General features: G+C 46.0%; 1 pseudogene; it reads right to left on the reverse strand.

The window, feature by feature from the left end:
- Positions 1 to 8138: 8138 nt before the first annotated feature.
- On the reverse strand, positions 8139 to 46959 carry LOC139324786 (polyunsaturated fatty acid lipoxygenase ALOX15B-like; annotated as a pseudogene).
- Between the last annotated feature and the right edge of the window lie 4015 nt (positions 46960 to 50974).

Here is a 50974-nt window from a genome sequence, read left to right on the forward strand (position 1 = left end):
GGCCTGGCCTGAGAAGGTAAGGGCAGTAGTGGGTTGCTCCCGGTTTGGCCCGGTTCGGCCGAACCGGTAGCGGTGATGCTATTACGTCACCGAACCGGTTCTCTTTCTTCGGGAGCTGGGCCCTTCCGCCTGCCCCCCGCGTTTTTCCGACCTTATATTTCTTCTTGTTTTGCCCAGCTGACAGGTGCAATCCACTCAGCTGGGCAGATTCGCAACGCGCTTGCGCAAAGCACGCAACCGAAGAGGCGATCGCGCGCGAAGTGCGCGCACAAAGAGAACTGTGTAGTAAAGCCGGTTAGAACCCACCCCTGGGTAAGAGCGATGGCGGGGGGTGGAGAAGCGGCAAGGGAAGAGACAGAGAGATACAGAGAGAGTGGGAGAGAGAGATACAGAGAGAGAGAAGGAGGGAGAAAGAGTGAGAGAGAGGGGGGACGGAGAGATGTCAAAAGGATTTTGTGATTCCCGGTGTTTTTTAACAACTGGTTCTCTGCCCTAATGACCAGCTGGGTAGGCGTGGCCAGGGGGGCGTCATGTGACTGGTGGAAGTGAGTGACGTCAAGCTGGCCATGCCCACGCAGGTTTTGTGGCTCCCGCTGTTTTCTTTTCTGTGGGAAACGGGTCCAAATGGCTCTTTTGAGTGTTTAAGGTTGCAGACCCTGTCCTGTCCTAGACCATTTCACACAAGTGACTGTCCAATCTCTTCTTAAACCCCCCCCCCGTGATGAAGCACCCACAACTTCTGTTGTGGCGAGCTGTTCCACTGGTGAATTGTCCTCACTGTCTGGAAGTTTCTCCTTCGTTCCAGGTTGTTTCTCTCCTCGATTCGTTTCCATCTGTTGCTTTTTTGTCCTGCCTTCAGGGGTTTTGGAGAATAGGCATTCCATGATTCCATAAGGTTGATCCCCTCTTCTATGGGGCAGCCCCTCAAATACTGGAATACTGCTATCATGTTGTCCGTCGTCCCCCAGCAATCTGGCCTATTGGACTGATCCAATCTCAACATTCCCCCCCCCTCCATCCCTATGGATTGGTACGCCCTCCAAAAAGACGAGAAAAATTCCTAGCAGAGGGATGCTCAGGCAGAAGAGAGCAATGGCGCCACCTGGAGACCGCAGAGGGTATAACCAGAGCCCCGCAGGTGCCACCGTCGTCCGACGCATTTGCAAGACTTTTGACCTATTTTATTTTATTTATTTATTTTAATTTAATTGTCGACCTTCCTTTTTCTCTCCCCTCCCGGGAACATTTTCATCCTCTGAGGGGATAGTCTGCAATTTTAAAAAAATCATAATAATAATATTCGCCGTCTCCTTTGAACTCAAAAGACAGGGTGCAGATTTTGTTTGCGAGGTGAAGAGGATTATAATTCGTATTTTGAGAGTGCTTTTATGGATGGACCAACTTTGGGGAGGGGGGGGTTGGTCACTGTCTCGCTCCGGGACATCCTCTCATCCTCCCTGAGATTTCCTGATGGTTCTCCTATCCCAGAGGTCTGCAACCTTAAATCACTGAAAGAGCCATTTGGATCCGATTCCCACAGAAAAGAAAACACCGGGAGCCACAAAACCCTTCCCGTGCCTGACGATTTCTTGAGCGGCCACAAAACTAGCATATGTAGTTGAATTAAACATTCTGTTTTCTTCTGAAACTTTTCTTTGCTTGGATTTATCCATGGTTGGCCTACCGGGGGTTGAAAAGCTCAATAAATCACATGTCGGCAGGTGTCGCACATTGGCGGTTGTGACGCATATTTTGAGTGACAGGGAGCCGCAGCAGAGGGGGTGAAAGAGCCACATGCGGCTCCAGAGCCGCAGGTTGCTGACCCTTGCCCTATCCAATCTCTAACCAGTTCTGACCTTACTGTTGTCCTCGATTCGGGTCTGAGCCTGGTGCTGAGGCCAATGATGGACGCCAGACACGAGGTGCGGGTTTTCGATGGCTTTTTATTGGGGTTGCCCCAAGGAAAAGGACTCCTGGCCAGTGGTGGGTTTCACATTTTGTTACTACCGGTTCACCCCACACGGGCACCCTCGCTTCACACGCCTGCCTTCCGCACATATGTCCGGCCTCAAAAACATGCCTAAAGAGGATGGCATAGAGCCAGGGTGGGTTGCCATGCCGACCTGCGATTTCCGCTACCAGTTCGCCCGAACCGGCTGAATACCACCTCTGCTCCTGGCTAACTGCCAAGAAGCCAGAACAAAGGATTAAGAAAGCTTTATACATTTTCCCTAAAGGAGAAGGTAGGACAAGGCGGGACGATAAGAAATATTACTAAAATAAACATTTCAGTAATAATTCTACAATTTGTTCTATTGGTCTTTAGTTGTCCCTATTCGTAACCCCTGGCCAGGGGTCAGCAATCTGTGGCTCTGGAGCCACATGTGGCTCTTTCACCCCTCTGCTGCGGCTCCCTGTCACTCAAAATATGTGTCATTGTGGACACCCGCCAGCACGCGATTTATTGAGCTTTTCAACTCCCGGGTAGGCCAACCATGGATAAATCCAAGAGAAGAAAAAAGTTTCAGAAGAAAACGGAACGTTTAATTCGACTACAGAGGCTAGTTTTGTGGCCGCTCAAGAAATCGTCAGGCACGGGAAAGGTTTTGTGGCTCCCGGTGTTTTCTTTTCTGTGGGAAACGGGTCCAAATGGCTCTTTGAGTGTTTTAAGGTTGCAGACTCCTGGCCTTGGCTAATGGATGCTCCAGGACAGCGGTGGGTTTCACATATTCTTTCCACTGTTTTGCCGCGTGTGCGCACGCTCGCTTCACATGTGCGCTTTCCACGCATGCCCCCAGCCTTCCGCGCATGTGCTTTGCTCGTGCGCGCCCCTTCCGCACATGCTCCCAGCCTCAAAAACGTGGCTAAATACGACGGCATTATACCGGGGCGTGTGGGTGGGCCCTACTGCAGTCACCGCAAGCGGTTCACCTGAACCAGTCCGAACCGGCTGAATACCACCTTTGATCCAGGAGTTATCTAATACACATTCTATTTGCTGCAGGCCATCTCTAGTCCTAACTTTTAGCTGAGGCCTGCAAGTTGCTTAACTCTTGGTTGCTTTTATCAGCTTTCTAACTGCCCAGCATTGTTACAGGCTTCACACCTGCACTTTTCCTGTGAAATAAGCAGTCTTGCCACAATTACAGGCGTCCTGATTTACTTTCAAGCGTGTGTGTGTGTGTGTGTGTGTGTGTGTGTCATGACGTGGCTTTATTTCAGCAGACAGCCCATCACTACTCCAATGCCGAGACGAACCGGGTTTTGAATCTGCCTCCTACTGACAAGAATTCAGATTTTTAAAAGGATTTATCGAAGGCCCAGTTCAATCCACTTTGGCAAATTTCCAGGAAGCCGGTTTGAGAAATTCAGGCGGCAACCATCTCAGCTTGGTTTGGAGAAGATAGATTAGACATTTGGAAAGACCCTTGTGGTTCCCACCATGGACAAACGGCTGCAAAAATGGATAGAATGAGCAGAGAGGGTGAACCCACACACAATTACTTTTGTTTCGACTTGGAAACCGCTTCTGGACTTTGTGCTCGGGGTGAAAAAAAAAGAAAGAAAGAAACTTTGATTCTGGGTTTTACCGATTAGATAGGTTTGTTATTATAGAAATGGCTAGTGTGCGCTATTATGTAAAAGTAAAAAGTTGAGGTTAGGCGTAGGTCGGAAGGGACCTTGGAGGTCATCTAGTCCAACCCCCTGCTCCAGCAGGAGACCGTTACAGAATTGCAAAATTGGAAGGGACCTTTGAGATCATCTAGTCCAACCCTCTGTGCAACCAGCATTTCCCTTATAGAAATACCCTAAAATCTGGAGGAAGGGAGGGGAGCAGTTTGCTTTAAATCCAGCTTCGAAATCCAAATCTCCAGCTTCCATATCCCAAAGTTATCGATTCATTTTTCCTCCAGCACTTTTTTCTTTTTTTAATTTGATTTATATGCCGCCCTTCTCCGGAGACTTACAATGCGCTAAGCAATAGCCTTCATCCTTTTCAATAAGCTGCGCCGTGGACTTTTTAAATTGGCCCGCCAAAAAAAAAAAAGGACAAAATCACACCGTTTTAGATCTAAGGCACATTTTTTTTAATTTCAAAAATATATAAAAGTAATTTTCTTGTCTGCTTATTTAAAAGTCTAGTCCTCTCCGAAACACATCCGAAACGGGGGAAAAAAAACACCGTAAACACCCTAAAATATTAAGAACCCCAGCTGCCCTTAAAATTACAAAACGGTGCCATTATGGATGCGCAATGGCGAAATCCGCATCCGGGTTGCGACAGAACGTACTTCATTTTTAAAACGTGGTGCAAAACCGGCAGTAAATGATCCAAGTCGCGGGGCTGTTTCGCAAGCCGGCGCGATTGGAAATCATGGAACGAGCTTAAAAAGACACTCCGGGCAGTTACCTACAAGAGAAATCTTGCCGACGCCACTGTCCTGGAGTTCACAAACCACAATTACACAATTGGTTGCCGTGTGAGAAGAACTCGATTTGAGGTTTCAGGCTGGAACCAGGCTCCGTTCTTCGTCTTGAGGTGACTTTAAGACTTTGAAGTTGAAGTAACCACGAATAGATGTTCTCCTCAGAGGTGAATTTCACATATTTTTACCACCAGTTCGGCCTGCGCGCGCACATTCGCTTCACACATGCACCTTCCGGCCATGTATTTGGCCTTCCGCGCATGCACCGGCCTTCTGCACATGCGCCCCGCCTCAAAAACGTGGCTAAATAGAACAGCATACCGCCGGAGCGAGTGGACAGGCCCATCTGCAATTTCCACTGATTCGCCCGAACCGGCTGAATTTAGTTCTCCTGCTGGTTTGGTTCTCCTGATACCGGTATTATCATTCTTTACCATTTTGAACCTTTAGTCCAGAAAAACATGGAAGTTGTTGTTTCTCCCAGCCTAGGGGTGTCTCCCCAAAAATCCCATAATCCCCATCTCTTTACAGGTAAGGCCTCAACTTACGACCTATCGTAGAGAGCCCCAAATTTCTGTCATTTGGAGAGACATCTGGGAAGTGAGTTTTTGCCCCATTTTATGGCCATTCTTCACCCCGTGGTTAAGTGAATCACCGCAGCTGGTAAGGTTGTTTGCTGAATCGGGCTTCCTCGTCGATTTGGCTCGCCGGACGGTCGCAAAAGGGGATCACGTGACTTTGGGACACAGCAACAGTCGTTAAGTACCATGTTTCCCCGAAAATAAGACCGGGTTTTATATTAATTTTTGCTCCAAAAGACACATTAGGGCTTATTTTCTGGTTAGGTCTTATTTTGGGGTGGAAATACAGTACTAAATATATCCATCTGACTGACAATCTTAACTGGGGCTTATTTTGGAGGGTAGGGCTTAATTTTCCAGTTGGCTCACCTCCAGCGTGCATGCACATGCTGGCCAGTTGATTTTCGGGCCTTCTGGGCCCACCAGAAGTAGGGAAACAGGCTGTTTCCTGCCTCCTGAGGGCCTCAGGAGATGGTGGGGAAGGCCCGTTTTTCTCTCTCCCCAGCCTCCAGGGCCTTTCTAGGAGTCTGGGGAGGGCGGAAACAGCCTTCCTCACCCCACTGGAGGCCCTTGGGAGGCCAAAAACAGCCTGTTTGCCAACTTCTGGTGCGACCGGAAGTTGGCAAACGGGCCATTTCCGGCCTCTGGAGGGCCTCCAAGAGTGTGGGGAAGGCTGTTTTTGCCCTCTCCAGACTCCTAGAAAGGCTCTGGAGGCTGGGGGGAGCAAAAAATGGGCCTATCATGCCATCGCGTGCCAGGAGCGGGGGGAGTGGGAGGGGTTGTGGGTACATGCGCAGGAGCAGGGCGCATAAAATTATGGGTGTGGGCATGGACGCGCGCGACCCCCTCCCCCCCGCTCCTGGCATGCAATGGCAAAAAGGTTAGCCATCACTGTTCTAAGCCACTTTTTATTCTTGCCGTTGTAACTTTGGAATGGTCACTAAATGAATGGTTACTATTACCTACATTAGACAAAGATTTGATCTCGTGATTGCGGCCGCCATCTTGGTTTTCTTTGATACCGTGGGCAAATTCCCCCGTCCCCAAGCCAAGTCATTCTTCATGATAGACCAAGCTACCTCTTCTCAAAGAGGTCTACTCTCTTGAGGGATCCACCAACGAGTACAATATTTGTAGGACAGAAGCACCCAGAACAAGATCCGAACTCAACATCCTCCATGCTTAAGAGCTACCAAATCTATCAGGTTTCCGGTAAGGATGAGTGGACTGGCCTTCAGCAAATATTCGGGTGGGGAAAAAAGCTGATTTTTGTTGTTGTGGTGCTGAATTTCAGTGCAAAGGTACAGAACCCCATATTTGAGGGGTTTGAAGTTCCAGGGGGGCTGCAGGATAAAACATATGATGAATGGTTGCAGGAACTGGAAGGTCTGGACCAGAGGTCTCCAAACATGGCGACTTTTAAGACTTGTGGACTTCAACTCCCAGAATTCCTCAGCTACTTTAAGACTTGTGGACTTCAATTCCCACAATGCCTCAGTTACTTTTAAGACTTAAAGCGGCTGAGGAATTCTGGGAGTTGAAGTCCACAAGTCCTAAAGCGGCTGAGGAATTCTGGGAGTTGGGGTCCACAAGGCTTAAAAGTAACTAAGGAATTCTGGGAGTTGAAGTCCACAAGTCCTAAAGGCGCTGAGGAATTCTGGGAGTTGGGGTCCACAAGGCTTAAAAGTAACTAAGGAAGTCTGGGAGTTGAAGTCCACAAGTCCTAAAGGCGCTGAGGAATTCTGGGAGTTGGGGTCCACAAGGCTTAAAAGTAACTAAGGAAGTCTGGGAGTTGAAGTCCACAAGTCCTAAAGCGGCTGAGGAATTCTGGGAGTTGGGGTCCACAAGGCTTAAAAGTGACTAAGGAATTCTGGGAGTTGAAGTCCACAAGTCCTAAAGGGGCTGAGGAATTCTGGGAGTTGGGGTCCACAAGGCTTAAAAGTGACTAAGGAATTCTGGGAGTTGAAGTCCACAAGTCCTAAAGCGGCTGAGGAATTCTGGGAGTTGGGGTCCACAAGGCTTAAAAGTGACTAAGGAATTCTGGGAGTTGAAGTCCACAAGTCCTAAAGGGGCTGAGGAATTCTGGGAGTTGAAGTCCACAAGGCTTAAAGCAACTGAGGAATTCTGGGAGTTGAAGTCCCCAAGTCCTAAAGCGGCTGAGGAATTCTGGGAGTTGGGGTCCACAAGTCCTAAAGCGGCTGAGGAATTCTGGGAGTTGGGGTCCACAAGGCTTAAAAGTGACTAAGGAATTCTGGGAGTTGGAGTCCACAAGGCTTAAAGCGGCTGAGGATTCTGGGAGTTGAAGTCCCCAAGTCGTGGCCATGGTGGGCATTTGACACAGGCTCAGATGCATTTTTCAGCCGCAGCAGAGGGGTGAAAGAGCCACATGCAGCTCCAGAGCCGCAGGTTGCTGATCCCTGACCTACAGAGTATGTAAAATCCGGCATTAAACTGTAGTAGTAACATAGGATGCTGCTTGTTTTCTATCCAGATCAGGCACTTACGTGAGGCCCCATAATTGTAATCCAATTCAATCCGGTCCTCCTGCAGCACTCTACTGGCCGAAAACGGGCCCTGCGGAAACTCCACGCGGGACCCCACGCAGCCCATTTTAGCCCGCAGAGGTACCACAGGCTGGTCCTTTGATATTTGCAGGCCGGCCTTGCGGGCCAGATTTAAGCACCTTTGAGTTTGACACCCCTGGTCTAATCTAACAAAGAGAAGGATTAGGGCAGTCTTCCAATATTTGGGGGGCTATCACAAAGAAGAGCGGGGGAGGGGGTCAACCTATTCTCCAAAGCCCCCGAAGGCAGGAGGAGAAGCAACGGATGGAAACTAACCAAGGAGAGAAGCAAGCTAGAACTAAGGAGAAATTTCCTGTCAGGGAGGACAATTAGCCAGTGGAACTGCCTGCCACCAGAAGTTGTGGGTTGCTCCATCATTGGAGGTCTTCAAGAAGAGACTGGACCGCCGTTTGTCCCGCAGGGTATCCGCTCGAGCACGGGTTGGATTAGAAGACCTCTAAGGTCCCTTCCAGTCTTTGTTATTCCAGAAAGAAGCCCGCCGGATGGGCCAATCAGGTGGAGGCTGAACTCCAGATCTCTGGATTTCATCGTCTCCATCCCCAAATCTAGATGGAGACACTGTTCTCAATGCAAGGCGGGTTGAGGTAATCGTAGGGGAGAGCCAACGACTGGTTCCGCTGGTCGATTTCCTCGGAAATGGCCGCCAGGCGGTTTTGAAACGTCTCCATCAGCCTCTTGGGTTCCTCTTCCACGAAATGGTGCTCTGGGTAGAACCCCAACGGTCTCTGGAAAAGATTTATGAGGAGAAAACATTTCGAGCGGCAAAAACCACCCGCACCGTTCGCCCGGAACAACGGCCTGGCTCGTAAGCCTGGCGCTCCCGTCGCCGTTTTTCTGGCGGGAAATTAGATCAAATATCTTTTGAGGTGCGCCTGAGGGAATAGAGGTTTCAGAGGAGAGACCCTGAAAAACAGGGGAGAAATCGTTTTAGGCAGGCAGACCTCGACTTACGACCCGTTCCTTGAGGGACCGTTCCAAGTTTTAAAAAGGAGTCCTTGACTTATGACCGTTTTTTCACAGGGACGACCTTTGCAGCATCCCCTTGATCGTGTGATAGAGAGGGAGGGAGGGAGGGAGAGAGAGAGAGAGAGAAATAAAGAAAGAAGGAAGGAAGGGAGGAAAGAAAGAAGGAAGGAAGGAAGGAAAGAAGGAGGGAGGGCCTTCCTTCCTTCCTTTCTCCTTTCTTTTGCTCTTTCTTTCTTCTTTCTTTCTTTCTTTCTTTCCTTCTTTCTCTTTCTCTTTTTTCTTTTTCTTTTCTTCCTTTCTTTTTCTTCCTTCCTTTCCTTTCCTCCCTCCCTCCCCTCCCTTTCTTTTTTTTCTTTCATCCTTTCCTTTCTTCCTTCTTTCCTTCTCCCTTTCTTTCTTTCGCTCTTTTTCTTTCGCTTTCTTTCCTTCCTTCCCTCCTTCTTTCTTTCTCTTTCTTTCTCCCTTTCTTTTTTCCTTTCTTCCTTTCCTCCTTTCCTCCCTCCCTTCCTTCCCTCCCCCTTTTTTCTTTCTTTCTTTTCTTTCTTTTTCACCCTTTCCTTCCTTCCTTCTTTCTTTCCTTCTCTCCCTTTCTTTCTTTTGGTCTTTTTCTTTCGCTTTCTTTCCTTCCCTCCCTCCCTTTCTTTCTTTCTTTCTTCCTTTCTTTTCTTCTTTCTTTCTTTTTTTCACCCTTTCCTTTCTTTCTTCTTTCTTTCCTTCTCTCCCTTTCTTTCTTTCTCTTTCTCACTTTTTCTTTTGCTCTTTCTTTCCTTCCTTCCCTTCTTCCCTTCTTTCTTTTTCTTCCTTTCTTCCTTTCCTCCTTCCTTCCCTCCCTTTCTTTCTATTTTCTTTTGCCCTTTCCTTTCTTCCTTTCCTTCCTTCCATCCCTTTTTCTTCCTTCCTTCCTTCCTTTCTCCCTCCCTCCTTCCCTCCCTTGTAACCTTGTAATTGGACCCACAAGGAATTTGTCTCCGGTGCATAAGCTCTCAGTGTACATCCAAACACCGAAGTGGTATCTCGAAGCCTACGTCGACTCCCGCAGTCCTTTCCCTCCTCTGGATCGGGTATCCCCGCCACTTACCCGATCCCCGGCTTCGTTGCTCAGGAGCCAGAGGGAAGAGAGAGCAATGCAGGTAACGTTGACCTGCGGAATAGTCTTGAGGATGCCCTCCAGTGACGCGGAGCCCTTCACAGTTGGCGGGGGTCTCCTCATGGTCGTGGGGACGTTTGGCATCCAGGCGCCGTAGTCAAACTGAGAACGAGAGAGAGAGAGAGAGAGAGAGAGAGAGGCCAGGTGAGCTGAGAGTTTGCAACGCCCACCCTGCAACGATCAGGGCAGGTGTTTCCTGTAAACGCGCTGAGGTTTGGGGGCCAATTTGCAAGAGATTAGACTGGCTATGATTTCCCTTGTCATGAATGAAGATCATACTGAAATTTTGGGCCCAAATGTTCCAGGTTGGAGGCCACAAAGGAAGGGGGAGAGGGTTGAAAATTGTCAGGACAATTAGCGATAAGGTTCGTAGCTCAGGGTTGAATTATGGAGTCCGTGGTGATGCCTGAGCTGGGTTGTATTCTTGTTGACGTTTCCTGACCCGACTAGAGAGTATCATCAGTGCTGGAAGGGAGGTGGGTTTGTGGAGAGAAGGAGGAGGAGGAGGAGGAGAAGGAAAAAGTGTGGTGGAGAAGGAGAAGGAGGAGGGGGGAGGGGGAGAGGGAGGAAGAGGAGAAAGAAAAAGGAGAGAAGAGAAGAAGAAGAAGGAAGAGGAGGAGGAAGTAGAAGAAGAGGAGGAGGAAGAGGAAGGAGGAGGAGAAGAAGAGGAAGAAAAGGAGGAAGAAACAGAAGAAGAGGAGGAAGAGGAAGAAGGAGGAGGAGGGGGAGACCTGTGGGGTCCTTGGTGCTCTCTAAGCTTGATGGCTGGTCTTCCAATATTTGGAGGGGCTGTCCCCAAAGAAGAGGGAGTCCACCTGTTCCCCAAAGCACCTGAGGGTAGGACAAGAAGCAACGGATGGAAAGTAATCAAGGAGAGAAGCAACCTAGAACTAAGGAGAAATTCCCTGACAGTGAGAACAATTAACCAGTGGAACTTCAGAAGTTATGGGTGCTCCAACACTGGAGGATTTTAAGAAGAGACTGGACAATCCTTTGTCTGAAATGTTATGGTGTCCTGGTTGAGGAGAAGGTTGGACTAGAAGACCTCCAAGGTCCCTTCCATCTCTGTTACTTTGTTATGCTACTATCTAAGGTAGGATGCTTCTCACCTGCCCACTGTTGACTGCAGCGTGTTGAGCTGAACAGGTAAAAATGACCACGGTCAGGAATTTGGTGAGCTCCTCCGCGGTCGCCAGAGTTGAGGGAGCCCCCGACGCCTCTCGGCTTTGGAACGCTTCCTTGAAGATCTCCAAAACCCAGGCCTGGAGTTCGGAATCTCCTCTGATCCGGTCATCATTCCAGTAATAGTATCTGACAAAGCCTGCTACGAAGCTGGAAGAACAAGGACATTGAGTTGGAAAGTCTTCTCAAGACAGCTTTCCACCAACCTGGTGGACCTCGGACCACACGTTGGGCTTCGATTCCCAGAATCGCCAGTCGAAGGACGAAGAGAGTCAAGTCCGTCTGGTGGTCCCAACAGGTGGAGAAAAATAGAAGACGTAGACCCTCCAAATGGAAGTTGGGTGGCTGAAGACCAAAACTAGACCAACAGACTTGACCAAGAGTCTTTTCTGACTCAGTCTTAGCAGAAGCAAGAAACAGACTCCTGGTCATGAAAAAAAACCTTTTTATTTACGTCTTGTGAATTAATGGCATCCACCCACCGAAAAGTCCAGGCAAGGAGTTAACTGTAGTAACAGACCTGATCAGTTCCTTGCGATAATTGCCAGGCTGTGAGCTCCCAGCCGAAAGGCTGCAAATTAAGTTCTGGCGAGCATTTTTTGTGGCACAAAACACAATAAGCAAAATCTCCAGAAATACGAACGGTTGTCTCCTACAACCACCATTCCCCTTTCCTTCTATTTATTTCCCCAGCCAGGGAGGGGCCATTCAGCGTCCGCGTGTGCTTTGCTTCCCAAGTCGACTCCTTGTCCTCCATTGCTCCCCTCTCCTAACTGCTCTGTGCATACCACGTGCATCTGGAACAGGCCCCAGCTATTCTTCCTCCTCACTCATCTCAGCCTCCAAAGGCAGCTGCCTCTCCGGCGGCTGGGAAATGTCGGACGGCCCTAGCTCTATCTCTGCGTCCGTCGCAGAGCATCCATCAGAGCCTTCCCCGCTGGCCCACGTTCCTCCCCAACCTCCTCATCATCCGAGTCTGCCCCCAGCTCCGCTGGCAGCTGGTGGGCCACAACAGAGTCACCTGCCTTCCTCTCGATTCCCCATTCAGATTTCTGATTGTTTTGACTGCTTCATTATTCTCTTTCTGGTCCTTCCTCTGCAAGGTTAAGCCATGCTTGACTGGGTTTAGAAGCTAGGAAGATTTGAACCTGGTTAGTCTTTGGATCAGATTAACCTGGTTAATCTTTGAAGTCTCCCAGGATGGACTTCATGATCACAAACTCATTCAGACTCAGCTGGAGGGGGAGGTTCATTTGATCCGGCTACAGCTAATCTTCAATTTACGACCACAATGGAGCCCCAAATTTCCGTTGCTAAATGAAACAGTTGTTTGAGTGAGTTTTGCCCCGTTTTATGACCTTTCTCAGTTGTTAAATGAATCCTTGCAGTAGTTAAGTTAGTCACACGGCTGTTAAGGGAATCTGACTTCCCCCCCGTTGACTTTGCTTGTCGGAAGGTCGTAACAGCGGATCACGTGGCCCCGGGACATTGCGATCGTCCTAAATATGAGCATCCGAATTTTGATAATGTGACCTTGGGATGCTACGACCGTCATGAATACGAGCCAGTTGCCATGCATCTGAATTTTGAATATAGTACAATGGTCATGTGAAAAACGGTCATAAATCACTGGACACCACGAATGGTCTTTAAATGAACTGTTGTAAGTCGAGGACTATCTGTACGTATCCTCTCTGGGTGGACCGGAACTAATATGAAAAAACCCAGGCAAGTTAGATTTGGATGGAAAGATATCACGAAATACCAAGTTCTTATTTGGCAGAAGAAGACAATAGCAAGACGTTGAGACATTGTGTTCCTGTCGGAATACATTTGGTTGAAATGGTATTTTATGTGCAACAACCACAGTTGTGTTCTGCCAGTAAATGGCAGTGTTTACAAGTTTGGATCTACAGTGTATGCTCTAGTAGAGTTTCCTGTTAAAACAGTTAAGCAGTAAAGCACATGGTGACTGTACTCTGTTTGATCATATATATAAACAGAATTTCTAACAGTTCCCAAGAAACCTGTGGTTGATCATGGAGACATCCGAGAACGTCTTCAGAAAACCAAGACCAGACCTCACCTCTCTATGGCAGCCCAGATCTTGGTGGCATCATCTCGATAATAATAGTTGGCGACAGAGTCAACTCCACGAGCCTTGATGTCCTCCGGCAGGCAGAGCGAAGAGTAGGTCAACTGTTGAACCCCTCGGCTCACCAAGGAACCGATCCCTTCAAATCCGGCTGAGGTGGCCTGCAAGAGGGAGAAGGTTGAGTTGCTCACGGGTAGTCCGTGAGCTCAACGTACCATTGCCTAGCGAGAGGGTGGTTAAGCGAATTCTGCCCCCCCCCCGGTTTGGTGGCCTTGCTCGCCACAACTGTTAACGGAATCGCTGCCGCAGTTTAAGTAAGTGATACCGTTGTTAAGTGAATCTGGATTCCCCCGTTGAGTTTGCTCGTCAGAAGGTCGCAAAAGCTGGACACCCCCCCCCGGGACACTGCGACCGTCATAAATACATGCTGGTGGCCAAGGCCTAAATTTTGATCATGTGACCCGTTGGGGATACTTACAATTTGTAACTAGGAGGACTAGTCATAGATCACTGTCTGTTTATCTGTCTCTGTCTGTCCGTCCATCATCTATCAAGATCCATCCCTCTCTGCTTGCCTGCCTGCCTGCCTAACTATCCATACATCTATCCATCCATCCATCATGCTCCATCCATTTCTCTCCCTACCTATCTACCTACCTACCTATCTATCATTTAAGCTCCAGCCATTTCTCTACCTACCTACCTATCCATCCATCCATCATTCAAGTTCCATCCATATCTCTATCTACCTATCATCCATCTCTCTCTCTCCATCCATCCATCCATCTATCATCTATCAAGCTCCATCCATCGCTCTCTCTCTACCTATCTACCTACCTACCTATCCATCCCTCCATCATTTAGGCTCCAGCCATATCTCTACCTACCTACCTATCATCCATCCCTCTCTCTCTCCATCCATCATCTATCTATCTATCTATCTATCCATCATCTATCTATCTATCTATCTATCTATCTATCCATCCATCCATCCATCCATCATCTATGAAGCTCCATCCATTTCTCTAGCTACCTATCTATCCATCCATCCATCCATCTACCTATCCATCCATCCACCCTATCATCCATCTCTCTCTCCATCCATCCATCCATCATCTATCAAGCTCCATCCCTCTCTCTAGTTACCTATCCATCCATTCAACCATCCATCTATCTACCTATCTACCTATCTATCCATCCCTCCATCATTTAAGCTCCAGCCATATCTCTACCTACCTACCTATCATCCATCTCTCTCCATCCATCCATCCATCATCTATCAAGCTCCATCCCTCTCTCTAGTTACCTAACCTACCTATCCATCCATCCATCCATCCATCCACCTCTCTCTCTACCTATCTATCCATCCTTCCCTCCATCATTTAAGTTCCAGCCATATCTCTACCTACCTACCTATCATCCATCTTTCTCTCTCTCTCTCTCTCCATCCATCCATCCATCCATCATCTATCAAGCTCCATCTCTCTACCTACCTTCCTACCTACCTATCCATCCATTTCTCTACCTACCTACCTACCTACCTAACATCTATCTGCTCACCCGTCCGTCCGTCATCTATCTATCAAGCTTCTTAGCCACCCATCTCCCTCTCAGAGGGCTCTGGGAGGTTTTATCAGTGCTTTTATAACTGCACTAAATGAATGGCCGTAAACCGAGGACTACCCACTACCCAAGCTTCACTTGAGGACGAATTGAACTCGACATGAGCTTAATTGTTGCTCAAATGCCTTTAAACCCTTTCTTTGTTAAAACTGTTGTGGAATCCAAAAAAGAGAAGGAATGGAGAAGTGCAGGGATAAAAAGAGACCAGGCAGAGAAACTGCCCCAGAAGGTCCACCTTACCTGATCCATCATGCCACCTTTCCTGATCAGACGGATCCTGGCTAATATGTTGATCTGGAGCGTGTATCTTATGTGTGGAATCAGGAGCTGCAGAGGAGGAGGAGGAGAAGCAATGAAGGTAGGTATCTGAACCTACCAGGTGAATAGGATGTTCTGTCCCCGTCTCACACACGCACACAAACAGTCAGCCGGGAGTTAAATAAAACTTGCAGACAATAAATTCCTTTGATAACAGGATTGGCAGCAACCCAGTAGCTGCTTGCCAAGAACGTTACTCACAGAGGGAGGTGTTCCTCCTCCGTCAGATAAACCAAAACAAATACACAAAGCCACAGAATTGTCAAGTCCAGTCCGTATTAAATCCAAGGCAGGCAGATGACGTAGTTTCAGAGATACAATGTAACTCACTAATTGTTTAGTTTTGTCCGTCACAGAGCCTGAATGGCCACCACACCCCCTTTTATCCCCTGTGGGGTGTGGTCCAGTGACTCAGCTTAATCTCTGGCACGCCTCCTTTTCTGCTGCATGCGCTTGTCTCTCCGACGCTGGCGTGGATCCAGCCAAGACTCATCTCCATCACTGTCCGACTGCGACTGTTCGGAGATACCTGGCTCCTGGCCAATCTCTTCTCCTTCGGGAGACACCTGAGGCATTGCCAGAGAGGAGGGTCCTGGAGAGGGCCTTTTTTATCCACCTATTGGGTCCTTTCCAAGGACCCAGGATAGGCAGATGTGGATGTTTGATGAGGTTGAAGGCCACGTCATGGAATGTCAGCCCTTCCGAGTTAAGCTGCCTTTTGCAATTGACTGACAGGGATTTTGTCAATGCCTTCTCAGTCAAGCTGCCTTTTGCAATTGACCAAGAGTCTGTCAATGTCATTCCAAGCAAAGTTGCCTTTTGCAATTGACCGATGAGGATTTTGTCAATGCCATTCCAAACAAAGATCCTTTCGCAATTGACTGACAGGGATTTTGCCAATACCTTCTCAGTCAAGCTGCCTTTTGTAATTGACCAAGGGTCTGTCAATGTCATTCCAAGCAAAGTTTCTTTTTGCAATTGACAGACAGGGATTTTGTCAATACTGTTCAGGTCAAGCTGCCTTTTGCAATTGACTGACAGGGATTCTATTAATGCCGTTCTAAGCAAAGATCCTTTTGCAATTGACTGACAGGGATTTTGCCAATACCTTCTCAATCAAGCTGCCTTTTTGCAATTGACCGATGGGGATTCTGTCATTGCCGTTCCCAGTTTTCCTTCTGTTCACAATTGACCGATGGGGATTTTGTCTATGCCGATGGCGTTCAAGAGGCGTTTCCAGATATTTTGGGATTGCACCTGATGTCAGCACTCCAAACTACATTCGTTCCAGTGCTGACATAAGGAGGAGAAGAGGGGGCAGCTGGCAAGAGGACGCTTGACTTTTCACCTACTTATTTTCCCTGAAGATAATCTCCCCTAGGAGATGGGATGGGAGGGGGGACATTCCTGGGAGCTGAAGTAGTAGATATGGGGAGAGTGACTTGGAAAATGGCCAATGAGACGCAGAGAATTGGGGAACGGAAAGGGAAGGTTTGGGGTCAGGAAGTCAGTGCTGGCTACGACGAAGTCGGGGGGACAGATTGTCGTGCTTAATAAATGAAAGATTTCATCAAAGACTATTTGTTTGGAAATGCAATTTATTTGAGACGACACTGAAACCTGACACCAATAGTCCCGTATTGGGACTATTTTGCTTCCTTTTGCTATGGTTTTATGATTATTTGGGTCATTATTATTCAAATAGGGTGTCCCTCGTTATTTCATATCAAGTTGTGCACTAAGCTTAGTTGTATTCGTTTCATGGACAGCCACCCCAAACCTCGCATTATGGGGAAGCTGGACGAATCCAGTGACAATATTCCTGTTTACCTGCGTCACAATTCATGTGAAATCCCCCCCCCAGTGATCTGTCTCCATTGTGCCCTACCTTGAACACTGGATGGCACATGGGGAAGTGCCGTAGAGTGGCCATGGTGAAGATCTCGGCCATCAGATGGGTCTTCAGCAGGTGGGAGATGTTCTGGTGGACCTGGAAATCGGCATTGCGGACCCACATCTTAGCCAAGGTCCAATCCCAGTGCGAGTCACTGGGAAGGAAAATGGGACTCTCGGCACCCGGGATTTGGCTGAGCTGCGAGAAGGAAGAATACAAAGAACGACAGGGGTAGAAAAAAGGATGAATGAACAAGGAGATTGAAAAAAAATGACATTTCCTCACCCTTCGCGTCACTGATTGCTTTACCAGAACATTTATAGAACAGGGGAGAGGAGTGGTGCGGTGGCCTAGAGGGGGAGCTCTCGCCTCACAATCGGGAGGCTGGGAGTTCGATCCTAGGTAGAAGCAGATATTTCTCTCTCTGGGCACGATGAGAATATATCTGCTGAACAAAACTCCGTATTGGTGACACGAAGGGCATCCGGTCAGTAAAACACTCAGCTCCATTCAGTCGCCCAGACTCCACCCCACAAAGGATTATGAGGTTGTTAAAAGAGGATGATGATGGCCTAGAGGTGGAGCTCTCACCTCACAATCCGGAGGCTGGGAGTTCGATCCCAGGTAGAAGCAGATATTTCTCTCTCTGGGCACGATGAGAATATATCTGCTGAACAAAACTCCGCAATGGCGACAGGGAAGGGCATCCGGCCAGTAAAAAACACTCTGCTAACTCCATTCAGTTGCCCAGACGCCAACCCGCGAGGGATGATGGGCTCGTTAAATGACGGTGATGATTTATAGAACAGTGGACCGTTCTAGGTAGCCGTCCACTTACGACCATTCATTTAGTGACCGTTCACAGTCACAATGGCGCTGAAAAAAAGGGTACTTACGATCAATTTTCACTGTTTTGTTTTACCTGGATTGCTATCGGTACGAGATTGCCAGAAGATGTCTGGTGGAACAGGCACAAAGGGACAGCCAGGTACTGCTGTTCCCCTTGGATGACGTTGGTCGGGATTCCTTGGAGGATCTTGTAGTCCACTATGAAGATATTCCCCTTCTTTAAACAGAAGAAAGAGAGAAAGAGAGTGGGGGGGAGGGAGGGAGGGGAAGGGAGAGACAGAGACAGAGAGAAAAAGAAAGAGAGAGACAGAGAAAGAAAGAAAGAAAGAAAGAAGTTAGAGAGTTCCTTGCTATCATCTGAAAACCAGCCAACCCTCACTGTCAAAAATGCAGCCCACAACAGAAAGACCAGAAGGTCAAGAAGGTGGCTTCAGAAAGACCAGAAGGTCAAGAGGTGGCTTCAGAAAGACCAGAAGGTCAAGAGGATGGCTTCAGAAAGACCAGAAGGTCAAGAGGGTGGCTTCAGAAAGACCGAAGGTCAAGAGGGTGGCTTCAGAAAGACCGAAGGTCAAGAGGGTGGCTTCAGAAAGACCAGAAGGTCAAGAGGTGGCTTCAGAAAGACCAGGTCAAGAGGTGGCTTCAGAAAGACCAGAAGGTCAAGAAGGTGGCTTCAGAAAGATCAGAAGGTTAAGAGGTGGCTTCAGAAAGACCAGAAGGTCAAGAAGGTGCTTCAGAAAGACCAGAAGGTCAAGAGGGTGACTTCAGAAAGACCAGAAGGTCAGGAGGAGGCTTCAGAAAGACCAGAAGGCCAAGAGGAGGCTTCAGAAAGACCAGAAGGTCAAGAGTGTGGCTTCAGAAAGACCAGAAGGTCAAGAGGGTGGATTCAGAAAGACCACAAGGTCAAGAGGGTGGATTCAGAAAGACCAGAAGGTCAGGAGGAGGCTTCAGAAAGACCAGAAGGCCAAGAGGTGGCTTCAGAAAGACCAGAAGGTCAAGAGGTAGCTTCAGAAAGACCAGAAGGTCAAGAGGTGGCTTCAGAAAGACCAGAAGGTCAAGAGGTGGCTTCAGAAAGACCAGAAGGTCAAGAGGTGGCTTCAGAAAGACCAGAAGTTCAAGAGGTGGCTTCAGAAAGACCAGAAGGTCAAGAGGTGGCTTCAGAAAGACCAGAAGGTCAAGAGGTGGCTTCAGAAAGACCAGAAGGTCAAGGGGTGGATTCAGAAAGACCAGAAGGTCAAGAAGTTGGCTTCAGAAAGACCAGAAGGTCAAGAGAGCAGCTTCAAGGGTGGAGTCGCAACCACAACTTCCCTCTATTGACTCTCCCTGGAGATTCCCCAGTTCCTCCACCAAGAAAGTCACTAGGTCAACACAACCCTAATGAGATTCTTGGTGGAACGCAACCACAAGTCACTCAAGAATGCTAGAAACCACGTCCCAGTCACCTGCACTTCTTCCGAGAGAGTGGTGGCTTTTCCAAGGGACTCGGCGACCATCTCCTGGGTCACAGGGAAGTTGGCCGGGATCTCCGTGCACTTCTCAATCACCAAAGGGTTGACCCCATTCAGATACTGGTAGCCAAAGAAGGTATCTTCTAGCCAGTGATCAGCAACGTACTCTGGAGAACCGGAGAAAATCGAAATCAAAATGAGGGTGACTTTCTGATGGATTATGAAGATCACTCTGAAGATCTTGAAGGCCACTCTGAAGATCTTGAAGATGGGAGGATCTGGATGGAGAATTCTTGGAAGATTAAAAACGCTCTCTTCGTGCATTCTTGCAGAAAGGAGAAGGACATTATTTTAGGGAGACAACTGGGATCTCGTGTCCAATTTGAGTAGGAATGCAATTAGGAGGTGCAAGAGCTTGGGGTTCCTCACAATTAGAAGAGGAGAAGGTCTTGGAAGACCTGAAAGGGGAGAAGGTCAAGCGCTCAGGTTTTAAGCCAAAGATCTACTTTCAGAACTACAACCAGATCAACCAACAGGTCAAAAGCTGTGGTGTTACGACGGACTCTCCTTTCACAACATTCAAGATGGCCGCCTCTCTTTTCCGATAGCGGGACCTGCCTAATCCAGGCTCTGCACGTCCATTTTATCTGGGACGAATTCTGGGATTTTGTTTGTGTCGTGTAGAAGAAGAGAAGGGAGAGCTGGAGGTGGAATGAAGTGCGTCATCAGCTTAGAATCGTTACGTTGTCACAACTGGTTCACGTCCAACTTCTGAAATCTGTCGACTCTTATCTGGCTCCAATTTAGGACTGAACTTTAAACTGACTAGATTCTCGTGCATAAGCATGAGAGTTAAAGCTCTGAACCGCAACTTAACTTGATCCTCTAAGCTAACATTAATCTAGTCAACTAAAGTTCGATACTCAGTAGGTTAATGTTCCCCGTAGTGGCTGGGGAATTCTGGGAGCTGAAGTCCACCCATCTTAAATCAAACTGGCTGGGGAATTCTGGGAGTTGAAGTCCACCCATCTTAAATCAAACTGGCTGGGGAATTCTGGGAGTTGAAGTCCACCAATCATAAATCAAACTGGCTGGGGAATTCTGGGAGTTGAAATCTACCTATCTTGAAGCATATCGGCTGGGGAATTCTGGGAGTTGAAATCCATCCATCTTAAATCAAACTGGCTGGGGAATTCTGGGAGTTGAAGTCCACCCATCTTAAATCAAACTGGCTGGGGAATTCTGGGAGTTGAAGTCCACCAATCATAAATCAAACTGGCTGGGGAATTCTGGGAGTTGAAGTCCACCAATCATAAATCAAACTGGCTGGGGAATTCTGGGAGTTGAAGTCTACCTATCTTAAATCAAACTGGCTTGGGAATTCTGGGAGTTGAAATCCATCCATCTTAAATCAAACTCGCTGGGGAATTCTGGGAGTTGAAGTCCACACATCTTAAATCAAACTGGCTGGGGAATTCTGGGAGTTGAAGTCCATCCATCTTAAATCAAACTGGCTGGGGAATTCTGGGAGTTGAAGTCCACGCATCATAAATCAAACTGACTGGGGAATTCTGGGAGTTGAAGTCCACCAATCATAAATCAAACTGGCTGAGGAATTCTGGGAGTTGAAGTCCACCCATCTTAAAAGCCCCTCAATCCGTGTTCTATACTCCAAAATAATCTTCATTACCCTCCTATGTCTTTCACGCATTTTAGCCAACCCCCTAGATCCGTGGTCTTCCCGTATTTTTCCTCCTTTGTCCTTCTCCTCCGATACCAACCTGAAACCACGGTCTTGTTGAACCAGAAAACCTTCCGGATGTCCTCCAGCCTTTTCCAGGAATGGCGGTAGTTCATTAAGCCTTTTAACCTGAACTCCAACCGTCTGCGGAGCAAAAGAGAAAAGGGAGATCAGGATCGACCGTTTTTCTTCACGGAGGAAGCAAGTGCAAAATGCAAAAGCTTCCCCTGTCAACTTTGGTGAGAGAGGTCTTGGTGATTCTTTCACTGGGCCTACATGAGCCACCGGTACATAAACAAAGATCAAGCCTCACGCTCCCTTCCGGCACTGATGACGTTCCCTAGTTGGGTCATGAGACGTCTGCAAAGAAAACCACCCAACTCAGAGAGTGTTGTGGCCTGCCAGCGGCCTGTGCAGATCGTGGCTGAACTTGACGACAAGGCAGCTGGTGTGGTGTTGCGCCAGCAGCCGGCGCAGCCGGCGCTCGTGTCGGACAACGAGGAGGCCGAAGAGGATGTGGTGCCAGAGGCAGAGACTCAGCCAGGGCCTTCAGAACCTCCAGAGGCTCCTTCCAGTGGAGAGAGCGAAGTGGAGGAGCCTCTCCTCAATGCTCGAGCACGCAAGGGCTGCCAAAAGGCAGGAGTGGCTACTCAAGAGAAGGAGGTCCCCTCGAGAGTAGGGCTTGAGGATAATTGGCCACTCCCTCAGCCTATTTAAGTCGCACGCAGCCAGTGCTTTCTTGCTAGAAACAAGTCTCATTACTACAGAGCATCTTGGAGAGCGAGTGTCTGATCATGTCTGGTTTTCTGGGCTGGTTGCCAACCTTTGTCGGACTTTGTTCTTAATAATTTTGATAAGGACCCTTTGCACGGGAAACCTGCATTCTTGAAAAGGGGTTTGTTTGGAATTAAACAGTGTTTGCGAAGCTTGGTATGTGTCACATTCTCTGAGAATCCAAAGCTGGGGCAGAACAGAGAGCGCTCAGCACTCGCCGGTCCCCCTCCCCCCCTCCTCCTCCTCCTCCTCCTCTCCACAATCCCCCCTTCCTTCTGGCACTGATGACGTTCCCTAGTCGGGTCCCAAAATGTCTGCAAAGAAAACCACCCAGCTGAGAGCGCGCCCGGAGCCTCCCCAGTTCATCCCTGAGTCACGAAGATTTCGGTGGTACCCACGTCAGTTTTGAACGCGCCATGAAAGTGCTTATCTTGGTCAAGGAGAACTTGATGTTGGTGTTCATCTCTTCGATGGTGTCCACCGCCACGCACCGGGGCAAGCCGGGAGCGAATTCAGTCCATCTTGGATTTCAAAAGGAGATATTAAATTGCATTCGCGGTATAGTTTTTATAGCAGCAATCACATTGGTTTTACAGGACCCCGTAAGGTTAAATCTCAATTTACGACCACAATCGGGACCAGAACCACTGTTGGTTAAGCGAGTCGGTCGTGAAGCGAGTTGTGCTTCATTTTACGACCATTTTGGCTGCGGCCGTTAAGCGAATCAAGCTTCCCCCTCCCTCCCCCACGTTTGGTAATCTGGAACGGTCACAAAGGGAAATCACACATTCTCCGGGGACTCTGCCATGGTCATAAATGTGACGACCAGCCATAAATTTGAAGAGGGTCATAAATGCGGGGATTGCCCATAAGGATGAGGAGCAGTCATAAGGGCGAGGAACGGTCATAAGGGCGAGGACATGGCCTTTTTTCAGAATCGTGGCAATTTTGAACTGTGGCTAAAGCTGAGGCAGTTTGTAAAAGTGTCTGTAAGTCGAGGAGTGCAAGTTCAGTGGCCAATTTGCATATAAACCGAGAGGAAACCTCACTCCCTTCTAGCACTGATGATGTTACTTAGTTGGGTAATGAAATGCCTGCAAGGAAAATAACAAAGCTCAGGCCAAATGCAAACATTTCTGCAACTTGTCCTGGAGACAAATCAGCCATCCACAGACACACAGAGATAAACCACATTTACGCACGTCTGCTGAATGGCAGAGAGGAGGCCACGGTGTGTGTGGGTGAGAGAGAGGGGGGAAGAGAGAGGGGAGGAGAGAGGGGGAAAGAGAGAGATGGAGAGAGAGACAGAGAGAGACGGAGAGAGAGAGGGAGAGGGAGAGAAAGAAAGAGATGGAGAGAGAGGGGGGGAAAGAGAGAGAGAGAGATGGAGAGGGAGAGAGAGAGATGGGGAGAGGGGGGAAGAGAGAGACGGAGAGAGAGAGATGGGAGAGAGAGAAAGAGATGGAGAGAGAGAGAGATGGAGAGAGAGAGAAAGAAAAAGAGACAGAAAGAGAGAGGGGAAAGAGAGAGAGAGAGAGAGAGATGGAGAGAGGGGGAAAAGAGAGTGATGAAGAGAGATGGAGAGAGAGAGGGTGAGAGAGAGATGGGAAGAGAGAGGGGGAAGAGAGAGATGGAGAGAGAGAGATGGGAGAGAGAGAGATGGAGAGAAAGAGAAAGAGAGACAGAAAGAGAGAGGGGAAAGAGAGAGAGACATAGAGTGAGAGAGATGGAGAGAGGGGGAAAAGAGTGATGGAGAGAGATGGAGAGAGAGACAGGGTGAGAGAGAGATGGGAAGAGAGAGGGGGAAGAGAGAGACGGAGAGAGAGAGATGGGAGAGAGAAAGAGATGGAGAGAGAGAGAGATGGAGAGAAAGAGAGAAAGAGAAAGAGACGGAAAGAGAGAGGGGAAAGAGAGAGAGACATAGAGTGAGAGAGAGATGGAGAGAGGGGGAAAAGAGAGTGATGGAGAGAGAGAGAGGGTGAGAGAGAGATGGGAAGAGAGAGGGGGAAGAGAGAGACGGAGAGAGAGAGATGGGAGAGAGAGAGAGATGGAGAGAGAGAGAGAGAAAGAAAGAGATAGAAAGAGAGAGAGACACACAGTGAGAGAGAGATGGAGAGGGGGGGGAGAGAGAGAGAAAGTGTGCAAGCCTAAATAGAAAAGGGATGGTTAGCCTTACTTGTAGGTGTCCTGCCTGTTTCTCAGCTCTTCCGTCCTGTGTCCCAGCAGGCAGGAGTTCTGGCCGTCATCACAGATCAATTTGCCTGGGAGAGATGAAAAGGAAGGAAAATGTCCTGGGCACTGGATTCAAATTGCGCGTGCCTTTCTCCCAGGGTTCATGGATCCACCGACAAAGGGCGAGCCTAGCAAACTCAGGGAAAAGAACATCTTTTTCCTCCAAAGTGGACAGGGATGGGACAGAAAAAAAGGGGATGAGTTAGAAAGAGTAGGGGGTTGGACTAGAAGACCTCTAAGGTCCCTTCTCTATTCTATTCTATTCTATTCTATTCTATTCTATTCTATTCTATTCTATTCTATTCTATTCTATTCTATTCCGATTTAAGTTTCTGTCTCAGCATAGAAGACCTCGCAGAATTATTGTTGGAGATATAAAAAAAGGCATCACCTTCCCAACACCCAGGTAGTCCTCAACTTATGACCACAATCGAGCCCAACATTTCCGCCGCTCAGCGAGGCACTTCTTAAGTGGGTTTTTTGCCCCATTTTATGATCTCGCTTCTCACAGCTGTTAACCAAATCACCGCCGTTGTTAAGTGAGTCCCAGGGTTGTTAAGCAAATCCAGCTTCCCCCTTGACTTTGCTTTGGCAAAAGGTCGCAAAAGGGGGATCACGTGACACCCCCCTCCCCCGGGTACACCGCGACCGTCATCAATACGAGTTGCCCAACGGACGTTAAGTGTGAAAAAAACGGTTGTACGTTGCTTTTTTTCAGTGCTATCACGCATTGGAATGGTCGCTTCCAACGCGTTGGGGATTTTTTTGGGGGGGTTATTATTATTATTTTTTAAATGGACTAGATCAGGGGTGTCAAATTTTATGATTCGACTAATCATAAAAATACAACAGCATTAAACAACATGATCATACGAGACCGAACAGCGGAGCTAAATTTCCAGGATCGTAAATAGAAATGGCTGTCAGTTATAGATTGTTGATTGTAGGTTTAAATGGATTTACAGAGTATGTAAAATCCGGCATTAAACTATAGTATTAACATACAGTATTTTTCGGAGTATAAGGTGCACTTTTTGGTCTCCCAAAGGGGGGTGAAAATATCTGCGCGTCTTATAGACCGAATATTGCCGAAGCCCCACCACCCGCCGGCTGTTTTTTGGCCTCTGCACAACCCATTTTCGGGCCTTTTTTCTGCCTTCTTCAGGCCTTTTTTGGCCGATTTTCAGAGCTTTTTTCAGCCTGTTTTTGAGGCTTTTTTCGGCCTGTTTTCGAGGCTTTTTTGGGCCTGTATTCGAAGCTTTTCTTTTGAGGCCTGAAAAAAGCCTCAAAAATGGGCTGAAAAAAGCCTCAGAAATGGGTGAAGAAGCCTCGAAAACGGGCCAAAAATGCCTCAAAAACGGGCTGAAAAAAAGCCTCAAAAACAGGCTGAAAAAAGCCTCAAAAACAGGCCGAAAAAAGCCTCAGAGAAATGAGCCAAAAAAAGCCTTGAAAACGGGCCAAAAAAAGCCTCAAAAACTGGGCCAAAAAGCCTCGAAAATGGGCTGAAAAAAGCCTCAAAAACAGGCTGAAAAGGCCTCCCAAAAATGGACCAAAAAAGCCTTGAAAACAGGCTGAACAAAGCCTCAAAAACAGGCCAAAAAAGCCTCAAAAACAGGCCGAAAAAAGCCTTGAAAACACACCGAAAAAAGCCTCAAAAACAGGCTGACAAAAGCCTCAAAACAGGCTCAAAAAAGCCTCAAAAACTGGCTGAAAAAAGCCTCAAAAACAGGCTGAAAAAAGCCTCAAAAACAGGCTGAAAAAAGCCTCAGAGAAATGGGCCAAAAAAAAAAAAGCCTTGAAAACGGGCCAAAAAAAGCCTCAAAAAATGGGCCAAAAAGCCTCGAAAACAGGCCGAAAAAAGCCTCAAAAACAGGCCGAGAAAAGCCTCAAAAACAGGCTTAAAAAAGCCTCAAAAACAGGCTGAAAAAAGCTTCAAAAACAGGCCGAAAAAAGCCTCAAAACAGGCTTAAAAAAGCCTCAAAAACAGGCTGAAAAAAGCTTCGAAAACAGGCCAAAAAAAGGCTCAAAAACAGGCTGAAAAAAGCCTTAAAAATAGGCTGAAAAAAGCTTCGAAAACAGGCCGAAAAAAGCCTCAAAAACAGGCTGAAAAAAGCCTCAAAAACAGGCGGAAAAAAGCCTCAAAAACAGGCCGAAAAAAGCCTCAAAAACAGGCCGAAAAAAGCCTCAGAGAAATGGGCTCCCCCCAAAAAAGCCTTGAAAACGGGCCAAAAAAAAGCCTCAAAAAATGAGCCAAAAAGCCTCAAAAACAGGCTGAAAAAACTTGTTGATTTCCTCTACTAAATTTAGGTGCGTCTTATAGTCCGAAAAATACAGTAGGACGTTGCTTGTTTTCTATCCAGATCAGGCCCTTACTTGAGGCCTCATAATTGTAATCCAGTCCAATCCAGTCCTCCCGCAGCACTCTGCTGGCCGAAAATGGGCCCCGCGGAAGCCCCGTGCGGGCCCCCACGCAGCCCGTTTTAGCCGGCAGAGGCACCGCAGGCCGGTCGTTTGATATTTCCAGGCCAGCTCTGCGGGCCAGATTTAAGCATCCTGCAGGCCGGATGTAGGCCACAGGCCTTGAGTTTGACACCCCTGGACTGGATGATCTCACCTGTGGCCTCTCTCAGCACCAGGGTCTGGTCGTCCTCGATCCATTGGTAGCAAGGAAAATGGAAATTTTGGCCATCCGGGGCGGTCAGCTGGACGAAGTCGCAAAACCATGAATCTTCTGGGAAAAACTGATAGGGTTCCTTATGGAGCCGGATGAAAATCAGGGCCCCCAGGTCACAATCACTCGAGATTTCATAGTCATCCACCTGAGGAAAGAAGCGAATCCGTTGCAGGGAGGGGGAAGCACGACCTGTTGGATATCAGCCTGTCGAGCACCCACTCGCCGAAACGAAAGAAATTAGGGGAAAAGTGAGGGAGCAGAGAGCCAGCTAGGCTGAGGACAATCTCGCTTTGGTGGCTCTGAAGGCACTTCGGGGACAGATGTGAACCGTCCTCGACATACGACCGTTCGTTTAGTGACCGTTCCAAATGAGGGCACTCCAAAAAGAGACTTATGGCCATTTTTCATTCTTACGTTACGAGCGTTTTTCACTCTCACGATCGTCGCCGCGTCTCCACAATCACGGGTTCAAAGTTCTTGGCCACTTGACTCACATTTATGACGGTCGCAGCGTCTTGGGGGGGCGGGGTCACGCGATTCCCCCTTTGGCGGCGTTCCGTCGAGCGCAGTCGACGGGGGAAGTCGGATTCGCTCAACATCCGTACGACTTCACTTAGCGACCGCAATGCTTCCCCTAACCATGGCCAGAAACATCGTAAAACAGAATCAAATTCCTTTAACAGCTGTCTCGCTTAGCAACGGGAATCCTGGGCCCGATTGCAGTCGTACGTCGAGGCCTACCCGTGTTTAGATTCCTGTACCGAGTTTGAATATGATGTTTTTTTCCTCTTTTTCATGCAAAATGTTTTGGCCTCAGAAAAATAATAATAAATAATAAATATAATAATAATAAATAAATAGATAAATACCAAGCTCTGTGAGCTCCTGTGCCAGCGAGATTGTAAAACCGGGGTGGGGAGGGAAATCCACATAACCACTGTTTTGCTCAGCAGCAGAAATTTGAGTTTGATTGTGGTCGTAAGTTGAGGACCAACTATATATCCTGTTTCCCTGAAAATAAGACCTATCCCGAAAATAAGACCTGGCATATTTTTATTTGTGTGCCTAATATAAGCCGTATCCCCAAAATAAGCCCTACTTAAGAGCCTGCGCAGCCGGCTGGCCGCCTAATCCATCTGGTTGCTCGTGGTGCCGCAGCCACGAGGCGAAGTCGGGTGGTGATGGAGCTGCCCCATGTGTCCCACACCTGCTTACCTCAGGGCCCCCGAAGCCATGCCATCTGTGCCCTGACGGCTACCTCATGGCACCCATCTGCAGCAGCAGCCCACATGACCGCCAGCCCACTTCTGCTTGCTTGCGGCCGCAATGGAGCAGACGGCCGAGTGGTGTGCTAGTGCTGTGGCTGCGACACGAGGCCACAGGTGCCGGGGAGTGGATGGCCTGGATGCAGGGCCCTGAGGTAAGCCAGCATGGGGCGTTTGAGGCCGCTCCACTCACCCCCGCCTCGCCTCATGGCCGCAGCACTGGAATCGTTCGGCCTCCTGCTCCATTGCGGCTGCGAGCAAGCAGAAGAAGTGGGCTGGTGGCCACCTGGGGTCAGTTAACAGTAACAGAGTTGGGACCTTGGAGACAGATCTCCTGCTCACACAGGAGATCTATACTAGGGATTCGAACCGCTGAACTGCCGACTTTTCTGATCGACAAGCTCAGTGTTTTAGCCACTGAGCCACCTAATCAACGGTAGGATTAGGGTTAGGATGGATGGGGCTACCGGAGCCACCGCTGTGAGGCGAGGCAGGTGTCGGGGCATGGATGGCTTGGCTGAGGTAAGCCAGGGAAGCTCTACTGGCGCACCGTGTTGTCTCCTGCCCCACCGCATGCAAGCAGAAGAAGTGGGCTTCCCATACATGGGGGGGGGAAAATAAGACACCCCCAAAAATAAGCCCTAGTACAGTGACGGCTAACCTTTTTGCCATCACGTGCCGGGGGGGTGGGGGAGGTTCATGCGCACGGGTGCCCACTCCCATAATTCTATGCGTCCCGCCCCATGCATTCACGCGTGATCCCCCCTCCGTCCCCCCTCCCGCTCCTGGCATGCGATGGCCCAGTAGGCCCGTTTTTCTTTCTCACCTGGCTCCAGATCCTCTCTATGCATCTGGGGAGGGCAAAAACAGCCTTCCCTATCCCCTTGGAGGTCCTCCGGAGGCCCGAAACGGCCCATTTCCCAACTTCTGATTGGACAGGAAGTGACGTTTTTTGCTGTCCCCCAGCCTCCAGAGCCTCTCTAGGAGTCTCTGGAGGCTGGGGACAGCAAAAAACATCACTTTTCACCCTCCCCAGATGCATAGAGAGGATCAGGAGCCAGGGGAGAAAGAAAAACAGGCCTTCCCCACACACCCCCAGGCCCTCTGGAGGCAGGAAACAGCCTGTTTCCCTACTTCGGGTGGGCCCAGAAGGCCCGAAAATCAGCTGGCAGGCACACACATGCGCGCCGGAGCTGAGCTGGCGTGCCCACTGATATGGCTACGCGTGCCACAGGTTTGCCATTATGGTCCTAGTATTTATTTTGGGACCAAAAGAAAACAAGGCTGGGTCTTGTTTTCGGAGAAATACGGATAAGAAAGCAAAGGAGAGGAGTTGGTCAGGCCTCCCTCTCCAGGACCCTCCTCTCTGGCAATGCCTCAGGTGTCTCCCGAGGGAGAAGAGATTGGCCAGGAACCAGGTATCTCCGAACAGTCGCAATCGGACAGTGATGGAGATAAGTCTTGGCTGGATCCACGCCAGCGTCGGAGAGACAAGCGCACGCAGCAGAAAAGGAGGCGTGCCAGAGATTAAGCTGAGTCACTGGACCACACCCCACAGGGGATAAAAGGGGGTGTGGTGGCCATTCAGGCTCTGTGACGGACAAAACTAAACAACTAGCGAGTCGTATTGTATCTCTGAAACTACGTCATCTGCCTGCCTTGGATTTAATACGGACTGGACTTGACAATTCTTTGACTTTGTGTATTTGCTTTGGTTTATCTGATGGAGGTGGAACACCTCCCCCTGTGAGTAAAGTTCTTGGCAAGCAGCTACTGGGTTGCTGCCAATCCTGTTATCGAAGGAATTTATTGTCTGCAAGCTTTATTTAACCCCTGGCTGACTGTTTGTGTGCGTGTGTGAGACGGGGACAGAACACAACCAAGCCATGACGCTCGCAAGCAGGAAAGACCGGAGCTAAATTGCAAGCGGGAAAGTTGCAAAGACTAAACATGGCTTCTTCGCCCACTGCCCTTGAGCCAAGGATGCAATTTGCTCACCGCCCCGGGGATGAAGTCCTTCCCGGTCTTATCCAAGAGCTGCCTGGGGCTCTCCCCCTTTAAGCCCACCAGGGTGATGGAGACGGAGTCGAAGGTGCCCGAACCCCAAAGCTTCCCGGTAGCGACTCGGACTTTGTACACAAAAGGTGAAGTGACTTCCGGGCAGGACCGAGTGCTCCGTCGTTTCCAAAAATTCTTCTTTTCCTGTTTGGGAGGAGAAAAGGGAGATCGGTGATGGCAAGGTCGAATTTGGAAGAAAAAAAAAGAAATACAGTAAATTTGGTTCGTATAAATGGTCATTGAATCAGAATCAGGAGAGAAGGGACCTCGGAGATCTTCTAGTCTAACCTCAAGCAGGAGACCCGATATTCGTTTTTCTCGCCCTCTACATGTACACACCCGAACTAGACTGAGTTGTTTCTATGTGTTGTATAATATCTGGGGGGTATATGCATGGTTTTGTGTTTATTTATTTATTTATTATTTTGTCGTGTTTTATGTAGTGTGTATTGGAGGAGGTGACCCTTTGAGAGCTGGCTGCAATGAAATTTCAGTTTAATGTATGCCGATTAGTGGACATTCAAAGTGATAAAAAAAGTTATTTTATCTTCTATCTATCTATCTATCTATCTATCTATCTATCTATCTATCTATCTGTCTGTCTACCTATCATCTATCTACTATTCATCCATCCATCCATCCATCCATCCATCTTCTATCATCTATCTACTATCTATCCATCCATCTTCTATCATCTATCCATCTATCCATCCATCCATCCATCTTCTATCATTTATCTACTATCTATCTATCTATCCATCCATCTATCTATCTACTATCCATCCATCTTCTATCATCTATCCATCTATCCATCCATCCATCTTCTATCATCTATCTACTATCTATCTATCTATCCATCCATCCATCTACTATCCATCCATCTTCTATCATCTGTCCATCTATCCATCCATCCATCTTCTATCATCTATCTATCTATCTATCTATCTATCTATCCATCCATCTATCTACTATCCATCCATCTTCTATCATCTGTCCATCTATCCATCCATCCATCTTCTATCATCTATCTACTATCCATCCATCCATTTATCCATCCATCCATCCATCTTCTATCATCTATCCATCCATCCATCTTCTATCATCTACCTACTATCTATCCATCCATCTATCTATCTACTATCCATCCATCTTCTATCATCTATCCATCTATCCATCCATCCATCCTCTATCATCTATCTACTATCCATCCATCCATTTATCCATCCATCCATCCATCCATCTTCTATCATCTATCTACTATCTATCTATCCATCCATCTATCTTACTATCCATCCATCTTCTATCATCTAGAGCCTTGGTAGTACAGTGGTCTAAGGCACCCTGTTATTAAGCTGGTTATTAAGACCAGCTGCCTGCAATTACTGCAGGTTCAAATCTTGCCAAGGCTCAAGGTTGACTCAGCTTTCCATCCTTTCTGAGGTAGGTAAATTGAGGACCCAGTTGTGGGGGCAATAAACTGACTTTGTATAAATATACAAAAGGATGAAGGCTATTGCTGAGCACATTGTAAGCCGCCCTGAGTCTCCGGAGAAGGGCGGCATATAAATCAAAATTAAAAAAAAAAAATCTATCCTTCTATCCATCCATCCATCTTCTATCATCTATCTACTATCTATCTATCTATCCATCCATCTATCTATCTACTATCCATCCATCTTCTATCATCTATCCATCTATCCATCCATCCATCCATCTTCTTTTATCTATCTACTATCCATCCATCCATCTATCCATCTATCCATCCATCTTCTATCATCTATCTACTATCTATCTATCCATCCATCTATCTATCTACTATCCATCCATCTTCTATCATCTATACATCTATCCATCCATCCATCTTCTTTTATCTATCTACTATCCATCCATCCATCTATCCATCCATCCATCCATCCATCCATTCATCTTCTATCATCTATCTACTATCCATCCATCCATTTATCCATCCATCCATCCATCTTCTATCATCTATCTACTATCCATCCATCCATTTATCCATCCATCCATCTTCTATCATCTATCTACCTATCCATCCATCCATCCATCTTGTATCATCTATCTATATCCATCCATCCATCCATCCATCCATCCATCCATCTTCTATCATCTATCTACTATCTAGCCATCCATCCATCCATCCATCCATCCATCCATCCATCCATCCATCTATCTACTATCCATCCATTCATCCATCTTCTATCATCCATCCATCCATCCATCCATCCATCCATCCATCCATCCATCTTCTATCATCTATCTACTATCTAGCCATCCATCCATCTACTATTCATCCACCCATCCATCCATCCATCCATCTTCTATCATCTATCCATCCATCCATCCATCTTCTATCATTTATCTACTATCTGTCTATCCATCCATCCATCCATCCATCCATCCATCTTCTATCATCTATCTACTATCTAGCCATCCATCCATCCATCCATCCATCCATCCATCTATCTACTATCCATCCATTCATCCATCTTCTATCATCCATCCATCCATCCATCCATCCATCCATCCATCCATCCATCTTCTATCATCTATCTACTATCTAGCCATCCATCCATCTACCATTCATCCACCCATCCATCCATCCATCTTCTATCATCTATCCATCCATCCATCCATCTTCTATCATTTATCTACTATCTGTCTATCCATCCATCCATCCATCCATCCATCCATCCATCTTCTATCATCTATCTACTATCTAGCCATCCATCCATCCATCCATCCATCCATCCATCCATCTATCTACTATCCATCCATTCATCCATCTTCTATCATCCATCCATCCATCCATCCATCCATCCACCCATCCATCTTCTATCATCTATCTACTATCTAGCCATCCATCCATCTACCATTCATCCACCCATCCATCCATCCATCCATCTTCTATCATCTATCCATCCATCCATCCATCTTCTATCATTTATCTACTATCTGTCTATCCATCCATCCATCCATCCATCCATCCATCCATCCATCTATCTATCTATCTTATAGCATTTCAGACAAATGGCTGTCCAATCTCTTCTTATAACCCTCCAGTGATGGAGCACCCACAACGTCTGGTGGCCAGCTGTTCCACTGGTGACCTCACTGTTAGGAAGTTTCTCCTTAATTCCAGATTGCTTCTCTCCTTGATTCATTTCCATTCATTGTTTCTTGTCCTGCTTTCGGGTGCTTTGGAAATTAAATTGTCCCCCTCCTCATTTAGAAATTATCTATATTAGTTAATAAAGATTATTAAGTGCAAACAGAAATACAAGTAGTCCTCGGCTTACGACCGCAATCGAGCCCAAAATTTATGTCATTCAGTGAGACATTTGTTAGGTGAGTTTTATCCCCCTTTCTTGCCACCGTTGTGAAGTGAATCCCTACAGTCGGTAAACTGGTAACCCGGTTGTTAAGCGAATCTGGGTTCCCCACTGACTTTTCTTGTCGCCAGAGGGGATCACGGGACCTGGGGACACAGCGACCGTCATAAATACGTACAACGGTCGTAAGTGTGAGGAATGGTCCTAAGTCACATTTTTCGGTGCCGTTCAATGGATTGCTTTTATTCAAAGAGGAGAATATATTTAATTATGATTTTATTTTATTTTATTGGTAAATTTGGAAATCCTTTCTGAGTTTCGTCCTTGGGATGAAAAAACAAACAATCAAAACTCGGAGTTTGGTTTTGCCGATTAGACAATCGGTTGTTGTAAAAATGGCTAGTTGTGTACAAGTGTGTAAAAGTAAAAAAAAGTGGAGGCCGTAATGTTGTTATTTTGCGTGGGGCTAAAAAAAAAAAGAGTTGGAATTTATTTATTATTTTTTTTCTCTGGTCTCTCCTATTTTCTTTCCCCCTCTCTTTTTCCTTCCCTTAATTTGCCTGTCTTTGAGTTTCCTTTGTAATTTTATACTTTGACGAAACAATAAAAGTCAGTGCCAAAAAAACCCAAAAATGATTGAGAAAGAAGGAAGTTTATCTCACTAGAATCTGAAGTTCCCAGGAATTTGGCCTCAAGGAGGCATCTCGAGTTTTGCAAGCTGGACCGGTTTGCACTCGCCAAATAAAACTCTCTGCAATCCCCCGATTCACCTTCAGTTCCATCCGGTCATTTTTAAGAACATTATCTATCGATATATCTATCTATCTATCTATCTATCTATCTATCTATCTATCTATCTATCTATCTATCTATCTATCTTCAATCTATCGCTCATCTATGTTTATCATCTCTTCTATATATCTATCATCTATATTTATCATATCTATCATCCATCATCTATCTTTTATCTCTATCTCTCTCTATCTATATTTATCATCTTTTATATCTATCATCTATATTTTATATCTATCTTTATCATCTATCCGTCCATCCATCCATCCATCCATCCATATCCACCCATCTATCTATCTATCTATCTATCTATCTATCTATCTATCTATCTATCTATCTATCTATCTTTATCATCTATCTATCTATCTATCTATCTATCTATCTATCTATCTATCTATCTATCTTTATCATCTATCTCCTATATCTATCTATCTATCTATCTATCTATCTATCTATCTATCTATCTATGTATCTATCTATCTTTATCATCTATCTATCTATTTATCATCTATCTCCTATATCTATCTATCTATCTATCTTTATCATCTATCTCCTATATCTATCTTTCTTTCTTTCTATCTATCTATCTATCTATCTATCTATCTATCTATCTATCTATCTTTATCATCTATCTCCTATATCTATCTATCTATCTATCTATCTATCTATCTATCTATCTTTATCATCTATCTCCTATATCTATCTTTCTTTCTATCTATCTATCTATCTATCTATCTATCTATCTATCTATCTATCTTTATCATCTATCTCCTATATCTATCTATCTATCTATCTATCTATCTATCTATCTATCTATCTATCTATCTATCTTTATCATCTATCTCCTATATCTATCTATCTATCTATCTATCTATCTATCTATCTATCTATCTATCTATCTTTATCATCTATCTCCTATATCTATCTATCTATCTATCTATCTATCTATCTATCTATCTATCTATCTATCTATCTTCTATCTATCGCTCATCTATGTTTATCATCTCTTCTATATATCTATCATCTATATTTATCATATCTAACATCCATCATCTATCTTTTATCTCTATCTCTCTCTATCTATATTTATCATCTTTTATATCTATCATCTATATTTTATATCTATCTTTATCATCTATCCGTCCATCCATCCATCCATCCATCCATATCCACCCATCTATCTATCTATCTATCTATCTATCTATCTATCTATCTATCTATCTATCTATCTATCTATCTTTATCATCTATCTATCTATCTATCTATCTATCTATCTATCTATCTATCTATCTTTATCATCTATCTCCTATATCTATCTATCTATCTATCTATCTATCTATCTATCTATCTATCTATCTATCTATGTATCTATCTATCTTTATCATCTATCTATCTATTTATCATCTATCTCCAATATCTATCTATCTATCTATCTTTATCATCTATCTCCTATATCTATCTATCTTTCTTTCTATCTATCTATCTATCTATCTATCTATCTATCTATCTATCTATCTATCTATCTATCTTTATCATCTATCTCCTATATCTATCTATCTATCTATCTATCTATCTATCTATCTATCTATCTATCTATCTATCTTTATCATCTATCTCCTATATCTATCTTTCTTTCTTTCTATCTATCTATCTATCTATCTATCTATCTATCTATCTATCTATCTTTATCATCTATCTCCTATATCTATCTATCTATCTATCTATCTATCTATCTATCTATCTATCTATCTATCTATCTTTATCATCTATCTCCTATATCTATCTATCTATCTATCTATCTATCTATCTATCTATCTATCTATCTTTATCATCTATCTCCTATATCTATCTATCTATCTATCTATCTATCTATCTATCTATCTATCTATCTATCTTTATCATCTATCTCCTATATCTATCTATCTATCTATCTATCTATCTATCTATCTATCTATCTATCTATCTTTATCATCTATCTCCTATATCTATCTATCTATCTATCTATCTATCTATCTATCTATCTATCTATCTATCTTTATCATCTATCTCCTATATCTATCTATCTATCTATCTATCTATCTATCTATCTATCTATCTATCTTTATCATCTATCTCCTATATCTATCTATCTATCTATCTATCTATCTATCTATCTATCTATCTATCTATCTATCTTTATCATCTATCTCCTATATCTATCTATCTATCTATCTATCTATCTTTATCATCTATCTCCTATATCTATCTATCTATCTGTCGAGCCTGACATCAGTTTGACACATCAGCTCGATGGATCAGAAGAGCTGAGACTATCTATCTATCTATCTATCTATCTATCTATCTATCCATCCATCCATCCACCCATCCACCCATCCATCTATATTTATCATCTACATTCTATATCTATCTATCTATCTATCTATCTATCTATCTATCTATCTATCTATCTCTATCCATCCATCCATCCATCCATCCATCCATCCATCCATCTATCTATATCTCTATGTGTGTGTGTGACAAATAGATGTAAGGAATGAGATGGGATGGACAGAGTGCCTGAAGAACTATGGACGGAGGTTGGCAACATTGTACAAGGGGTAGCAGCCGGCACTCCTGGATCCTGACTGCTCTTGAGAAGGCCAGATAGATCCTGAAGATGAAACTCAAACACTTTGGCCGCCTAATGAGAAGGAAGGAAGGACTCCCTGGAGAAGATCGAACATAAGAAATGGATGTTCTGCTTAAATTCAGGTAGTCCCCGACTTACGACAATTGAACCCAAAATTACTGTTATTCAGCGAGACAATTGTTAAGCGAATTTTGCCCCATTCTGCAACCTTTCTCGATACCGTTGTTAAGTGAATCACTAAGTCGGGAACATGGTCATTAATTGAATCCGGCTTCCCCTGTTAACTTTCCTTGTCAGAAGGTCTCAAAAGCGGATCATGTCGTGACCCCGCGACCGTCATAAATACGAGTCGGTGGCCAGGCGTCCGAATGTTGATCACTTGACCACGGGGAATGCGGCAACGAATCGTTTTGTGGAAAAAAAAAAAACGTTCCCAACTCACTTTTTCTCAGTGCCGTTGTATCTTCGAACGGTCACTAAATGAGTCAAGGACTATCTCTACGTCTTCGCTCTGGATAGACCCGAGCCATGATGAAAAAGTCGAGCAGGGTTGAGGCCGGTTCAATTCAAAGATATCAAGAGAACAAGGGCTGCACGTGAGGGCTACCCACCTGTCGTGACTCACTTAACGACCAACAGCTTTCATTGGCCGTCGTAAGTCGAGGACTGCCTGTTTTTTTTGTTTGTTTGTTTGCAAAAGAACCCCAAAACCACAGATTAACATTACCGTCATTTCTCTTTGCAAACCGGCGCCTTTTCCTAATAACGGGAAGCCACATTCTTGAATTCCCGGGAATCCGGCGATTCTATTCAGCCTCGTTCGGTTCAAAGCGGGGTTGTTTAAAAAAGCCAATTTTCTCCAAGGGTCCCCACCGATGCCTGCCAAAAAAAAAAGGGGGGGGGGCGAGTCATTTTTCAAAAGATCCTCGGTCATCTGCGTCCATTTCCTGCTTTGATAAAACAATCCGCTCACTTTATCACCGTGGAAAAAGCCGAGCCCTTTCCCGCAGCTATAAATCATCCATTGTTGAGAATTTTTTCTCTCCCTCCATAATTTGTATTTTTGGGCTGAGAAGAAGCGATCAATCACGCGTTGTTGAGAATTATTTATTTGAATTTTGGCTGAGAAGCAAAGAAATCTTTTGACGCCGGGCTGCAAATGGGTGTTGTTGTTTTTTTTTAAACTTCCAGCCAAAATCTCATTTCTCCCAGCTGTTTGGCTCTTTTCTTTATCGCTTTCCATTATTCCTTTATCCTTGCGCAATATTTATTTAACTGGGGTCATTCTGGCCAGGAGGAAGAAAAACAAGCGAAAGTGATACAGGTTACAGATTAATAGAGTCGGAAGGGACCTTATAGGTCGTCTGAAAAAGGCGTTGGCGAGGGCCCTCCTCAAGAAGCCTTCCCTGGACCTGGCTGTTTTAGCCAATTATCCTCCTGAGGGCCTCCAGGGGGGTGGGGAAGGCCGTTTTCACCCTCCCTAGCCTCCAAAAAAGCCTCTGGAGCCTGGGGAGGGCGAAAAATGGGCCTACCGGGCCCACCGGGCCATCGCGTGCCAAAAGCAGGGGGAGCTCAGTGGGGTCGCGTGGGCATGCACAGGGGGGCAGGGCGCATTGAATTATGAGTGTGACCACGCACACGCGTGACACTCCCACATTCCCCCCACTTTTGGCACGCGACAGCAAAAAGGTTAGCCATCACTGTCCTAGGGTGTTGGCTATTCCTGCCACTTAGTATCATCTTATCAATTTTTTTTAAAAAAAATTATTTTATTAATCATAATCCTCTTTTAAATTTAAATTTTAAACTGTTTAATGGGGTATTTTAAAATTTAGCCTAAATTATTTAATTTGTTTTAATTTATTTTAGATTTTGTATTTCCTGTGTTTTATCTTCTGGCTGTTCACCGCCCCGAGTCCTTCGGGAGAAGGGTGGTATAGAAATTTAATAAAATAAAATAAATAAAATAAATATTTCTATGCCGCCCACTCTCCGAGGACTCTGGGCAGCTTACAACAATCGACAGTATACTAAATCGCAGATTGCCCCCCAACAATCTGGGTCCTCATTTTACCCACCTCGGAAGGATGGAAGGCTGAGTCAACCTTGAGCCGGTGAGATTTGATCCGCTGAACTAGCAGTCAGCTGAAGTAGCTGCAGTACAGCACTCTAACCACTGCGCCACCTTAGTAAGTACCCCTTCTATTCCCTCATCTATTCTATTCCCTCATCTAAGTCGTTTATGAAGATGTTGAAGAGTCCTAGGGCCTAAGACGGAAACTCGTGGTACCTCACTGCGTACTTTCCTCCGTGTGGACGTGGTACCATGAAGGACTACTCGTTGAGTACGGTTTGTCAGCCAAATTGCTTTAAAACACACAGACACAAAAACAAAACCTTGAATGATGATAATAAGCTGGTTCCAGATGCGGGAGGGGAAATAATACACAGCTGTAGATAGTCCTCGACTTACGACCTTTCATTTAGTGACCATTGGGCACTAAAAAAACACCGCCACCAAAAAAGGATGTTTTCTTCACCCTTGTGGCTTCCACTGGCGATTACGCGATCCAAATTCAGACGTTTGCAAACTGACTCGTATTTATGACGGTCACAGTGTCGTTCCGGGATCCCGGGATCGTCCTCGGGACACCCCTCCACCACCACCACCCCGAGTCAATGGGAAAGTCGGATTCACTTAACAGCGAAGCTTTCCAGAAGAGACCGAACTGCGATTCGTCGGAAATGGTTATGGGGTCTCCTGCTTGGGCAGGCGGGGTTGGACTGGATGACCTCCAAGGTCCCTTTCAACTCTGTTAATCTATCTATCTAACAACTGCGGCAAGAAAGTTTGTACAATTGCAGGGGGGACAGGGAATTCACGGTTTTGCTTAGCCACGGAAAGCTAAGGCTCCGTCGCGGTGATACGTTGAGGATTACGTGTATTTGCCAAACCTCGATTCCGATTGAATTTAATAAGACTGGGTTGCAAATTCTTAAAAAGCTTTCAAATAGAGCCGAGGTGGCGCAGTGATTAGAGTGCAGTACTGCAGCTACTTCAGCTGACTGCTAGTTCAGCAGATCAGCGGATCAAATCTCACCGGCTCAAGGTTGACTCAGCCTTCCATCCTTCCGAGGTGGGTAAAATGAGGACCCGGATTGTTAGGAGGCAATATGCTATTTAGTGTACTGTCTTTGGTGTAAGCCGCCCAGAGTCCTCGGCGGCATAGAAATATGACTAATAAAATAAATAATAAATATTTTTGTTTTGGGGGGGGGGGTTTGTTTTGTTTTTCTGCAGCATAAGCTGGTTGGCACAATTGGATTTTTCTCTGGAAAAATCCTCCACCCAGTTCTGCAAAAATGCCGTCATTGTTTTTTTAGTGGCGACCTCTTCGCGACTACAGATTTAAAGATTTGCACCTCCCTTGATAGACTAGAAGAGAATCACAAGAGTTGGGACCTCAAAGGTCTTGTAGTCTAACCCCTTGCTCAGGCAGGAAACCCTACACCCACCCCCCCTTCAGACAAACGGGGATCAAATCTCTTCCTCAAAACTCTTCCGGTGTTTTATTTGAATTAAGAACTATGTTTCAATGTTAAATCGTTATATTTTGGTGGATTAGAGAGAGAATCTAAATTTGGTGAAGCAATAAAGGAAATCACGATTTAATGAGCGTTATACGAAGTTAATCATAAACGCGGGGAAGTTTTAGAAAGGGAAATAAGATTTTGAAATATCACGTATTTGAACTGTATGGTTAACAGTGAGATTTAGGTTTTAAGAATTGTGTAATGTTTGATGAGTTATTAATTGAACTGAGATTTACAGTGGATTGATAGACGGGTAATTGCTTTGATTAAGTAAATAAGAGTTAACTTTTTATAAGAGCGTAATAGGGGAGATAGGTAATTTAAGATTAAGTATTGTTAATATTGAAGACTTAGGGTAAGATTCGCAAAATGAATAATTATGTATGTATGTATGTATGTATGTATGTATGTATGTATGTATGTATTTATTTATTTATTTATTTATTTATTTATTTATTTATTGGTTCGATTTATATGCCGCCCTTCTCCGGAGACTCAGGGCGGCTTACAATGCATTAAGCCTTCATACTTTTGTCTATCTATCTATCTATCTATCTATCTATCTATCTATCTATCTATCTATCTATCTATCTATTTATATACCTGCTTAGTAGGGCTTTTGCCCCCCCCCGACAAGCGGTGTTCTTTTTTTATACAAAGTCATCTTATTGCCCCCACAATCCAGGTCCTCATTTTACCTACCTTCGAAAGGATGGAAGGCTGAGTCAACCTTGAGCCTGGTGAGATTTGAACTCACAGTAATCGCAGGCAGCTGGCAGCTAAGTGCTACTTAACAGCACTTTAGTCCGCTGCGCCACCAAGGCTCCTTGGTGTTAATTGAATTAAGATTTAAGGGGGGTTAACAGAAAGGTAACTGTTTTGATGAAGTAAATTTGAGTAAATTTTTTCTAGGATGTAATGTATTAGTTGAGATACGTGATTTAAGATTAGGAAATAAGCGTCACGGCAAAATAGAATCTATCAAATCTTGTTAAAGATGATTAAAAAAAATTGTCGGATCAGGGCTCCATTCCGAAAAGAGGTAATTTGTATGTTGGAAAAAATTTAAAAAAAAAAACTTTTTGCAAAATAAAAAAAAAACACCTCTTGGAGCATTTACAATTGAACAATTCTTCCGAAGTTTACACTTTGCAAAAAAAAAAAAAGAATTTTCCAAAAAATGAAAGCAAGCTCAAAACTCTGGGGTTTTTTTTTTGTTTTTTTGGGAAAAGTGGGACATCACGTCAACACAACTCCGCCTCAAAAAACATCCCACCCACCCCATAAACCTTCCCAGCTGAACAAAGAGGAACTATTTTGCAAGAAAGTTGGGTGAACTCCAGCTGAAACGGAGTCGTTTTAATTCAGGCTGATGACCTCTTGAAATGCAAGGACGAAAAAGGCCTCTGAAAATATATATTTTTTTAAAAAAGTGGGGGGAAAAATTGTCATATGCTTCTGGAAAGCTCAGCCACGGGAGAGTAAGCAGTTCTCGACTTATAAACACTCGTTTAGCGACCGCTCCGAGTTACAATGGGCCTGAAACAAGGGACTGACGAGCAGGATCTCGCCCTTACGACCGTCACAGTCAGGGGAATAAAAATTCAGGCGTTTGCATTTACAATAGTAAATTTGTTATTTACAATAGTAAATCTGTATTTACAATCATCCCAGGGTCACATGATCGCTGCTCATGACCGTCCCGACGGGCTGTCGACAAGACAAGTCCGTAGGGGAAGCCGGATTCGCTTAATGACTGTGATTCGTTTAACGACAGCGTGGGTTTACCAAACAACCGTAGCCAAAAAAAAAAAAAAGGTCATAAAATCAGGCGCGACTCGCTTAATGACTGCATTGCTTAAGAATGGAAAGTATTAATGCCCCCCCCCGGGTTTGTGGTCATAAGTCGAGGACTACTTGTAAGCCATCTGAATAGCCAAAAGTTTGTTTAAATATCTTAAATTTGTGACGGTAAGAACAACGTAGGATATAGAATATAGAAGAAGAGAATTTTACTCTTGTGTTTGAATTGGGACTGTGAGAAATACTAGAGATTGCAAAGCTTATCAGCAGTCAGAAATCCCGCAAACAAAAATTTTGGAATGTTATCAGGTTTTAAAATCAATGCAGGTAGTCCCTCGATTTACGACCGAAGTGCCAAGAAAAAAAACAAAAACCCCGAGCAACGAAAAGCAACTAAGATGATTAAAAAGCCTGGAGACAAAAACAAAAATGAAGCATTGAGGTCATCCAGTCTAACCCTCCAGATTTAACCCATTCACCAGAATTAACCAGGGGAACAGCATGCCACCAGAAGTTGTGGGTGGATCCAACACTGGAGGTTTTTAAGAAGAGACCGGACAGCCACTTGTCTGAAATGATACAAGGTCTCCTGCTTGAGCGGGGTTGGACTAGAAGACCTCTAAGGTCCCTTCCAAATCTATTCTGATTGATTGATTGATTGATTGATCACAATTGAGCCAAACATTTCTCTTAAGAAGCAAGACTATTCTTAAGTGAGTTTTGTCCCATTTTACGACCTTTCTTGCCACTGTTGTTAAGTCAATCGCTGCAGTTGTTCAGTGAGTCAAACCGTCGTTAAGCGAATCGGGCTTCCCTCATTGACTTTGCTTATCGGACGGTCGCAAAAGGGGGGAATCACATGACCCGGGACATTACGACCGTCATCAATACGAGTCAGTGGCCAAGTGTTTTATTTTCGAGCACGTGTGACCATGGGGATGTGGCAACGGTCGTAAGTGTGAAACACGGCCATCAGTCTCTTTATTCAGTGCTGTTGTAACTCCCAACGGTCACTAAACGAACGGTGCTACCTCGAGGACTATTTGAAATAAGAAGTTGAAGATGTTCAACCAGGGGTGAAATCCAGCAGGTTCTGACAGGTTCTGACGAACTGGTAGCGGAAATTTTGAGTAGTTCGGAGAACCGGCAAGTACCACCTCTGGTTGGCCGCAGAGTGGGGTGGGAATGGAGATTTTGCACAGTATCCTTCCCCTGCCATGCCCACCAAGCCACGCCCACCAAGCCACGCCCACAGAACCGGTAGTAAAAAAAAAATTGGATTTCACCACTATGGTCAACCTCACCTCACCCCCCCAAAATAAATGGAAATTTCGAGATGTAAAAAGAACCGGAAGAAAACTACTTGTCAACCTGAGAAAAACGTAAAATCCTCGGGCCTTACTAGAGCAAAGACCAATTGTATTATTATTTAGAAATAACTTTGTAAAGAAATGAAAGGAAACGAAGAGGGATGCGCTAACGCCGGGGAAATAAAATTTAACACGGTTTGGGGAGAATCTCACAACCAAATTTGGGACACCCTTAAATGTTTCACTTAACCAGCGGCGGGATTCACATTATGTTGCTACCGGTTCGCCGTGTGCCTGCCTTCCGCACATGCGATTTTCTCATGTGCGCGCCTTCCACAGCTCAAAAACATGCCTTAAATAGGGTGGCATAGAGCCGGGGCAGGTGGCCGGACCCACTCGCGATTTCTGTTATCGGTACGAGCGAACCGATCCGAACCATGTTCCGAACCGGCTGAATACCACCTCTGACACTTAACCACACAAACGTTGGGGGCTCGAGAGCGGGGTCGTAAGTCGAGGACCCCCTGTGCGCTTCCCGAGCGTCGCCTCTTTAGGCGGCGGGATTCTCATGCGAAGAAACAGAAACCTTCCTTACCTCGGCTTGAATTTTGCGTAAAAATTTGACGGCCGCTCCGGAGAACCGTCCAAGATCTCTGCATCGCTTTGAAGTGCATTTTGGGGGCAATTGGAGGCAATTTAGGGCCATTCAATAAGAAGCCGACATTCCTAAAGAGATAAAAAACATTTTCCCCAGAGGGAAAAACAATTTTATTGTTCCAATGTTCAAATGCGAGGGGGTTCGAAATTGCAAAAATATATTTATTTTTTTCCCCCCTCCGGCTTTCCTGATGTGCTAACCAGGGATGACCCAACTCAGGTTATCGGTGTAGTAGTCCAGCCATTCACACCTGTGTCGATTGTGAGTCCTTTTTTTCCCTTTTTTCGGGGCGGGGGGAGGGAAAAAGAATTTTCTGGGCTTCAGAATAAGCCGAGAGCCGTACCGAGAAAAGGGACGATTAGTTGGGGAGTAGGGAACCCAAGTGCTAATCCTGCTTTAGGCACGTGAGGTAGCTAGGTGAGTTTTTGGACCAGTCCTCTGACATTTTTTAGGGAAATAAAAGGCTGCCGAGAAAACTGCACCGACTTGTCCATCTCTCTCGCCAGGGGACAAATCTGACTTTAGGCACAAACACACACACACATATATATATATGACTTTGTATCCCGTATCATATAGCTGCGTTTTGCAACATTTTAGAAAATCATCTATCTGAGTTTTGCAACAATACGTGTGTATATATATATATATATATATATCGAGGCAGTTAAAAGAAAGAAACAGCTGCAATCACACACATTGCTCCTAGAAGCACGAAGCCGAAAACACCAGCCTGAAGATGACAAATGAGACTTCGTCGAAACGTTGCCAAGAAACCTCCAATTTTACGCCGGAGAAAACCATAATAATAATAATAATAATAATAATAATAATAATAATAATAATAATAATAATAATAATAATAATAACCAAAGACCTACATACAAACACCCGCGAAAACCTCAGAAAACAAATATCTATATCTATATCTATATCTATCTATCTATCTATCTATCTATATATAGATATATAGATATATATCGATATATCGATCGTATCACTGAGTTTTGCAACATTACACACATACATATATATATATATCTGAGTTTTGCAACATTTTATAACAATTATATATCTGAATTTTGCAACAACATATATATGTGTGTGTATCATATCTAGTTTTGCAACATTATATATACCCAAATATATGTATATATTTATATGAGCTTTGCAACATTTTACACACACACATATCTGAGTTTTGCAATATAATACACACAGACACACATACATATATGAATATCATATATATGATATATATATATATATATATATATATACACACACATACATATATATTATTTATATGATTACACCTCAGTTGTAATCACTGCTCCAGCACTCAAACCAGCGATAAAAAAATAATATATTATTATTATTATTATTATTGGTTAATCTTTAGCGAGATTCACAGCTTTTGAGGCTGGTTAATAGCTCAGCAGCTCGAGTCCTAACCAAGGACCTAGGAACTGTTAAGGTATCGTCGGAGGATATATAATAATAATAATAATAATAATAATAATAATAATAATAATAATAATAATAATAATAATAATAATAATAATAATATAATATATTATTATTATTATTATTATTATTATTATTATTATTATTATTATTATTATTATTATTATTATTATTATTATTATTTCAATTTATATACCGCCCTTTTCCTATTGGACTCAGAGCGGTACACAGCCAAGGATGAAAAACATACCAATACAAAATTTAAAATCAATTAAAAGAACTATACAGCTTTGGCCCACAATTTAAAACAATCCAATTAAAACCCAGACTCTATTCCATTCACAAAGTTACAACGGCACTGAAAACAGTGATTTAAGGACCGTTTTCCCACCCTCACGACCATTTGCAGCCTCCCCAGGGTGGGGGAGGGGGGGTCACGTCTTCAAAATTCAGACGTTTGGCCGCCGTCTCATACTTACGTCCCTGAGGTCACGCGATTCCCCTTTTTAAGCGAACCTCTTCACCGGGCCAAGCCAAGGGGGGGACGCCGGATTACACTTAACAACAACCAACCGGGAGAGGGGGGGGCAAGGTGAACGACGGCAAGGAATTCGTTTAACGACGGCGGCCCGAGAGGTCGTAAAACGGGGCCAAAACGTCATTGAATGAACGTTTCGCTGAGCGGCACGCACGTTGGGCTCAATCGGGGGCCGTAAATCGAGGACTACCTGTCAAGGCAACCAGAGGAAGGAAGAAAGGGAGGGCAGCCGTCCCTGTTGAACTTCTGCCTGTCCTGCAACTCCCAACTTGAAAAGGAAACTACTACCACTTTACCATGCCTCTTCTCCCTGCTTCCTTTCCCCCAAACTGAAAGGACTCCGAGTCCCAAACTCCAGGGTCAGCCTGGAAAAAGGGAAGACCAACAAAGAGTTACAAATCCCATGCGTCGGAGCTCCGCAGCAATTCCCAATTTATCGCAGCGCCAGATTCCTCCTTCTTCCCCCCACCGCTTCTCCAACCTGGCGCCCCTTGCAAAAAGAAAGTCGCCCGCCTCTCCATTACGCACCAGGTGGGGCAGAGGTGGGCGATCCTACAGCGGGGAGCGGGGGGTGAGGAGGAGGAGGAGGAAACGCGGTGCTATAAATCCCCCCCTTCTCTCTCCCTCCCTCCCTCCCTCCCTGCGCGATCCTCCCAAAGTTAGGATCGGGCTGCGCGCAAGGAGAAAAATACCTTTTTGCCTGGTTTTTTTTCTCTCCAAGGGCGCCCGGGAATCCGCTGCAAGAGATCCGGAGATGCGCCAGCTGCAAAAAAAAAAAGCCTTTTTGGATCTGCGCTTCTGGGCGGCCCCAGAAAGCCTCGGCGGAGGGAGCTCCACCTGGGGAAGGGCGGGCCGCCTCCGCCTCTCGCCGCCCCCGGCAGCCCAGCCACCCCGGAGTCCTTGCCCGGCTGAAAAGCAGCTGGGCGCCCTATCCTGCCCGCCCGCGCCCCGGGCAGCGCCATCCGGCAAAGGCGCAGCAGCAGCGGCCAAGCGCGAGGGCGCACCTGGGAGGGAGGGAGGGAGGGAGGAAGGCTGGGTGCCTCCTCCTCTTCCTCCTCTTCCTCCTTCTCCCCTTCCCCATCTTTCTCCTCCTCCTCTCTGCAAACCTCTTTCCCTTGTAGCACTGATGCTGTTCCCTAGTTGGGTCTTAAAACGTCTGGAAGAAAAGCATCCAGGTCAGAGATCACTAAGGACCCCACAGTTCCTCCTCCTCTTCCCCATCCTAATTCCCCCTTCCTCTTCCTCTTCCTCCTCCTCCTCTCCTCCCCGTCCCCCCCCCCCCCCCATCCTCCTTCTCCTCCTCCTCTCTGCAAACCTCTTTCCCTTGTAGCACTGATGATGTTCCCTAGTTGGGTCTTAAAACGTCTGGAAGAAAAGCATCCAGGTCAGAGATCACTAAGGACCCCGCAGTTCCTCCTCCTCTTCCCCATCCTAATTCCCCCTTCCTCTTCCTCTTCCTCCTCCTCCTCTCCTCCCCGTCCCCCCCCCATCCTCCTCCTCCTCCTCTCTGCAAACTCCCCTCCCTTGTAGCACTGATGCTGTTCCCTAGTTGGGTCTTAAAACGTCTGGAAGGAAAGCACCCAGCTCAGAGATTACTAAGGACCCCGCAGTTCCTCCTCCTCTTCCCCATCCTCCTTCCCCTTTCCTCTTCCTCTTCCTCCTCCTCCTCTCCTCCCCGTCCCCCCCATCCTCCTCCTCCTCCTCTCTGCAAACTCCCCTCCCTTGTAGCACTGATGCTGTTCCCTAGTTGGGTCTTAAAACGTCTGGAAGGAAAGCACCCAGCTCAGAGATTACTAAGGACCCCGCAGTTCCTCCTCCTCCTCCCCATCCTCCTTCCCCCTTCCTCTTCCTCTTCCTCCTCCTCCTCTCCTCCCCGTCCCCCCCCCATCCTCCTTCTCCTCCTCCTCTCTGCAAACCTCTTTCCCTTGTAGCACTGATGATGTTCCCTAGTTGGGTCTTAAAATGTCTGGAAGGAAAGCACCCAGCTCAGAGATTACTAAGGACCCCGCAGTCCTCCTCCTCTTCCCCATCCTCCTTCCCCCTTCCTCCTCCTCTCCTCCCCGTCCCCCCCATCCTCCTCCTCCTCCTCCTCTCTGCAAACTCCCCTCCCTTGTAGCACTGATGATGTTCCCTAGTTGGGTCTTAAAACGTCTGGAAGGAAAGCACCCAGCTCAGAGATCACTAAGGACCCCACAGTCCTTCTCCTCTTCCCCATCCTCCTTCCCCCTTCCTCCTCCTCTCCTCCCCGTCCCCCCCATCATCCTCCTCCTCCTCTCTGCAAACTCCCCTCCCTTGTAGCACTGATGCTATTCCCTAGTTGGGTCTTAAAACGTCTGGAAGGAAAGCATCCAGCTCAGAGGTCACTAAGGACCCCGCAGTTCCTCCTCCTCTTCCCCATCCTCCTTCCCCCTTCCTCTTCCTCTCCTCCCCGTTCCCCCCCCATCCTCCTCCTCCTCCTCTCTGCAAACCTCTTTCCCTTGTAGCACTGATGATGTTCCCTAGTTGGGTCTTAAAACGTCTGGAAGGAAAGCATCCAGGTCAGAGATCACTAAGGACCCCACAGTTCCTCCTCCTCTTCCCCATCCTCCTTCCCCTTTCCTCTTCCTCTTCCTCCTCCTCCTCTCCTCCCCGTCCCCCCCATCCTCCTCCTCCTCCTCCTCCTCTCTGCAAACTCCCCTCCCTTGTAGCACTGATGCTGTTCCCTAGTTGGGTCATAAAATGTCGGGAAGGAAAGCATCCAGCTCAGAGATCACTAAGAACCCCACAGTTCCTCCTCCTCTTCCCCATCCTCCTTCCCCCTTCCTCTTCCTCTTCCTCCTCCTCCTCTCCTCCCCGTCCCCCCCCCATCCTCCTTCTCCTCCTCCTCTCTGCAAACCTCTTTCCCTTGTAGCACTGATGCTATTCCCTAGTTGGGTCTTAAAACGTCTGGAAGGAAAGCATCCAGCTCAGAGGTCACTAAGGACCCCGCAGTTCCTCCTCCTCTTCCCCATCCTCCTTCCCCCTTCCTCTTCCTCTCCTCCCCGTCCCCCCCCCATCCTCCTCCTCCTCCTCTCTGCAAACTCCCCTCCCTTGTAGCACTGATGATGTTCCCTAGTTGGGTCATAAAACGTCTGGAAGGAAAGCATCCAGCTCAGAGATCACTAAGGACCCCGCAGTTCCTCCTCCTCTTCCCCATCCTAATTCCCCCTTCCTCTTCCTCTTCCTCTTCCTCCCCGTCCCCCCCATCCTCCTCCTCCTCCTCTCTGCAAACTCCCCTCCCTTGTAGCACTGATGATGTTCCCTAGTTGGGTCTTAAAACGTCTGGAAGGAAAGCATCCAGGTCAGAGAGCACCAAGGACCCTACAGTCCTTTTTCCTCCTCCTCCTCCTTCCATTTCCTTGAAGCACTGATGATGTTAGCTAGTTGGGTCATGAAACGTCTGTGTAAAATAACCAAGCTCAGAGAGCACCAAGGACCCCACAGTCGTCGTCCTCGTCCTCCTCTTCCTCTTCCTCTTCTCTAACAAAGTCAGGTTCAACATTTGGGCAAGAAAAACCAAAAGCACAGGTACAGAATCGCTGACACCTGACTCCATCGTCGTAACCGCGAGAGGGATCATCTCGCCCTGGAAATGTTGGGGCTCAACGGTGGCCGTAATTTGAGGACTTTCTTTCTTTCTTTCTTTCTTTCTTTCTTTCTTTCTTTCTTTCTTTCTTTCTTTCTTTCTTTCTTTCTTTCTTTCTTCCTTCCTTCCTTCCTTCCTTCTTTCTCTTTCTTTCTTTTTCTTCCTTCCTTCCTCCTTTCTTTCTTCCTTCTTTCTTTTTTCTTTCTTCCTTCCTCATTTCTTCCTTCCTTCTTTTCTTCCTTCCTTCCTTCCTTTCTTCCTTTCTTCCTTCCTTCCTTCTTTCTCTTTCTTTCTTTTTCTTCCTTCCTTCCTCCTTTCTTCCTTCCTTCTTTTCTTCCTTCCTTCCTTCCTTCTTTCTCTTTCTTTCTTTTTCTTCCTTCCTTCCTCCTTTCTTCCTTCTTTCTTTTTTCTTCCTTCCTCCTTTCTTCCTTCCTTCTTTTCTTCCTTCCTTCCTTTCTTCCTTCCTTTCTTCCTTCTTTCTCTTCCTTCCTTCCTCCTTTCTTCCTTCTTTCTTTTTTCTTTCTTCCTCCTTTCTTCCTCCTTTCTTTTTTCTTCCTTCCTTCCTGTCTTTCTTTCTTTCTTTCTTTCTTCCTTCCTTTCTTCCTTCCTTCTCTTTCTTTCTTCCTTCCTTCCTCCTTCCTTCCTTCTTTCTTTTTTCTTCCTTCCTCCTTCCTCCTTTCTTTTTTCTTCCTTCCTTCCTTCCTTCCTGTCTTTCTGTCTGTCTTCCTTCCTTCCTTCCTTCCTTCCTTCCTTCCTTCCTGTCTTTCTGTCTGTCTGTCTGTCTTCCTTCCTTCCTTCCTTCCTCCCTCCTTTCTTCCTTCCTCCCTCCTTTCTTCCTTCTTTCTTTTTTCTTCCTTCCTCCTTTCTTCCTTCTTTCTTTTTTCTTCACGGCCGGCCTTTTTGAGGGCTCGTGGGAAAATCTGTATCCCCAGGCAGAAAATACCTTGTGGACGGACCATTGTGATAAAAAGCGATTTGGGTGTGTGCCAGACAGCTGCCGTTTCCGAAATCAAATATTTCACCTTCGGATAAATCTTATCAAACAACAGGAAAGACTTTAACCTCTTGATAAGGTGTAACCGGTTTCCTCTTATCTCTTTTTGAAGTTGGCCGCTTAGGATATTTTATTCGGTTTTATTGGTGGTAGGTAAATCATGCTATTGTCCTGCATTTAGAATGCCCATTGCATTTATTATTTAAAAGAGAAGATTTGTAACTCAGGGTTTCATAAGTCGCGGCGCTCGGCTTGATCTCTTTATTACTATTTTCCGAGGCCGCGTATTATTTTACGTGAAAAAGAGAAAATACGATATTCCAAATTGGTGTAGTAATCTAAACGCGAGTGGGCCTCAACGTACGACCGCAATTGAGCT

The sequence above is a fragment of the Pituophis catenifer genome, unplaced genomic scaffold (genome assembly GCF_029215685.1).
Source record: "Pituophis catenifer annectens isolate HBS135680 unplaced genomic scaffold, rPitCat1.0.hap2 SCAF_15, whole genome shotgun sequence".
Classification (NCBI taxonomy): domain Eukaryota; kingdom Metazoa; phylum Chordata; class Lepidosauria; order Squamata; family Colubridae; genus Pituophis; species Pituophis catenifer.